This window comes from Aegilops tauschii, chromosome 3, assembly GCF_002575655.3.
Source record: "Aegilops tauschii subsp. strangulata cultivar AL8/78 chromosome 3, Aet v6.0, whole genome shotgun sequence".
Taxonomy (NCBI): Eukaryota; Viridiplantae; Streptophyta; class Magnoliopsida; order Poales; family Poaceae; genus Aegilops; species Aegilops tauschii.
In genome coordinates this window covers 896667-966116 of record NC_053037.3, presented here as the reverse complement: position 1 = coordinate 966116, position 69450 = coordinate 896667, and the positions used below count along the sequence as shown (strand labels likewise).

Sequence of the window (69450 nt, the reverse complement as noted above, 5' to 3'; positions counted from 1 at the left end):
CGTGCCATACATTTTGCAGTATAGTTGTATTTACTTGTTGCAAACACAAAAGGTTATACCTACGTTTATACGTACCCGGGAGTATATAGTATAAAATATTTTGTGGCCAACAACGGAGTGATTGGCGTTGATAATGTCGGCCCCTTCTTCCTCCAGGATGGTTATCACCTCATGGAGCTTGATCGGCCTCTCTGTGTTGCATATCAGTCTCACCTCCATGCTTGAATCATCGGGTTGCCGCACTTCCACTACCGGTGCCGATGCCTCCAATTTTTTTACCCCATCCAGCGAAGCACCACTACTCGTGGTAATGGCCATCGAGATGCCACTAACTCCTCGTAAGGTAGCCGCGGCTTGTGCAGCGGCCTTCTTATGTTGTAGCTCATCAACCCTCTCCTTGAGCTTCTTGATGTATGATGCTGCGACATCCAGGCTGCCTAGCTGGGTCATTGTATCCTACACATGTATTTAAGGCACAACAATATGAAAATAATATGGCAGCAAATTTTTTATTTATTTCATAACATGATTTCCTTGGCCCAGATAGCCCTTCCTTCCCTAGATAATGGAAAAGTTTTTTTTTTCGTGTATGTATGGTGGTTCACACGACTGCACATAACAAACCTTCTGGGTTTAAAAGTTATATTACCCAAATCATCACATGTAAACCAATTGTGGATTTGCTTTAATCCATAATTTGTTTGTACTTTGTAGTTGGTTTCGACCGTACGTCAACATGTCATGAGCTTCAAAAGTAGTTCACCCCCATGAATGGTTTCAATAGCAGTTTCTAGCACATGGTTAATTAACTGAGCATGTTTTGCATTAACAGCCACATAAGACATCCCGTCTCATGGATGCACCTGCCAAAACAGTATTATATGCATTCTCTTATAAGTCTTATTTGTAAATATGTGAATTCAGAGCAGGAGTACTTTTGCAAGTTTGCAAGATTGCAAGATAATCATAATAATTCTTGCAAGCAGCAAACTCAACGACTTTGTATTTCAAACGTGGCATTAGCTTAGATATTTCCTAAGAACTATTGGGGCTATATTTTCGTAATGCGGCAGAGAAAATGAAATGGGTGGAAACCAACAGTGGCGGTGTCAGGGTCCAATTCCTGTAGTGTCAAGCTTCACAAACGGTAAAAGAAAAATTGAATTGTTTGGATTGCTTACCACTTATGTCACGTGATTTCACAAACGGGAAATTTTGTAGACAAATTTAATACGAAAAGAAAATATCATAACTTAGTTTGAACTTATTTATTGTAGTAGCAGCCCTTAGCTGGAACATATTCTTGTGATAATGCAAAATTTATTTTAGCGGCGATCCTTGACATGCTAAATCCATGTCTAGTCGCTTGACTAAATGCCTGTAGAACTCGATATCTATGGCCCGTTGATACAATATTTCAAGTGATGAGAAAGACTGTACTAAGGGCCATTGCATTTATTTATTTCAACTATGAGGGTAACTGGATCTGTATACTGTATATAGTACCTAGAGTGAAAATCAATGCCCAACAAATTAACATTCGCCACATACATATTGAGGATATATATGCTCATTTTTTGATGGACTGGGATGAGATCATGATACAAACATGGAAAATTGGAGAGAGAAAACTAGCTAGGTATCACAGTGTGCAGCTATATGCAATGAGGAAAAAAATAACATGAGAAGAGAAGTGTGTTCTTAATTAGTTCTTACAGCGTGGGGGTTGTGTTCTTTGGGGATGAGGGACGCGAGCTTATCGCAAAGCGCCTTCATGCGCTGCCTCCTCTCCTTCTCCGAGTCCTTCTTCTCCACCAGTATCATTGCCGCCGCTGCTGTGCCGCTGCTCGCCCTATTCCTCTTCCCGCCCCTCGCCGGCTTCGCCTTCACCGCCATCTAGCCACGAGGTAGGTAGAGAGATCGATGAGCATGCCGTGTCAATGTGTGTGGATAGAAATGCAACCAAGAAGAAGAAGAAGAAGAAGAAGAAGAAGAAGATACCGAGGTGCAGGCAGCTGCTAGCTTCATGGCGGCAGGTGTAGCTAGGCAGGATGTGATGGAGGAAGAAGAACAAGTGCGTGCGTGGCCTGGCCTAAATGGGTGTGCTGTACTGATAAGGGGCCGGCCGGGAGGCCTATGGGAGTATGGGAAATATGCTATATATAGGGAGCTAGCTAGTAGTATTAAAATACGTGTATGTACATTTTCTCCAAAAGAAATGTACGTATACACGGGCGTGTGGCTCAGAGGTGAGATGCTGTACGTACAGATGCTATTGGTTTCAGAGGGTGCATGCACCGATCGAGAAATATCAACGACACTGCATTCAATGCGGTGACAAAGGTGACAGCAGCGTGTATATGGATCTATTGGTTGAAACACGATCGAGCGTATAATTCTGAGGCCGTGGGCGGTACAGGAACGTCTTGCATGATTGAGGACAAGTGAGAATGGGGGCTTCTGCCATATGTACCTAGGCATTGCTGCCCTTCACCACAATAACACTGGCTACTACTACCAAAGATCTAAAACCAGTGATACAATAAAACCTGCTACTACTAGTAACAAAATGGTCATGCGAATATAATTGCAACTGTCTTCCTTTCGTCCACTTTAAAAAATGAGGAAGGAATGATATACTTTTTCCTCGCACCAATTGTTATTAACTTAAATGTTCGCGGACAATGGTTACTATGCATGCTAACTAGATGCGTGTAGCTCTAAAGGACAATATTTAGAGAAAATGCATCACAAGAATATGTGTCGCGGTAGTTCACAAAAAAAAAAAAAAGAGTATGTGTCGCGGTAACTTAAAAATGTCTTGGGTGTCGTTGGAGGTGATGCCATTGTAGATAACCTAGGTAGGCATGAGTTTTTGATATTTGATTTCACTTTTCAAGCCCATGTTACATAGTAAGAATCATTTCTCTAGCTAGGGCAAAAAAGGCATCAACTAGATGAGGTATCATTGCTGCAAATTATGTGCTGGTCTTGGTCCATTCAACAAGGACAGCTAGTTAGCATGTCAACTACAATATTTAGATCTATCACAAAGAGTGTGCGTCCTTCAATTCAACCTTTTCTGTTTCTTTGCGTGAAAACAGATATTTGTAGTAGAAACTTGAGATTAACATAATTATTACTGGTTACACTTGCCAAGATCTACCTAGCTTAAGCATTTGATTTTTGCCTTTTTTCTAACGGATTTGCTGCCGACTAGTCCACTGGATCTTTTCCCGTTGCTAGTCGACTAGTATTTTGGCAATTTTTTAATTGATTTATTTATAGTTGCATTCGACATCAGTTACATATTTCAAATGCAAGTGCTATATTTGTAATGTATTGTGCAAATTTGAACTTTATACCTTTATCTTTCATTAATACCCATTTATTCTTTATTTTTCTCATATTTGTAATTTCAGCCTATACTAATTCCGCATTTGTAAATTCATTCATTTTGTTTTAATTTGTGCAATCACCTGTACTTAGTTCTCAGCCGACTAATAGGATACAAATACATGGCTGGTTTGAAGTGGAACTGTTCTATAATGCAGAAGTTCGTGGGTAGAGCAATACCGTAGATAGGCTTGATAGATGGCTAGCTGCTGATGGCGATAACCGCCGACACAGCCGAACCAGAGCAACATGTGTAGGCTCTGCTATGCAAACATGAGTGACATATTATGTAGTAAGTGAATCAAATTTTGCCCCACAAATGCACTAAGTTATAAACGACTTGGATGTCCACCCGCGCCTACGCACGCAGCTCTGCTAATTCATGACTTCAGATATTATTATTGTTGTTCCTTTCAAGGCCATATTTTCTATACCCCTATATAGTGTGCCAATAACTTTGAAAGATGGTCACTGGATGAAGCCACTCCGATGGTGCAGAGATGGCAAATCCGAAGAGTACTATCCGTTGGATATCATCTACATTCCACCAGATTATGCCACATGTACAATCTAAAACACTCCATGGTTGAACTTAAGCATAATGCACAAAACTCAAAACACAAGCACTTCTCCTTTGTTCTAGAATCTTCCGTATCATAATTGCCTAAACTTTATTTTCTAAATGAATTGTGATTATTTATTTTTTACAATGCACAATTCCATGAATCTTAAAATGGATTATTTTTTATAAAACTAATTGATTTTGAATGAGATGAACTATAAGAATTAAACGAACATCTTCATCGTGCATATATGACTCAAAACTTACATGCTATAGTGTGGTATTTATTCATAATTTGGTTGCCAAATCTCATACGTACAATGCACGTGTACCTTACTAGTATAATAAAATGCATAGGCAACCATATTGAATGGTACATAAAACGCCATCGCCTAGATGAGGTATCACCACTGCAGATCGTTTGCTGGCCTTGGACCATACAACAAGGACCGCTAGATAGCATGTCAACTACAACATTTGCAAGCCCACAAAAAAAAAATACAACATTTGGAAGATGCAACCCTTTTAGTTTGTTTGTTTCCTTACTTGGAAAGCAAGAGTTTGCAGAAACGTCAACTTTACTTTACTATTATTAATAGCTATTTTCTTTCTTTTTTTACTTTTAAACGTAGGTTTGATTTAAAAATAGTCGATACATTTTATCCTGCTGTTGTGCACCCACCGGCGGGAGAGGGAAGCAGAGCTGCGTGCGTAGGCGCGGGTGACGCAAGCAGGGGTGACGTGTGCACCAAGTGTAGCAGTCAAACCTGTAGCTGTTTTTGAGATGTCCGTTGAATAAAACTCATCGACGTAGCCAGATGGGGCTCTCGCTCGCTGACACTCGTCGACCTGCAAGCCAGGCCAAGAAGCTTACATTGACGGATATGGAGCTACATATGTATCGTTTTCTGTCATATCAAGATATTCTTACAGAAGTTAGGGGTGGTTTCTTCTATCGGAAACAAAAAGGCATCTCCACAAAGACGTTGCCACAAAGCAGAGCCAAAAGGCTTTTTGTCCAAAGAAGAAGAAGCGACAAGGCGGATTCCTACTGCATTGAAGTTGACTGCCCGTCCGTCCGCCTGCCGACACTGAAAAGGTGTGAGGGCCGAGAAACCCAGTCTAGATGCCCGCGTTCAAACCGCCGCTTGGTCTTCCCGGGGTTGCCCACTTTATAAGAAAGGCATCTATGGCACAACCCACACCACCTCCGAGCCACATCTCCGGTAGTACGACCGCCGGCGCACCCGGTTACCTCTCCTCCTCCGCCTCCTCCTCCTCCGACACAATGCCGATACCCATAAAGGGTGACGAAAGAGCCTCTCGCCACAACGTTGGCACGAGATTGTCCGCGTGTGGGATGCCGAGCGCACACGCCGAATGGAGGCAATACTGCCTCATAGCTTGCCCGAGGAGAGCTTGAAGGACTCCAACGATGAAGCAGGCGTCCGATGATGAGCTGCATGTGCCAGTCACCTGCTTCACCATGATGCAGGCAAATTTTAACGCCGTCATGGCGGAGGTGGAGCAGGAGCAGGCGCCACCGCCAGTGTCGGCGTTCCGGATGCTCCAAGAAGTTCATCAATATAGCCTCGACCTCCTAGCACATCACCAGCTTGCTGAGGAGCAGATCGCCGGCGAGCTGGCCAACGAGCAGACCATCGCGGCCATGGTGGCGAAGGACCCAGGCTTTGTTGACTAACAGTGGGCTTTCAACGAGTCCGTGTAAGGTGCCCGTGCCGCCCGAGACAGGCGATGGCTATTCTAGTTCCAGGCGGAGGCAGACCAGAGGCGGTGCATGGCAGTGGCGGAGGGAAATGTTATCGACGTTGGCAGTTGTGCGTCGTTCGCACCCGCCCAACCCGATGCCCACGTCCGGCGAAGAGCAATACTTGGAACATAGACATGCTCATGGCCGGCGAAGATTTACACTAGGGTAACTTTGCTATGTCAACAAATTACTATATTAATGAAAATGCCATTCTGCTTTTATTTGGTGTACAAGTTGGATGGTCGGCTCCATATTCGTGTACACGGATGCGTCCGTTTAGTGTGTTTGGTTTACAACACGGCATTGAAAATGCCATAAGGGAAAATTCAACGCGGGGACGCATTTCATCCGCTTACGCCATTTGGCTCCGTTTGGAAAGAAACGAAAATCCAACACAGCGACACATTTCGGTGTCTGTGTCCATTTCGTGGGGATGCAAATCCGTCCAAAATTTATACCGGGTTTGCGTCCCTCCACCTCAGGCCCACACGAAACAGCCTCCCAACTACCAGTGGTTAGTCTTTTTAAATGTCACGCCCGCGGGAGGTTACCATCCGCGCCCACTCCTCTCTCCCCCACTCTGTTCCTCCGCCATGAATAGTCAAAACCCTAGGCCATCGCCATCGCCACCGCCCGTAGTTGGCGCAGTGTCGTGAAAGTAGACCCCCGGGAAGCACGACCACGAGGCCTTGACATTGTTCACCTTGATGTCGTCAGGGGCTGCATTGCCGCGACGGGACAACATGGAGGTCCCTGTCGACACGTACCAGAGGTACTAGGAGGCGGCCATCCCAGTGCCCTGGCCCGACTTGCACCGATCAAATGGCAGACACTTGAACCCGGAAAGTGTTACATTACCAGTAGTCTCGGCCTCTGGTCACACACGAGCAACGGAGATCAGCAGGCCCTGCTTCCAGACGACCTCATCGACGACCATGCTCTTGTCGAGGAGTCCTCCTTCTAGGACACCTGGTTCGACGATGTGCACGACTAGCGCTAGCGCTCGTGCTTCGCGCATGCTCGATTGTTCCGCACTGCTGCGGCGTCCCGTGGTGCAGGAGGAGGAGCCCGAGGAGAAGGATGCGCACATGCAGGCCCTCGAGGCCTCCGAGCTTGCCGAGCTCTCGCGCTCTAGCCTGACCTACCGTTGGCGCTCCACACATCGGCAATGGAGGCGCCCAAGCCCCCCTCCCCGCTCTGGAGCTAGAGCCGTGGCCACTGCATGGACTAATGGGGAAGACGTGGACGTGGACTTCCACGTTCCCAGCGACGCGCCATCTACGCCATAGCGCATGGCGGCGGTAGGTCCACTGCCGCCAGCGTGTTCGTAGTCACCTTCAGCCTTCATTGATCTTGCCGACGACGACGAAGAGGAGTAGGCGCCGACGACCACCCTTGTTTTCAAATCTATGGTTAATTTATTTTTTAGTTATGTTCTGTTCTATTTTCATTAACATAACGGACTTTTGACGGCCATATATATATTTCAAATTTAAAAAGAAGAAGAAGAAGAAGAAGAAGAAGAAAAAAGTGCTATGTGCGTTAGGTGCACTTGCGGGCTGTTAGACACGGTCGGACGTTTGGTGTCCGTCTGGTCATCCAAACGGACGAAAAGCAGACACATTTTGTATCCTTTTGGGTCGGCCTGTTGGAATAGTAGCCATGTGAAATATCTATCCAGATTCACCGGTACCAGGCCGTATGATAGACAGATACGGTTCTCAGGCTCTGACAATAAACATCACATCTTCATTTGCACTAGAAGAACAAACCTGCACTAGAAGATGTGCGATGGATGAATGTCTCAAGCAGCATGCGTAGGCGCTGGTGACGCAAGCACGGGTGACGCCTCATTTCTTCTCTCATTTAAACTGCTTTTTGGTGTGTTCATGTTTGTCCCATTGAACAAAGGACGCACGCTCGCAGAGAAATGGTAAAGATCCAGACAGACAGAGCTCCCTATGACCCTGGCACACGTACTCGTCGATCTCCGTGGGTGTTTGTCTTGATGTAACATCGTCAGGTCGTGGTAATGTCATCGATCTACGTGTGACAGCATACGGATGCGTACATGGATGTATATATCCATCGGTGTGTTTTCATAGTATTTCCTCCGTCCAGGTTTACCAAAAAGGCTTTCGCCCCGCTTTATAGATAAAGCAACTCAGAAGTACAAATCCGGATACAACACGCAACCACCCACATAACACACACACAAGGCAAGATACAAGGGTGCCAATGCACCGCCACAAACACTTGGGGCCGACGAGGACCTTCCGAGACCTAGCCACCGAGAAGAAGTGAAGCGGGACAATGGCGAAGCATGGACTCCAAGGCGGTGCCTTCAAGAAGGGCACGACACCGAAAGTCGCCACCGCCCGATCTCGGAGATCAAGTTTTCACCCGGAGCAACATGGAGAGAAGAGAACACCACGACGGAGCCTTCATGAAGGAAACGACGCCCGCGGCCGCCGCCACCGTCGGCTGGAGAAGACCGGGCAAGTTATGCACTCCGATGTTAACCCTCTACCAAACCACCATGCTTCGCCAAACATCGCCAGCCATGCCACTCACGTGGCCATGGCTGCCCGACCGCACCCAAGACGCGCGCTCCGCCCACGAACGCCGCGTCTCCCACCGCCAGGGCCAACGCCCAGCATCCAAGCAACTCCGTGAACACCCAAAGGCCTTGGCTTTGGCCTGACTGGCAGCCGCCGCCTATGGAGATGCCAGCAACCGCCCTGCCTCGAACATCGCCAGAACCCCAACAAAGAGCACACAACCGAGGAAAGGGGGAGGAGGAGCGGACGCATCCGGACCGGTGCACCCCTGCACCGGCGACAGGTGGCCATCGGGGCCTCCCATCCCTCCTGAGAACTCCCCACCGGACACACCCCCGTGTCGCCCCACCATGGCGCCCGCCGCAGCTCGACGCGAGGCCACCAACGGCAGCCCGCCCAACCATCGACAAGGAGCGCGAAGCCAACCCGCACCCGCAGCCAAGAGCACTCACCGGGAGAGCCACCCCGCGCCGCTCGCCGTCGTCCAGGGACCGGAACAGGGGAGCCCTGACTGGAGGTCGGCCAGCATGCACCACCAGCTCGCGCGCCCGCCCCGAGCCCGTCCACCGCGCCACATGCCACAGCAGACGTGCCCACCCTGCCGGAGAGGCGCCGCGCGCCGCCCCCGTCCGCCGGCCCGCCAGATCTGGCCGAGCCCAGACCAGGCCGCCACCGCATCCGCGAGCGAGAGCCACCTCGTGAAGCCCACCGCGCCGCCACCAGGCCCTCACTACCCCGCCGCCACGCCTCCACGCCGCCACGCCTCCGTCCAGGTTTACTACCAAACCCTTATATTTTGGACTGAATTCCGAGCATATATTTTACTAACAAAATATGAGATATATGCCACAAAAAAACACTGTTGGATTTGTATTTCAAAATCGGTTTCCACAGTAGACATTTTGTGACATATAGTTCATATTTTAGTAGTTCAATTTAAACTTTGACCCAAATACAAGGCGCCTAATAAACTCGGACATAGGAAGAGATGTTGTGCAAGCCTAGTACTTCTTATAGAAAGAAAATAGTACTCCCTACGCAAATTAACACGCATAAGCTTCCGTGTAAGGAAACTAAAATATTTAAAGTTCAAACAAATCTGTTTGTTTTGAATGGAAAAAATACAGTAATTCAATCCCACTTCGTCAGTCAATCTAGGAAATTTCCAGCATAGGCTTCTTAGCTGTTTAAAAGTTTGGGGTGTTTTTGCAAGTCAACCAATTAATGTTTATATAAAACTGTCCACACATTAAAACAGCTAGGCACAATGGGCTGAAATTTCCTCAATTGATCAGTAAAGATGGACTGGATTACTGTAATTTATATTCTGATCTTTTTGAAGAAAAAAAATCATATTATTCGAAATTGTCAATATCGTTTTAAAAAAATTGAGAGTTTAGCTTGGCTCATCGAGAAGTTCCTCTAGTCACTTCAGACTGTTACCATGTTGGCTATATATATAGCTATGATATATATTGGCGTGTTCACTTTGCTAATAGGATAATGTGCAATGAACGGTTTTCTATCACATGCATGAAAAACATCTGATGGATGCATGGCCCAGAAGGAAGCAGGTAAAACAGGATCTGTTTTTTGTGGAAGCTCGCTAGCTACTGGGTCCGGGTGGCACAATAATACGGCCGGATAGATATCCTGAGCTTCTCTGTCACAAAATCCACACAGCGGCAGGGCCGATAGATATGCACATGCGTGCAGTCCAGATCAGTATGCAGCTAACACAAAAGCCAAAGCAATACTATCCATCTACAGCGCTAGCTACCAATGCACATAATAAGGACCACGCTCAATCTAATTGAGTAAGTTTGTGAGCTATCTTAGTGTGGTCCGGTGGTAGCCATAATTGAGGTTTTGCAGCAACGGAAGACAATTGCAGTGAATGTACCGTGTCGTCATCCATTGTCCACATATACTTGGTCCACATACAAGGTATTGTTGGCATGTGTAACTTCTATCTGTTTTACATTAACTCGACTCCATGGCCTCTTATCATTGTGCCGCCGATTCACGATTGGAAAGAAATGCAGCTCACTTGTGGAGTATACCTGACAATAAGTCGGGCCAGGCCAGGCCCAAGCCCAGCCCATCAGTGGAAAAGCCTGTCAGGCCTTTGGCTGCACCTCTTCCTTAAAACACACGTATGAAAAGCCGAAGCCCGGCCCGCCCTGGCCTTCAGGCTCAAAACCTAGGCCCAGGCCCGGGTCGGGCTATTCCAGGCTGGGCCGGGTTTGGGGCGGGCTGACTGGGTCGGGTTTCCCGTGACCAGGTATACTATGGAGACAGTTCTGCAGAGTATCGTCCAATCATTTTACCCAATTTTTGTCACTGGTAAAAAAGATATTTTTCTTACCCTATGGCACTGCAAACTTTGTTCTGATCGCAACAACACCTACCTTTTTTCCACCACCAAGATATACAACACCGGTTTAGCAAAGTTTAGTGCGGGAGATGTCGGCATTAAGAAAACAGAATAGATTGGGTTGAAGTTTGAAAGACGGTCATTTCTGTGCTGAAATTTTGAAATGTTGCATTTTGTCAATTGTCACCAGGGTTTGAAATATCAGGTCGCCGTCTCATATTGATCTGATTTTGGCAAATCAAATATCAGTCAGCGGACAATATAATGTAAGACATGTAGATAAATCGAGAAAAATTATGGAATTTTCAGCTAAGCTTATTTATATAATGTCCTTCTAACAAAAATAAAATGTATAATAAAGAAAGAGAATGTACATTTTTCATCCCTCAACTCTTGGGGAACTCTAGATTGCGTCCCTTGACTTCCAAACCAGATGACTTGCCCCCACAACTACTGAAACCGAACAACGTTTGTCCCTAGTATGGGTTTTGGTGCTGACTTACACCGGTTTTGACCAAACCTGACTCAAATTTGCATACAATTTTTCAAGTCCGTAAACCTTTTTTAAATATGTTTACATTTTTCCAGTTCTTGTATTTCAAAGTTGTGAACTTTTATCGAAATCTCATTTTTTTTAACTACAAGTATTTAGTTCAAGTTAACAAACAAGCTCGTGGATTTGAAAAAAATATGCTAATTTGAAAAAGAAGAACACAAACTTGAAAAAGGGACATGGATTTGGAACAAGTATGCGAATTTCAAAAAAGTTCACATATTTGAAAAAAATATATGTGAATTTAAAAAAGATTTGGAAAAAGTACGCAATTTTTTTAAAAGATCTCCGATTTAAAAAAATTACTTGAATTTGAGTTAGCAGCGGTCATATCCTGTGTGAGTCAGCACCAAAACCGATAAAAAAACCGAGATCCATGACGAAAAATATAAATTTCTCTTAAAATAGGATCCAAGCACAAAAGTGTATGGTTTAATTTTTTGGTTGTTTGTTAACGAAACATCAGTTAAAATCAACTAAATTATTGACGAAACATAAGAAAGTACATCATGCATGTATGTATCATACCCCAAAATAAAGTTAAAAAAGGAAGCAATTTGTAGTTGGATGGTCAGGAAGACAGTGATATCCCAGCCCATCAGGGTTCAAGTCCTATACTTGATGTTGGTGCTCGCATTTTCCTTGATTTATTTTAGATTTCGGGTGATGTTCATTCAGTGGAAGGAGACGTTCCCGTCGACTATGAGGCGCCTGCGGTGACTTCGTCAATCTCAAGATGATGTGCTGGCTCGGTCTCTCGGATGTGCTCATAGGGGGTAGGGTGTGCGTGCGTGTGTTTAGAGCATCTCCAGCCGTTGGCCCCCCAGGAGGCGCTAAAAATCGCCCCCTGGGGGCGCACCGGCGCTAAACCGTGTGCTGGGGGCGAGATGCCCCCCAGTCGCGGCGCCCACGCTTTTTTGAAAACTAAAATTTTGTCACAAACACGGCGTAAATTAAACCAAACTTCGGCGAGTTCGTTCATATTTGAAATATTTTACTGAAAAGAAAAGAAAGCTACTAGTCTGCTCCTCGCCGTCTCCCTCGCCGCTCCTCGCCGCCCGCCGCCCTTGCAGTTCTACATGCCGAGGAGGCTGTAGAACCGCGTGTAGTCGCCGCCGCCGCCGCCGTCGTCGTCGTCGCCGCCGCCTCCGCCGCCGTCCCTGCTGCAACCCTCCCCCGGTTGGCGTGGCGGGTTGGATGGTCCGGCGGCGTCCTCGTCGTCGTCGCTGTCGAGGATCACGACACCGTGCTCGTCCTCGTGCCCACGTTTGCGGGCGGCTATCTCCTCCAGGGCCTGGCGCTGCCGGACCATCTCGTTGCGGAGGTAGTCGTCGCGCACCCACCGTAGGGCGTCCTCGTCGGAGAAGCCGCGCCGGGCTATCTCCTCGTACTCCGGGGGGAGGCTGGGCTCCGGTTTGGGCGCGACGAGGACGAGGCGGCCCGAGGCAGGGGGGGGGGGGTCGGCGATGCGGACACCGGAGCTGCGGGTGCGCCGGCTGACAGGCGTGTCCTGGGGCTCCGGCTTGACGGGGCGGAGGCAGGGAGAGCCGGTCGACCGACCGGACGAGGAGGAGGACGCCCCGGGGTCCATGCGCCTCGGCGTCCACGAGCTCCCACGGCGGCGAGAGAAGGACGGGGGCTCGGGGTACTCCAGCCTCGGCGTGTTGCCGCCCTCGATGTACTCGAGGACGGCCTCCAGCGTGCGGCCGGGCACGCCCCACCATCGGCGCCGCCCCTCGGAGTTGATCCTGCCGGAGGGCACGACGCCGTTGGTGGCCACGAGCTGCTCGGTGTGACGGCGGCGGAAGTACGACTCCCAGATTGGGCTGTCTGGGACGTAGCGCGCCCCCCTCCCTCGCCGCCTGCAGCAGGGAGGCGTGGATACGCGCGATCTCCGCACGCCGCGCCGCCCCGGTGGGCGGTGGTGGCACCGGGACCCCGCCGGTGCTGATTCTCCACGCCCCGGGCACCCGCATGTCCGGCGGGACCGGGTACTTGGCCTCGAAGAGGAGCCGAGCTTCGTCCTCATGAAGGTGGCGGCGGCCGAAGCCGTTCGCCGCCACGCCGTCGCCTGGGAAGCGTTCGGCCATTTCTTTGAACTGGGGACGGCGAGGGGAGAGGGAGGAAGGGGCGCGTCGGCGGTGAGACTCTGTGCGTGCCACCGGCGCGCTGGGGGTCGGCTTATATAGGCGGAGGCGCCGCGCGCACGCGTGGCCGCCGCGTTTACGCGTAGCATGCGCGGGGATGCGCGTCGTCACGCCTTGACTGCGCCGCCCGTGAGGCATCAATGGCGGAGGCTGACCGGCCGGCAGCGCGCGGCAGCTTTGGCATTGATTCGCCGCGGGAAACGAGGCGATGAGGACGACGAAGCGGCGAAAAGCGAGACGAGTCGCTGGCAAGGAGGGCCCGCGGCTCTTTCGTGCCAAAAACGATTCGCCCGGCGCCCCCGAGCGCCCCTCAGCACGCCGGGTTCGGGTTGGGTCCGCCGGCGCCAATTTCGGCCCGAGCCGGTGAAAATTGGGTCCTTGGGGGCGCGACTGGGCCGATTTTTTGGCGCCGGCGGCCGAAAAGTCGCCTGGGAAGCCTTGTTGGGGGCGTGGCCGGAGATGCTCTTATAGGGGTAAGTGTATGCTCGTGTATGTAACGACTTCGATTGTACTGTCTTAAATAACATAAGGTAAAAAAGGAACTTATGCTTTTGTTAACAAAATATATAGTACATCCAGAAGAAGAGAAAAAAAGGCCAACTAGCAGCCATGCCCGCTTAGGCATCTTTATTTTTTTCCCTTGAATTTCAGGTGTAATCCAAGTGGATGTGGAACAGTGACGAACAGCTGCGTGGACTCACGGAGCGACGCAAGCAGGGCTGCCCCATCGGTCAGAGAAGCAGAGGGCATGCATGCTCTCACAGATAGGACGATGATGCACTGCACCCGGTGGCCGCAACACATGTGTTCGTACAGCAGGTACAGTTGATCATCTTCTGCTCGTCACCTTCCTCAGATAAGTAGATCAGGTGGTGTAGGGTAGGGAGTGTGGAGACCACCACATAGCCGTTTGCCAAATACTGCCCATCGCTTAGAACAAACCTCACGTCGTCCCAGCAGCCCGTGAAGTAAAACAGGGACCCTACAATGCAGACAGGCAGTTCTGCAGACCATTAGACATGCAGTTTGTATGTCCTGCCATTTGACCCTCTTTTTCTAGCACCGGTAAAAAGGTAACCTGTTTTCGACTGTACCGAGCACCGTTTGCTAAATTACGGCTCGAGACTGGCAAAAACGTTAGTGCCACGTTCTGAAATATAGCCAAGTTCAACACCGGAGAGCCGCCGTTTGCTCAAACGGTGTTAGATTTGGTAAACTTTTGAAGCAGAGGCTTTTTTGGCCCAAGCTTAAGAAAAAAGGGCCAACTTAATTTATGAATTATCACGCAAATAGAGCATCTAGTGTTGCATTCCATAATCTCTACTCTTATAAAAAGCAGAGTTGGTGATGATGGTGTGCCTGCCATCCTGCAATATATGCCGTCTGATCTATATCTGACGGATAGGAAAGAAACTATGACAATTTACCCGCACTCATCTTTACATTTGCAGATAAGGTCTTCCCTCATTCATTCTCTTCTCCCACGAGATAAACTACTCATACAAATGCATCTTAATGTTTCGTACAACGCACGGGCATCTTACTAGTACAACTAACACGTCGATAACGTGTGTGCGTGCGTTGTTTCAAACACGCGGATGGGTTGACTTTGCTATAGTTCTACTTGCATCCACACTACTGTACTGACATTGACATGCACACTAGTTGTCAATTCACCATGCTTCGGCGCATTATAGTACTCCCACCATCCCAAAATAAGTGTCTTGACTTTGTACTAACTTTAATATAAAGCTAGTACAAAGTTGAGTCACTTATTTTCGGACGGAGGGAGTATTGCTGGTGCCAATTAATTGGAGATGGAGTAATGCATGTGTCATGGCTTTCATGTGATAGAAGACGGCGAGAGTGATATAAGATCAATTTGAAGGCATATTAGCAATCACGTGCGAGAAGAAGGATCGAGTTGTAGACATGCCATTTTGGTTAGGTTATACTCCTCTCGCCACCATCTTCGGCGTAGATAAAATAACCAAGTCCCAAGTTTTTCATGTTTTTATTGTGATAACCATTGAGTTCTCAACTGGGTAAAAATTAACGTTACTATCATAGTGCAACTTTTCTCCTAAATCTACGGGAATCGAGATGCATATTTCCATCCAAACCCTTATACAGTTATATAGATAGCGTTTGATCTAGCTGGCTTAAAGATGCTAAAGAAAAGCGGGAAAGTGCTATTATGTAGAAACTATCCGTGAAAATATTCGTAAAACAATATGGCCTTTTGTGACGTGTGAGGATTATAAAATATATATACTTCTACTAGTACACCAATTTCGTAACATATATTGTATCTCAATCTTGACACGGCAACTCATTTTATGATTTTTACACAGGCCACGCGTGGTTAATATTTATGAAAGTTACTATTGGGAAATTTTGTACAAACTTGTACATGCACACTTTCTCCATAAATTTTGAAATTTAAAATACTGAAGTTTAAAAAGTTGGGTTTAGATGTACCCAAGGATAAATCCTGAGTTGGAGTAGTATAACAGAAAGATATTTTTCTTTCTGACGAAACAACTACTAATTGTAGCAAGGTATTTATTGCCGAAGATACTAGAAAAATAACCCAACAAAAGAATTATAAATTAAAAAATAAAATTAAGCAAAACAAAACTACAGCTTGATGCATATGGCAGGAGTAGATTTTAAGCAACAAAATGTGGATGCAATTTTCAACAAAAGATTGTGATTAGCTAGCAACCAATCACTTTCGGTCCCTAAATTAAAATAATTAACAAAGGGTCGCGTTCCTTCCTGGTAGGCTTTCGGCCTACCATAGCAAGATCACCCAATCATTCACTCTCTTGACAATGAGGAAGGAAGTGACGCATCTAATGGGCCCAAAACCAAGACCCATCACGTAATAGTATTCAGCACGTTTACATGCATGGATGCAGTAATATCTGCCTCTCATTTAGAATCTCTTTCTCTAATTTGGAACGACATATAGAGTACTTGCTGAGTCTTAACCTATAGTATACTCCCTCGTTTGATACTTTAGTCAACATAACTTTCTAACATACACACCTTGACATGATATCCACATCTTTCTTCCGCTTTATTAAACTTTGATTTTGCCAAAGAATAACAAATTAACTTAATTGTCAGCATCCGGATTTCAAAATCTGGATGTTGAGAGAACAAAGTTCATTCCCCTAAGTAATGAATTTGTTCTGGTCATAAGCACCAGCTCGCCGACAAATTCATATATACTTGTATAATTCATAGTATTTGACGCTCTTTGCTCCTGGCTATGCTATAATTAAATGGAGCAAAAAATAAAGCAAACCACACTAATACAAATTAAATTACACTTGGGCAAGTTTGGGATACTTTGGGGCATTTGCACCATGCAATAGTCAAAATATTGAGAAATACATGAATATAGACTTATTCTTAAAAAACTCCAGCAATGTACAACAACCCTTCACAGACAGACATGGTTACTGTAAATTATATGAGGTGGTAGATCAAAGAGCAATCAACATCCTTTTCCATACACCGGTCATGTTGTGAAACAACATGAGGAAGACGTTATATAGCTAATGAAGGGTCTGTTTTTCTTTTTGTGAATAATGAAGGGTCTGTTTCCATCCCCTTCTTGTAGCAATTAATAACTAGACATATGTACCATCTATATATATACAGACACACTATCATACCAATGCTCTCAGTCGTTCAGAAACACTTGAAACATCTATGCCAATTCTTGAGCTGAAGGCCTGCACAAGATAGATAGAGGAAATTAATGATGCAATTAATTGACCCATGTGAATTTCGTGGAAAAGTAGATAAAAAATTGGTTCAATATTTAGATGGAAAGAAGTCCTTCAGCATGCAATGAAAATCAATTTTCGGTCAATGTAGATTAAATTTAATACGTAAGTTCTAGCGGGTGGAGAGGGAGGAAGAGAAAAGAAAGATATTAAAATTTGTACGGCACATGTTTTATCTAATGTCATTCTCAAACTTCTTGGCTAGCTTTCCCCAATTTTGGTAGTTTCTACATAGAGAGGAATCATCGATTCCACATTTTTCACATATGTGTACATGCATCACTTTCATCTTCCCTTTGCGCCTTACACTTGTATATATACCATAATATACTTCAGTACTTTTTTGACTGCTCATTCAGTATAATATGCACACTAGAAGAAAACGTAAACCCCTTCAGTAAGTATGGGCACATAAACTAAAAATTTATGGTCAAGATGAATACTTGGACTCATGTGTGCAACCTGGGAGTGTATGGTGTAGAATATTTTGTGGCCAGCAATGGAGTGATTGGCATTGACGACCTCGGCACCTTCTTCCTCCAGGATGGTGATCACCTCATGGAGAATGATCGGCCTCTCTGTGCTGCATACCAGCACCACATCCAAGCTCGTATCATCACGTTGCCGCACCTCCACCACCGGTGCCGATGCCTCCCAATATTTCTCTCGTTTTGGTGACCCCGCACCGCCACTCGTGGTAGGGGTGGTGGTGGGCGTTGAAGCGCCACTAGCCCCTCTTGCGGCAGCCATTGCTTTCGCTGAGCTCCTCCTATGATGCAACTCGTCGACCTTCTCCTTGAGCTTCTTGATGTATGACACAGCCTCATCTAGGCTGCCTAGCTGGGTCATTGTATCCTATATACACATTTAAGGCGCAGCAGTGTTATAAAAAATATAAGAAATTATAAAAAATATCGTAGGATGTTAGTTTTTGTTAAGATAAGCCATCTTGTTTTTATAATTGAAGAGCTATATTTTCCCAGATCTATGCATCGTAGATGCACATAATCACACATGATAAATCTTTCGAGTATGAAGATTATATTATCAAATCATCTCCTGTAAAACTAACAGCGGATTTTCTTTAGACTTTTTGTTTCTATTTGATAGAGAGTTTGATTAGCTAACTATTTATTTGTGCCACCCAAATGTCTTCACATACCTACAAGGCATTCTTTCTTATCAGTTAAGATTCACTTACTGTGTGATATTTTCATCCTGTGTACATCGTTTGTTAAAAAAACAACATTTCGTCCTTAGTTGGATATTAGTCCAGGAGTTAATTCTTCTATTTCTCAAAAATCTCACTTCATACTATCCACATCGAAGTTGTACTTGGTACATGATGTTTTATCCTATTTCTAGCTGTCCAGTCCGGCTCATCCCTGAGTTCCATTTGTCTCACCCTGATAGTAATTTCAAACAGAGGGATATATGCCTACTCTTGGTAATTTGAAATCTTCTCGGATTTTTTTGCAAGATATGAGTTATGTACTACATTGATTTATTGTTAGCTTGGCCTTTCATACATGACACTAGCTTGTTATTTCTAGGAACTTGGGGCTGTATATTCAAAATATGCCCGAAATATGAAATAGAGGCAAGGCTTAATGATACCCATGTTTCAATGCTCGTATATATGTACACCTGGACGTGAGGTCAAAATAAGCATGATTCAACCAGTAGCTAATCTCATCAACAAACAAAAAAGGAATTATGGCTTACAAAATAATTAATAGGTTGCACGTACCTACGTCACTATTTATGAGGAAAGCAACACATGCCAACAAAACTAAATGCCCGGCCGAGGCCGTACGTAGACCTCAATTGCTCCGGCCCGTTGATTACGATATTTCATGTGATTGGAAGGACTATACTTAATTAGTAGTATTGGATACTGGTGGATAATGAATTAATCAGTGACAATATGAAATGCTAGTATACTCTGTTGACTAATTAGCAGTTGCCACTAAAAGAATTCAGAACAATTAAACGTGCTCATCTTCTTCCTTTTTCTGGGCCAGATCGATTAGCACGCCTGGAGAGAAGCAGCTAACTAAGTATCACATTATTCAGTAAAACAGGGAAACAAATTAAGAACATATGGAGTACTGATTCGTGGTCTTACAGGGTTGGAGAAGTGTTCTTTTGGGATGAGGGAGGCGAGCTTGGCGCAGAGCGCCTTCATGTGCTGCCTCCTCTCCCTCTCCGCCTCCTTCCTCTCCACCACCCTCGCCGCAGTCGTGCCGCCGCTCGTCCTGCCCCTCTTCCGGCCAGTCGCCTCATGCGCCTGCACCTCCATCTCGAACACTCACGCACAAGGAGTCGCGGATCTGCTAGCTGCTGGCCGGTATGGTGGTCTAGGTCGAAATGCAACCAGGCTGCTAGCTAGGTGGAGTGGGTGTTTTGTTTTTCATGGAGCAAGCAGAGGTAGGAGATGAAGAATTTCAAAGGAATAAGAGGTAGTAGGAGGAGTGGAATGGCGTGGCTTAAATGGGAGGCGCTCGTATGGGTGGTGTGAGTACGGATAAGGGCCGGCCGGATCGATGTGGAAAATATGCTACTGGTAGCTACATATATATGGACACCGCAGCACACGAACAGTGTAGAGTATTAGAATATGTACATATGAAGTATGTGGTTGCACTGGTGAGTACACATGCATGCGAGAGGGAGCACCAGAATATCCACGATTTTTTATTTTTTATTTTTGTGGACGTACTTCAACACCCTTTATATCGAAAAAGGGGTGGTACTTTGATTCACGACCAAACTTAATTTTCCATGGACCAAATCTGTGATGAAGTATATTTGGTTGGGCAAGGTTTCCTTGCTGAAAGCTTGGTCCCTTTTGTCATTGAACCGAAAAAGGTGGAGGAAATAGGCCTGGGCATGGGCCCAACGGCCCAGCCGAAAGCCCAAAATAGCACTACTTTTAAATGTATAATACTCCCCATTAAATATGTACTATGTGAGTGTCAATTAATTTAGATCGGAGAAAGTAGCCTATCAGAACTCTAAAATTGTAGCCTACTCTCACCCGGCAGAAGTTTCCACCCTGCAACGTTGCTTCTCACCCATATCTTTGCACCAATGTCCCCCTGCGTGCCCGGCTGCCATAGAGTGCCGGATTTGACAAGCCTGAACGTAGATGCTCTCAGGCAGGGACTATGAATGGAGACATAAGAGCATCTACAACCGGAGGGCTCAAACCATTTCTTATACGCCCACGAACGCGCCCGGTCAGTGATCGGGCAGGAGAGAGAAGGAAAAACATGACCCAACCAAACCCCTCATATCATCCCTATACGCCCGGACTGTCCGCGAACCCTCATATCCATCTCAAATATGAGGAGGATATGAGGGCTCGCGGACGCGCCCGGGCATTCTGCCGCGTAGGACGCGGCCCCACCCGGACCATTTTTTCTTTTTCTTTATTCATTCATTCATTTATCTTTCTTCATCTTCATCAATCACGTGCAAGTGACCGGATATATGAGAAGAAAAATAAAAAAGTGAACGGATAAATAGGGGCTTAAAATAAACACGCTCGGTCACTGACTGGACGCGTCCGCTAGCATTTAAGGGGTCATATTTGTTATGTCCGGCTGTATGCTCTAAGCTATTAGGTGGTTGTAAGTAATGATGCGTAGGACGTGGTTACCGGACATGCAGTTAAGCCCGACCCTTGCCGGCCGGCGCCCTGACACTGCATTCATTCAGTGTGGATGGCAGCGGGAAAATTTGTGCAAGCAAGACTGGTCCATAGTACTACAAGCGTTGGTTGATTGATTCGTTGTTTTTTGACGGAAACAGCTGCGTATTTTTATTGATTTTGATTGGTTCGTTGTTGGCCGAAGAAAATGAAACGATGAAAGGGAGAATGCATGCGTCACGCCGGTGACGCGAGAGAGGCTGACGTACGTATGAGTGAACCCTGAGGTTGATCAGCTGCCTTTACTTGTTTCTGGCGATCGACAAGAAGATCCAGGTGTCTCTCTGTGTGCGCAGATCGATCGAGCTTGATGGATGCATGCTGCATGACGCACGTATGGAAGGGGCTTTTTTCCTTCTCTCCGTGTCTGTCTTCAGTTCACGTAGGAAACATTTTCCTTTCCTGCTTGCGGTAGCCTCTCCATCCATTAAAGCTCCCGCGACATGTACGTACGTATATATGTACGGCATACAAGTTAAATGGTTAAACAACAAGCTAATCACGTTAATAACTGTGCACTTTACTTTCTTGTGTGAATAAAGATCAGATTAACTACTACTAAAGTTCACCGGAAGTACAAACATCCCAAACCTAATAAAAATTACATCAACATTTCGAGACCACCGAGTGACCACTACTGCCGCAGAACGAGCCACCAATGCACGGATGTTGCGGCTCCTTTACCGGAGCCGGCTTGACTTTGTCGATGTCATCTGGGCCACGTGCGTCAAAGGACCAGCACCCTGGAGCTGCAATTATCGCCGTTCAACCCTTGTATAGATCGGAAGCACCTGACATCAAATCTCACCACTTCACAAGAAACCCTAACATCATCGCCCCAAGTAGATGAGGGAATCTACGTCGGAGCTCCGTCGACTACACCTAGACAGACGAACTCAAGGAGGATCAAAGCCTGAAAGACAAACACAAACAAGAAGTGCCGCCATCCGTCTGAGCGCCGCACCTACGAGGACTAAAAATGCTACTCTGAACTACTAGCTGGAGCAAAGGCATCGGGATTGCCCTCTCCTCCACTGATCACCAAAACGGCAGGCGGAGGGGAGGGCGAATTAATCCTTGGGATCGCCAGTGAAACCTAGAGAGTAGAGTTTGCCCTAGCTTCCTAGGGCTAGCCGGTTAGGGTAGGAAAACAAGAGGAAGTCTACATCGAAATATACTTTGAAAAATGGAAACAACTGTCGACTTTACTTGACCAAGCTTAATATACCAAATTCATTTAGTACTTTAAGTTTAATTAGCAACCATGGAAGGAGATGACTGCATAACAGGAAGATAGGGGAAATGGATAACGCGCATAGTAGGGGAACAAAGGGGAGGTGCAGAGGCGCCGCCAGAGAACGATGAGGGTGCTGCACGCAAGGTCTTCAACGTGCAGCCAAACTCGCGAGAAAGAACGGGAAAGGAGAAAGACACAAGAGGATTGAGACACTAGTAGAAAACGGGGCTTTGGTCCAGGCCTGAAAAGCCCATTAATCCCGGTTCACTCACGAACCGGGACCCATGGGGGCATCAGTCCCGGTTCGTGAGGCCAGGGCGCCGGCCGGGCCTCTTGGGCCATTGGTCCCGGTTCCAGACACGAACCGGGACCAATGGGTCTCGCTCCTGGCCTTTAGTCCCGGTTCCACCCACAAACCGGGACCAAATGGAAGCCTATATATCCCCCTACCCGCGAGCAGAGCAGTGCACTGCTCTGATTTTTTGGCCGGCCGTGGGAGAGCTTTGTGGTGCTCTAGCTCACCTCCTATGCACATGAGGTGTTCGACAAAATGCCCGAGCCACACTTAAGCTTTCTCCTCTTGAAGCTCCTTGTCCAAACTCCATTTTCCTCAAGATTTGTCTAGGTTTGGCGGTCCGTCATGTCCCGTCCCCGTCCTCAGCGCCGTCGATCGCCCGCGCCGATCTCGTCACCGGCACCACCGTGGTTAGCCTCTTCTTCTTATCTTCTTTCTAAAAAAAGTTCTTACTTGTATGATTTTTAGATACATACTTGTGTAATTTTCTTACTTTTATTATTGTTTGTTATTATATAGTGCGATGGTTTTGGTATCCACCTCCGTCGTCCCTCGTCCTGTCTATGATTCGGATGTGGTATATATTATCTTTTATAACTAAATTAACCCTCCAAAACCCCTAACCCCCCCCCCCCTTAAAAAAACAAAAAACCCATCTCCTACCAGCTGCTGACGCGTGGATGCCTTTTGGTCCCGGTTGATGTTACCAATCGGGACTAAAGGTCCTCCTACCTGTGCACCCCGCAGCGGCCACGTAGAGCCCCTTCTGTCCCGGTTCGTAAGCGAACCTGGACTAAAGGTTTTGGGCTTTAGTCCCGACCCTTTAGTCTCGGTTCCAGAACCGGGACAAATGGGCCTCTGGAACCGGAACAAATGGGCCGTTTTCTACTAGTGAGAGTAAAGGTATCTATGATGATCCTTCGTCGGGGCTTATCTAATATCCAAGGTTGGTTTTCAAGGCTCTCCCAAATTGAATACCACCTTGGATATATCTACTATGTGAGACATGTCCCTCTTTTGGCGTGCCTAAGATCTTTTACGGTGACGGGCCTTACTTTTCTTCATGCCTCGCAAGCCCTACTTTTCTGAGAGGTGTGTTCCTCCACTAAACATTACGAGATAGGGCGCCGAGGAAACTCGCCATAAATAGCCTATGCGAACTTTGTTAACTCATATCCAACGCCATGTCTGATGTAGCCTTTTATGTTGTTCTATATAAACTTCTTGTAGTGGTGTCGTTGTCTATAAATAATTTAGTAACATCTATTGTGGCATAAAGATGTCAGTTGGGCCGGGTTACATCGGGTCGATCATTATCGAACCACTATACCATACCCGTGAACATGCTCATCACCCGCCCACGACCCTACCCATGGGTCTGGAGGTGAATTGGTTGGGTTTTACATATTTAATTTATTTCACATCAGTATAAGAGTATACATAATACACATGAAAGTTGATGCATATAAATGACAAAGATAAATGTAATATTTTAATTTCAAGTGACCAGGGACACAAGATGCAAATTTTGTCCAGGTTACTCAATCGAACATCCCAAATGTAAAATAACGATGTGTATATTTATTATTAATAGTGGTGTGTGTTGGTTATTAACTTATAAATGTCCCCTTCCCTATAACTTAGTTCTTACTCATATAAGAATTTTTAAACACTCTACGGTTGACACATATATAAATCAAACACACGCTATCAATCTCATACAATGACTGATTACCTAACTTATATGTGGTAATTTTGGTGTTGGCAAATTCGTAGCTTCACTGATTATTGGTCAGTTAATCTGAAAACATAAATAATTAGTAGGAACATACTTAATATGTATATATGTTTCCCCACACGCCATACGACTGCCGTCCACATTAGGGCACTAGTCCTGTCCTTGGAAAAATGTGCAATAAATGAATGGTTCATCACATATCCATGGAATGCCTCATCCATGCATACGCATGGCTCCAAAGAAAGAAGATAAAATCGTTCTATTCTTGTGTAGATGCTAGCAAGTGGCCGGATGACAACGGATGGACGGACACATATCGTGCAGACATGTGTACACAATCTCTAGCTAGGGCCTTGTCTCTCACGTACGAATCCAGCCACAGAGACAGGCGCCCAGCGGATAGATGTGCACATGCATGCAGTCCATATCATTATTAGGCAGGCAGGATTTTTATACTTTTCGCAAAAGCACAAAAGCCAGGCACAGCTGTGCAAACGGACACAACGCTAGCGTATACACTGTGCACCTAGTGGGGCCCATGCTCAAAATCAAATTATGTGTAGTGTGGTCCGGTTGGCTGCATATTTGTGTTCAAATGATGATTAAGGTGTTTCAGCAACGGAAACAAATATATAGACAGAGACAGTTACAAGGACTGTACATAATCATGAGAGTGGCAATTTGGCTTGTCTATACATTTTTATTGACAATGTTTTGATTTTTATGCTACCTCAAGAAAACACCGACCCTAGGTAGGGATGGCCAAGGTAGTCGTATCAGCATTGAATTTGCTCCACATGCACGCTTAAATTAGTCAAGTCTCTCTATTTTCCTTTGTGTAAATACACTCCTAGTCAAGTCAAGTCTGAAATGTCACCCGACATCTCCATTTATCTTCTTCAGGTAGACATTCAGTTGTGAACACAAACAGACTTGCAAAGTCATGATTGCTCCATGTCTGTGCTCAATTAATTAGTTCATACGGTACGTTTTTTTTTTTTTTTTGCTCCATGTGTGTGCTCCATTAGATAAAAGCAACTATAGCATAGTAATATCTGCAGTCATAATAATACAAATGAAGTGTGTTATATATGTATTTGGAGGCTTGCCAGACGACACACAAACTCAAAGTCACCATTTCCCAGCCTCCATTTTTTTCTTCGTTCAAACACTTCGATTGCTTTCAAATTTAAGTGTTTGGCACATCAAGCACACATGCACATAATTTTTAACATGTTGCATGAACAAAACATTTGATCAATCGGTGTGTGCATTGTCCCCTCTTCCGGGGTCCGGTCCATGGACATGTGAGTGTGATGCACGACGTTGGCTGGCCTAAACTGTCCGGACAGCATTGTCCAGACATTTGCAGGCGATTTGGCATGGCCTTCGTGTTGCCCTAACCACGCAAGGGCCCCTACTAAATGGAGACATTTCAGCTGATTATTGTCCAATCATTTGACCCATTTTTTTTGCCACAGGTCAAAAGATATTTTCTTGCCATGTGGCGCTGACCCTGCAAAAAAAATTTTGATCGCGTGAACGCAAGGTTTCTTCCACCGCCATGGATTAGATTGGGTTAAAGTTTTGGAAGACTTTTGAAAAGTGTGAATTTTGTGAAGTCTTGGCCAGGTTAAAAATATTAGGTAGGGGGCTCATACGGTTTAAAATACAATCTTGTACTAAATCAGTGATACTTATTTTGGGATGGAGGTAGTATAAGCTATCGGGTTATACAGTGGATGCTATTTACTTAAATCGGGGAAATTCTATGGAAATTTTCAAGTAACCTTTTCATAAAATGCCCTTCTAATAAAAATAAACAGATAATAAAAAAATACCCAAGCAGAACAAGTGTATGATTTAATTTTTTGGTTGTTTTGTAAACGTAAAATAATACGTATTAAATTCTTGATGAAACATAAGGGTGTACATTATGCATGTATCATACCCCAACATAAAGTAAAGCAAATTATCATCTTTTCATCAGTGGCGGTTCTTGTCCTGATGGTCCTATGAGGTCTTAGCACTACGACTTCCCAACTATCTATTACAACAAGGTTTGCCCGCCTCCGATGAGGAAGGGGCAATGACGGCGGCACGCCTTCGGCTCGCTCTAGTTCGTGCAGTCGTTGCTAGGTGGTCTACAGACATGGATGTATTTTTTACTTTTAGTGTTCTTTGTACTACCTTGACAGTTGACGAGTAGATTGAAAGTTTCCTTGCAAGAAAATTATCATTTTGTAAACAAAATATATACATCCAGGAAAAAATCACAGCTGGCTGCCGGGCCCCACAGACAGCTAGCACAAAAGCTATAGGGCCTTGCTCGTTTAGGCATCTTTATCTTTTTCCTTGGATTCCATGTGTAAGCCATGTGGATGTGGAAGCCGACATTGGTACAGCTCCATCATTAATCACCTTTGTCTTCTTAGGTATGTAGACTTGAGTGGTGAACGCAGCCATGTAAAGTCCAAGTCTTCGAGTTCCATGTATTCAGCTAATTAGTTCATACTGGAGAATCATCCATTTGTGTGTACACTGTTGCCTGATGTTTGCATTTGATATGAAAAGCCACATGCATGTCTCTGCTCGTACGTACCAATGCGCGCTGCATGGTTTTTTCTTTTCTTCATTTGAAACTCCCATATGCTCGGCTTTTCAGTTAATTGCCTTCACAAATCACAGTCATTCACTTGACCCATCGATCAGAGAAGCAGAGGGCACGCATGCAGGCTACCACAGAGAGCAGGTTGACGCAGTGCACCCCATGCATGGCCGCAACACATGTGTACGTACAACACGCACAGTTGATCATCATCTTCTCGTTACTTCCATCTTCTCGTTGGCAGCTGGTGTAGGGAGTGTGGAGGCCACCACCTATATTGCCATTTGCCAAATACTGCCCTTCAGCCAGTGAAGCAAAGCATTGTACATATGTCCCTACAATGCAGACAGGCAATTCCGCAGAGCATTGTACATATGCCCTACCATTTGACTCATTTTTTCATTCACAGGTAAAATGGTAACTTCTTTTCCTTTCTACCAAGCAGAATTTGCCAATACTCCCTCCGTCCGAAAAAGCTTGTCCCAAACTTGTCCCTCAAATGAATATATCTAGCACTAACTTGATGCTAGATACATCCATTTGAAGGACAAACTTTTTCGGACGGAGGGAGTACCCCTCAAGGCTGGCTTAAATATTAGTCCCACAATCTGCAGACATAGCCAAGTTCAACACTGGAGAGGCCACCGTTTGCTCAAACAGTGCTGTTGAATTTGTTAAAGTTCTCAAGCAGAGACATTCTTGGCCCACGTGCTTCTGAAAAACGGCCAATTTAATTTAGATTTACTCCCTCCTTTTCGGTTTACAGGGCTTATCTCAACTTGTTTGTTTTTTTCAATTTAATGGGGTCGTCTTCATCTCTTTTTTAGTTAAATCTTTTCATCCAAGAATTTAAAAGGAACACACCAATGCATGTAATGTTCCAACTCATCTAGTGGCCAAGCATGCATGCACTGCAATTAATTTCAATTAATGCATGAGTTTAATTGGGGTAGTTTTGTAAAGTACGTGATACACTCCTTCACTCACAAAATGCCTTGGTTGATGAGATTTCAGATTTGAGCCATATAAACCGGAAAGGAGGGAGTATCAATTATCACGTGCATATATTATCTAATGTAACATTCCATTGTTCAACTGACATGTCGCTACGTGTGTATGTGCGCCATTTTATACACAGATGGGTTGACTTGCTACATATCGATCTACTTGCATTCACACTACTACACTGAAATTGACATGCATATGAGTTGTCGATTCACAATATTTCAGCACATTACAGTATAGCTAGTAGCAATTAATTGAAGATGGAGCAATGTGTCATGGCTTTCGTGTGACGGAAGTTGGCGAGAGCGACGTTAGTATAGCTAGTTGTAATGACATATTTATTGTCGAAGACACTAAAAAAATAACACAACAAAATTTAAACACTGACTTTAAACAAATACTGGAGCTTCATGGTTGACACAAGTAAGTTATAAGAAACCAAAGTGGATGCAATTTTTAAGGAAGTGGTGATTCTCAAAAGTGCCGATTAGCTAGCAACCAATCATTTTCACTTGCTTTTTCTTCTTTTTTGAGAAACGTGATTTTCGATTGCTAAATTTAAAAAATGAACAAACAGACGTGTTCCTTCCTGGTGAGCTTTCGGCCCACCACATCAGGCTCTCCCCAATCACCCACTCTCTTGATGTCGAGGAAGAAAGTGAAGTATTGAAGGGGTCCAGAACCAAAAGCCATCACATAATAGTATTCAGCACGTTTACATGCATGGATGCAGTAACATCTGCCTCTCACTTTCATCCATCCCTTTCTCTAATATTTGCTCGGTCTTAGCGTATATTATACTCCTTTATTTGATACTTTAGTCAACATATTTTCTGACATACTCTTTTGTTTGATACTTTAGTCAACATATATTTGTTTGACATGACGCCCACATGGCCACATCTTGTATTTTCTTCTGTTTTGCCAAAGTTTGCTTTCGCCAATGGATACTAATTAACATAACTGTCAATGTCTGAATGTCAAGGTCTGGATGTTGTGGGAACAAAGTTCATTCCCCTAAATAATGAATTTCTTCTTACCCTATATACTGTTATAGCTATCTGGAAAAAAACAACGTCTGCATGGTATACTCTTTTGCTCCCGGATGTGTGATGATTAAATGAAGCAAATAATTAAGCAGCCTGTACCAGTAGAAAGTAAATTACATTCGAGCAAGTTGGTGATATTTTTGGGCATCTGCACCATGTAATCACATAGCCAGAATATCGAGCAATACATGCCTATAAACTTATTCTAAAAATACTCCAGCAACATACAACAAGACATGACATCCCAAAAGTCGGTGATAAATCGCAGAACAGTCAACATCACTTTCCATACATTGATCATGTTGTGAAAACAACATGAAGAAGATGTTATGTAGCTACTGAAGGGTGTTTACATCCCGTTCTTCTAGCAACTAATAACTAGACATATGTACCATATGCGGGATTTTTTCTTTATATATAGTTATGGGATATATATTTTACACAAATCAGTTTACTATCATACCAATGCTCTCAGTCGTTCAGAAACACTTGAAACATCTATGCCAATTCTCGAGCTGAAAGCCTGCACAAGATAGAGAGAGGAAATTGATTGATGCAACTAATTAACCCATGCTAATTTAATGGAAAAGGTAGATAATAAATTGGATTTATATTTAGATGGAAAGAAGTTCTTTAATCGTGCAAGTAAAGACATTTTCCAGTCACGGTAGATTAAATTTACGACATAAATTCTAGCGGATGGAGATGGAGGAAGACAAAAAGAAAGGAATTAAAAAAATTGTGGCACATGTGTATATCTAAGGTCATTTTCAAACTCTTTATCTAGCTTTCCCCAATTTTATATCTTTCTACATAGAGAGGAATCTACGGTTCCATATTTTTCATGTATGTATACATGCATCACTTCCATGTTCCCTCATGTGTCTTTCACTTGTATATATACCATTAGTTTACTTCAATATGTGTAGGTAGACTAGAAACAAATGTAAACCCCTCCAATAGATATGGACACAACAAGTAAATAGTTATGGTCAAAATGAATACTCGGACCCGTGTGTGCCTTATATTTTACAACATGGGTTTGTATTTTCTTGTGCAGATGTGAAAGGCTATACATATGTATGTACATACCCGGGAGTGTATGGTGTAGAAGATTTTGTGGCCAGCAACGGAGTGATTGGCATTGACGACCTCGGCGCCTTCTTCCTCGAGGATGGTGATCACCTGGTGGAGCATGATCGGCCTCTCTGTGCTGCATACCAGCACCACATCCATGCTCGTATCATCGTGTTGACGCACCTCCACCACCGGCGCCGATGCCTCCCAATGTTTCTCTCCTTCTGGTGACCCCGCCCCACCACTCGTGGTAGGGGTGGTGGTGGGCGTTGAGGCGCCACTAGCCCCTCTTGCGGCAGCCATTGCTTGTGCAGAGTTCCTCCTATGTTGCAGCTCGTCCACCCTCTCTTTGAGCTTCTTGATGTATGACGCAGCCACATCCAGGCTGCCTAGCTGGGTCATCGTATCCTATATACACATTTAAATTCCAACATTGTTAGAAAAATACGAGAAAAAATATAAAATATATCAAGGATGTTAATTTGTTTTGCAAAGATAAGTCTCTTATTGTGATAATGGAAGAGCTATATTTCCTGGATCTATGCATCCTGAATATGCACATGACCACACATAATAATCTTCTGAGTTTGAAAATATTACCAAATCATCTCTTGTAAAACTAACAGTGGATTATCTTCATACTTTTTCTTTAGGTTTACTTTCCCTCTGTCCCATATTAGTTGTCGCTGAAATGGATGTATCTCGGCGTATTTCAATGCTAGATACAGCTGTTTCACCGACAACTAATATGGGACGGGGCGAGTATTATTAATAGGTAAGAAATATTTGTGTGAAGAGCCGCATAAGACCCCGTACGTCCAATGGAGGCACAGAATTAATAAAGCATTATATGTATTCTCTTATATATTTGTGGATATCCGAATTCCGTGCTCAGTTTTTGAGAGATGAACAAAATGATTCTCGCAAGCTTGGAACAAAAGAAATTACGCATTTCAAACATCACACTATCTTGGATATTTCCTGGGAACTTTGGGCTGTATATTCAGAGTATGCCAGAAATATATATCGAGGTGAATTAGAAATTTCTATGTTTCAGTATTACTACTATTTTGTACACCTGGGCGTGAGGTCCATAGCATGATTGTACCAGTCGGCTAGCTTTGGTTGTCCATCTCAACGGGAAAAAGAATTAATGTTTAAAAAATAGAACTCAACTGATTACGATATATTTCATGTGATGAGAAGGACTATACGTAATTACTATAGGATCTACTGGATACTGAATTGGCTAGAGTGAAATAAATGTCCATATATACACACAACAAACCCTCATGACTGAAAGATTTCAGAATAACTAAACGTGTTCATCTTGTTCCTTTTTCTGGGCCAGAGAAGAAGCTAACAAAGTGTCCCATTATTCAGCTAAAAGGGTAACAAATTGTCCAGCATATGGAGTACTGTTTGTGGTCTTACAGGGTTGGAGAAGTATTCTTTTGGGATGAGGGAGGTGAGCTTGGCGCAGAGCGCCTTCATGTGCTGCCTCCTCTCCCTCTCTGCCTCCTTCCTCTCCACTACCCTCGTCGCCGTCGTGCCGCCGCTCGTCCTGCTCCTCTTCCCGCCCCCAGCTGCCTTCACCTGCATCTCCATCTCGACCGATGGTCAAAATGCAACCAGAATGATGGAGGGGGAGATGGGTGAGGAGGAGGAGTGAGGGTTTATGAATACAAGAAGGCAGCTGCTAGCTAGCTGTAGTGAGTGTTTTGTTTTTCATGGAGCAGCCAGATGGAGGTAGGAGATGAAGAATTCCAAAGGATGATACGTAGTAGGAGGACTGGAGTGGTGTGGCTTAAATGGGAGGCGGACGGGACAGATGGGTGCTGTGTGTGCGCGCCCGCGGATAAGGGAAGGGCAGGCCAGGATGTGGAAAATATGCCTAAGTAGCTAGATATATGTGTGGACACCGCAAACGAACACTCTCTTTTTGCATGCAGCTCCTAGGAAAACACCTTCCTCGTTCCTGAAGACCACGCCCACTGCCCCTTTCTCCCCTATCTTCATGCTCGCCCCGTCAACATTCGCCTTGACCCATCCTGCTTCCGGGGTGTTCCACCGCTGCGATCGAACCACAGCAGGAACTTTGCTCTCCTTACCATGGACTGTCTGCCATTCCTCCATGAGCCTTCGCACCATTGCTGCTATATCTGCCGCCTCTTCTATCTTCTTTCCATCTCGCGTATTATTCCGAGCCATCCATAAGGCGTATAGGCTCTGCACCATGATCGCTCTCTCATCTTCTGTCGCTTCCGCAAACCAGCTCAGAAGCCAGTGAGCTAATGCACTCTGAGAGTAGATCGACTCCGGCGGGATCGCCAACGGCACTCCCAGTTCCGAGTACATGATTTTCCAGAACTTTGCGGAATGAGGGCATCTCCAAAAACGGTGCAAGTTCGTTTCCTCTCTTCCACAGGCCACACAAAATACTCCTGGTTTAATCCTTCTTCGATGAAGTTCCGATCCTACAGCAAGCCCATTCCGTAAAAGCCTCCATGTATGAACCTTGACTCTGCCCGGAGCCACCGTGTCCCATAAGTTCATCCAGGCTCTATGGTTCACCACCGATGAAGATGAGCCCGGCGAGCCCCTTCTAGCCCTCTTCTTCTCCATACATAGATGGTAAGCCGACCGGACTGTAAAGACACCGTTCTTCGTATAGTTCCACGCAAGATAGTTTTGTACCATCGGCCCTCCCACTGGTATTTGTATTATCTCGGAAGCTTCTCCTGGCGGGAACATATTTTGCACCTTTACTTGATCCCAACCAGTGCTGGACTCATTAAGTAAGTGCATTACCTTCGTCATCCCCGGAACGAAAACCTGGCCCAGTGGCTTCAGGCTTCCTTTGCGAGGGATCCAATTGTCATGGTGAATACCAACTTGGGAGCCATCACCAATGCGCCACACCAGCCCCTCCAAAAGAAGATCTCGGCCATGCAATATGCTTCTAAACGTGAAGGAGCCCCCACCGGGGCAAGTTGCATTACGAATGGATCCTGCCGAATAATACCTCGCCTTAAGCACCCTTGCACATAAAGAGTTAGGCTCCTGCAACAGTCTCCAAGCTTGTTTAGCCAACAAAGCTTGATTAAACGCTCCTGGGTCCCTAAACCCCAATCCTCCTTCACGTTTTCCGGTGCACATTTTGTCCCAGGCAATCCAATGTACTCTTTTTTCACCATTTGCTTCTCCCCACCAGAAGTTTGAAGATATAGAAGACAGGTTCCCGCACATTTTCTTTGTGAGTTGAAAACAGCTCATAGTGAAAGTAGGAGTAGATTGCAGCCCCGATTTAATAAGCACCTCCCTAGCCATCTTAGATAGTCCTTGGCCCTTCCAACCTGAAACTTTCCCCTTTGCACTCTCCTTGACGTACTTAAAAGTCCCATCTTTTGATTTTCCCACCACTGTTGGAAGACCCAGATACCTCTCACTTAGAGCTTCTGAAGAAATACCGATCGCTTGTTTGAGCACTGCTTTATCCCCATCTTCAGAGCCCTTCCCAAAAAAAATGGCAGATTTCTCCAAGTTAACTCTTTGTCCCGAGGCCTCCTCATAATCCTGCAAAATGGCCCGCAAGCATAGAAATCATCTTGAGACCCTTCCAGGAAGACAATACTATCATCAGCAAAAAGAAGGTGAGTAACCGTGGGGCCAGTGCTCCCAAACGATACACCCTTAATCTTCCTCTCCTCTTGGGCATGCTTTATCAACCCTGAAAAACCTTCAACACAAAATAAAAACAGATATGGTGACAGTGGATCACCCTGTCTAAGGCCTCTTGACGGAACAAAACTGCTAGAAAAACCCCCATTTAGCTTCACTGTAAATCTCGCAGTCCTCACACATCTCATGATCATCTCCCTCAAGTGAGCGGAGAAACCATATTTTTCCATTACTTGATCTAAGAAGATCCACTCCACCCTGTCGTACGCCTTCATCAAGTCTAGTTTTGTTGCACACAAGGGTTTCCTTCTCTTCCGCTTCCTGATAGCGTGAACACACTCATATGCCACCAAAACATTGTCCGTAATTAATCTCCTTGGCACAAAAGCACTCTGCTCCTCTGCTATCATCAATGGTAACACCACTTTTAGTCTGTTTGCCAATACCTTAGACGCAATCTTGTATAGAACATTGCAGAGGCTAATTGGTCTAAATTGAGTGAGCTTATCTGGTGAACAGACTTTGGGTATCATCACAATCACGGTGTCGTTAAAACCCTTCGGCATCATCTTCCCCTCAAGAAAATCTCTTATGGCCAGACACACATCGTTCTTGACCAACGACCAGTGACGTTGGTAGAACATTGCCGGGAAACCATCAGGCCCCGGGGCCTTGGTCGGCCCCATTTGAAACAGTGCTCTCTCAATCTCCTCATCCGCAACCGGGGCTGACAAACTCATGTTCATCTCTTCAGTGACCATCATATGAATATGCTGTAAAATCTTCTCACTATACCTTGAACCCTCCGACATGAACAACTGGGCGTAGAAGGCTGCGGCCATCTCCCTCATGCCATCATCATCAGTACATTTAGTCCCATCATCTCTACACATCCCCTTGACTGTATTCTTCCGCTTTCTGTGCGATGCTCGGTTCTGGAAGTACTGCGTGTTTTGGTCACCATACTGTAACCAGTCCACCCGTGACCGTTGTTTATAATAAATCTCTTCTCTTTCGTACAGATCGCGTAGCTGGTCCTCTAAGTCCTTAATCTCCTGTCCGTAACCCGTTCGGATCGCCCTTTCTTTTGCATCTTTCAGCCACTTGAGATGACTGATCTGTTTTTTTATAGATCCAAATACCTCCCTGCTCCAAGTCTGCATTGCTTTCGCCATGAGTGCGAGTTGTTTACATGCCGCATCCATCCCCGGCTGCCACTCATTGGTTGCATGTGCTTTTTCCCATGCACTGGTCACCATCGCTTCGTAATCAGCATGTCTTGTCCAGGCCGCCTCATACATGAAAGGACGCGGCCGGCGTGACGTGTTAACGGCCAGTGCCGACGCAACACGGACAAGCAATGCTTGATGATCCGACTCCTCAGTCAGAATGTGCTGCACCTCTGTCTCCGGGGACAACTGCATGAAGGAGGTAGAGCACGTTGCCCTGTCAAGACGAACCTGTATATTTTCCCCTCCTTCCCTCTTGTTATCCCATGTGAATGGGTACCCTGAGAAGCCAATATCCGCAAGTCCACAATCAGCTAAACAGTCTCTAAACTCATCCATCTGTCGGATGCATCTAGCCTTGCCTCCAATTTGTTCTTTCTGCACCATTGCCTCGTTATAATCTCCCACACATATCCACGGAAGATCATCTTGTTTCCTCAAATACCTCAAAGCTTCCCAAGTTTTATTCCTCATTTCCACACATGGCTCCCCATAGATTCCAGTGAACCTATAGATCCACCCATCCATCTCCATTTGACAGTCTATATTGTATTGACACCAAGGTCTGACTATCACCTTCACATGATCTCTCCACCACAGCGCCAAACCTCCACTCTTACCTGCACAGCTCACCGCCACACCTTGCAAAAATCCAAGGCTCCATTTGAGTCTTCCCATCGCGTTTGCACTCTTCTTTGTCTCTAATAAAAACACCACCGCTGGGTTGTAAGACCGTACCAGGTCTCTCAGTTCGCCTACCGTCGAGTCCAACCCCAGTCATCGACAGTTCCAGGCCAAAACATTCATTGTGCCCGGCGGCCCTGTCCTGCAGGGTCCGCCGATGTAGCCGTGGGTTCCTCAATGCGATCAAACACAGTCGAGGTTTTCTGTCTCGTGTCACGTACAAAGGTATCATTTCCTTCATGTCTTCCACCATCTCCTTTCGCCACCCAATATTGCCTTGGCCTCCTCTTCCTCTCTCTCAGCCCTTCCTGTCTCGGGCTTCCGGGAGAGTGCTGTCTTGCCCTAAATTCTGGTCTAGGCTTGCGCACATAGTACCCCTGCCTCCTCTCTCTCCCATTGAAGTTGCTTGACGATCCCACCTCATGGTTCTCCCATCTCCCATACTGCCTGTAGTTGCTCCTTAACTCTACCTGCTTCTCCTGCTGCCTCTCTCTCAACTTTGACCGCAGCTCTCTCTCCCTCTTCTATTCTAAATCATCTCTCAAGTCTCTTTCTTTTCTGGTCTCCTCACCTTGCACCTGCTCCTGACGACCGCTGCCTTCTTCCCCATCCCCCTTTCCATCCCCGCCAGTGCGGGAAACAGCTGGGGTAGCGAACTCATTATGTAGGTTGCGCTTTGTGGGAATATCCCGAACAGTTCCTGATCTTCTGCTTCCCCTTTCCCCTTCGCTACTCCTTGCACTTCCAAAGCTCTTGAAGCTCCCCGAGACTCCACCAACCGAGCTCTCCTTGTGTCCCAACGATCGCCCCGGGAACGCACGAAGCCATTCTCCCCATTGTTGGTCTGGATCCACAGACGGGACACATCCCCCTTCACCATGAACGAGCCTTCTGCAATCAAAGCAAAAATGCGGTATTTTCTCATATTTGAAATCAAACCAAGTCTTCTCCACATCATCTTCATCTTTCTTCAAGTAAAACCCCCTAACCAGCGGCTCCAAGACTGGTAGTTTAACTCTAAACCTCAACTCCGCCCCCTTCGCAAAACCATCCTTCTCTACATCCACCTTCACACTCTTGCCCAGCCAATTCCCAAGCCCCTCTCCAAATGCTTTAGATCGCTTATTTAGCGGTAAATCCTCAACTCTGACCCAGACATCCACAGCATCAAAAATCATCTCTGATGGTCTCGTGCTTCCATCATAATCTTTTAGCACTAAAACATTAAAGTCAAACTGCCATGGGCCATTATTCCACGCGTGTCTCCAATCTCCCTCACTACCGAAATTCACCAAGAACAGATTCCTTCCTATGATCTTGAATTGTGCCTCTCTATGCAGTCCCCACGCCCTTGCCATGGATTTTTCCATAGAACTCTTGTTGATTGGCCTTGGTGTATATGCTTTCCCGATCGCCGCCCACCTTGCCGGTCTAGCCTGATCCTGATCTGAGTCCTTGAAGACAAAGCCCTTCGCCTCCTTCTCCGTCAACACCAGCCCTCCCATCCGAGCCGTCAAGCCTGGGGACACGGAGGCGTTCCTGCTCTGGCCGCCCAGTGGCGTCCTCACCGCATCTTCAGTGTCCTCCCTTTGTTTCGACGACCTTGGAGTAGCAGCTAGGTTTTGTGCTTTCTTCCCCGCCGCCGCTTTCCCAGACGTATCTGCCTGGTTCCTCCTCATCTCCGCACCATCCATCTTCCTCCCCTCCATGTCAGCTGACCGGAGAGAGAAACCGTACTCCGGCACCAGCCCGCTCGAAGACGCCGTCGCCTCCTCCCGGGCCGCCGCAATCCTCAGCACCACCGACTGCAAAACCCTAACCCTAGCTATCGAGCCGATCGCCTCGCGAACGCCTCAATCGCCTCTCCGTGTTTTACGCCCGAGGTGGACCCGCATTCCCCCGCGCACTTGCATATTGTGAAACGAACACTCTAGAGTATTAAAATATATCGACACATGCATGCGAGACAGGGAGCACCAAGAAATATCCACGGGTAATATCATTTTTTTTAGGAAATATCGACGGGTACTTTGATTCACAACCAAAACTTAATTTACGTACCACCGCACCAAATCTGTGGTGAATTATATTTGGTTGGGCAAGGTTTCCTTTGTGGTAGCTGGGTCCCACTTGTCATAGATTCAAAAAAATGTGGTTCTAAGGGCAACAACAGCAAATTGGCCTTGGCATGGGCCTAATGGCTCGAACCCAAAGCCCGATAGACAGGCCGGAAGCTTGAAATGTCCTCGAATATAGTTTTTAAAAATAAATGTAGTTATCATGATGTATTTATGCACATATATACCCCACAACAATACTTTTTAAATATAAAATAAGTCTTAAAATACATTTTTAAGGGAATGTCTTAAAATACATAATAGTGCATTTTTGTGGCCGGGCTAGGGTTGGGCCCGGATCGTCAGGATAGGGCTTATCAGAGCCCAGCCCAACAAATTCCTAGGTCTGGCAGCAAAGGCCCCTTCATATATAGGTCCTCGGAACGTTTTTTGGTGGTTGGAGCAACAAAAACAAACAGCTCTAGTTGGTGGCGTCCATCTGGCCATCCCGGGTGACGTTGCAATGCCGGTGCCTACCGCAGTTCCTCTACGCCCCTCCTCGACCCCGCCTCCCGCATCATCGCCACTCGACGCCTCCCCATCCCGAGCCCGCATCACCGCCTCCCCATCCTCGACGCAGCGTGTCACCGACTTGGGCAACAATGAGACAAGGGGGACGGCACAAGTGGCGGAGCAAGAGAGGAAGGAGAGGAAAACATAATAAAAATAAAATGTTGCCGCTGTGCTGTTGTTGTTTACCAGTGGTGAGTAATGATGGGCTGGGCCGTGCTGAATGGACATGCAACTAAGCTCCATCTCCATGTTGGCCGCATTAATTCAGTGAGTGCGAGCAAAGCAAGACTAGCATGTCTGCTCCTGTGGATTGATTATTTGTTGACGGAAGAAAAAGAAACGACCAAGGAGAGCTCAGCTCATCGATCACATGCATGCGTCACCACGGTGACGGGAGCAAGGCTGACGGACGTACGCATGCATGAAGATTGATGGATCGGCTGCCTTGGATTTGCTTCTGGCGACCACAGAATTGTGGCAGCCAGGTCTCTCTCCTGTGTCTGTCTAGATCGGTCGATCGAGCTTGATATGATGCATGACGTGGAGAAGCCTTGCTGACACCGATCGACACCATTAGCTTTGTCCATCTCTCCATGTCCATGTCTGCCTTCAGGCAGCTAGTAGAAACATCTCTCCTCGGACGCTCAATTCGTGTGTATATATGTATTTCCTTTCATTCGGGTTCATAGTATTTGCCAATTCTAAACTTCGGTTAAAATTTAGAGCCCAAGCCCAACACGGGCTATCGAGCCAAGCTGCCATTGCTCATGTCTATATCCCGCCATATATGACTATGCTATGTGCATGTTGGCACTATAGCATCTCCAAGGCACTCCTCAAACATTTTTCATATTTTCGGGTGGACAATCGGGACCTTGTTCAGACCCAAAAACGCCTGGTCCATAGGCCTTCACAATCCTGTCACATATATTCGGACAGTCTGGGCTTCCCCAAACCCGCCTCATATTTTGGAAAGAAATTGGGCAGTTTGGACATGTTCGCCGCATCAGCTTCAGCCCACCTCAGACCTCTCTCTCTCTCACACACACACGCACGAATACGAACAAACACCCTCTCTCGCCCTCCGCATACGTCGCGTCAAGCCCTACGACTCTATCGTGCGTGTGCGGGCATTATTATTCCTGGCGTGTATTTCGCGAATATGAACAATGTGCAAACAATGAATGGTTTATCACACCCCAGGAATGTGTGGTCGACGCGTGCATGTATGCATGGCGCCAAACGGAGAACAAAAACCGGATCTATCTCTTGTGGAAGCAAGCTAGCTAGTGGTCCGATGCATGGCACAGATGGATGGACACATGCCATGCCGACATGTGTACAAAACAATCTCTAGGTCTAGGGCCTTCTCTCTCACGTACCAATCCAGCAACAGGTCGACATGGGCCTAGCACGTAACGAATCAGCCGATAGATGTGCGCATGCAGTGACGATGCAGTCCAGGTCATGCGACAGGCAATGGCTTTTAAGCTTTACACAAAGCACAAGAGGCAGACGCACAGCTGTGCAAACGTACACCACGCTAGCAACCAAAAGTTATATATATCTATCTACCATAGAGTGGTCCGGTAGGGATGCATTTGGATGCTTACATGTTGGATGCACATATACTCCATTTGTGTGTGCACCAATGATTATTATTCCAGCAACGGAAGATACACATCATGGTGTACTCCATAATCATATACAGAGACAATTTCAAGGAATGTACTCCGTAATCATGGGAGTGGCAATTTGGCTCCCGAGCACCATGGTGTAGTGGTGTTTTTGTTAAACGAATCTAAAAGGATGTCTAAAAGTCTTATTGAACATTACGTACAGATGTGTTTAAAATATATATGTAAAAACTTTTCAATTGTTGAGTTGGCTTGTAGGCTGCAAAAGGGCAGATTTGTGGCTAGCAAGAAGCAAAAAAATTGTGGCTATAAGTACAAGTACAATACTGTTTTCAGTTTTTTGTTTACAAAGTCTCCATGTAGCTTGGGATACACAACGCTTTTATGGTTGTCATATTTGTCCAAAACAATTTGTCTATGCTACATTTGATTGATATTTTTATTTCTTCTACGTTCATCTTGTCCTATCTTCTATCTATCTTTAATAGTGATGAGTAAACAGATGTACGTACCCCTTCGCTCATGCGACCAAAGATAGGGTTTATCCAGCCTCTCGCCGGCGCCGCCTCCGGTCTACCTCGCCTCTGTAGTCCTAGGACCATGGAGACACGGTGGATGTCGGCCCTTGCCGGCAGGAGGGCCGTTATTAGATGTTTTTTTTTAGTTTTGTTAGGATTTGTGTCCTATTCACGAAGACGAGGCGGCGGCGGCTCCTTGAAGATGGATTAAGGTTGTTCACACCAAGCCCACGTCCCAGCGGTGCTTCTAGCATCGCTGAAGGGCGTGCAGAGGTGTGTCTCCGACGAATCTCGTGGGATTTGGTCAGTGTTTGTCTTCGATGGATCCGCTTGGACCCAGTATGCATTCGTGTGTCTACTGATTGGGGCCTTTCGATCTACGCTCCTCTTCGTCAGCGGCGGCTATTGTTGTACTGGTGCATTGGTCCTTTGGGCCTTTCGATCTATACTTCTCTTCGTCAGCGGCGGTTGTTGTTGTACTGGTGCATTGGTCCTTTGGGGGCTTTCGATCTACGCTTCTCTTCATCACCGGCGGTTGTTATTGTACTGGTGCGTTGGTCCTTCGGGGGCTTTCGATCTACGCTTCTGTTCATCACTGGCGGTTGTTTGTACTGGTGCGTTGGTCCTTTGGGGGCTTTCGATCTACGCTTCTCTTCATCATCGGCGGTTGTTATTGTACTAGTGCGTTGGTCCTTTGGGGGCTTTCGATCTATGCTTCTCTTCGTCACCGGCGGTTGTTGTTGTACTGGTGCGTTGGGCCTTTGGGGGCTTTCGATCTACGCTTCTCTTCATCACCGGCGGTTGTTATTGTATTGGTGTGTTTGTCCTTTGGGGGCTTTCGATCTACGCTTCTCTTCGTCACCAGCGGTTGTTGTTGTACTGGTGCGTTGGTCCTTTGGGGGCTTTCAATCTATGCTTCTCTTCATCACCGGCGGTTGTTGTACTGGTGCGTTGGGCCTTTGGGGGCTTTCGATCTACGCTTCTCTTCATCACCGGCGGTTGTTATTGTACTGGTGCGTTGGTCCTTTGGGGGCTTTCGATCTACGCTTCTCTTCGTCACCGGCGGTTGTTGTTGTACTGGTGCGTTGGTCCTTTGGGTGCTTTCGATCTACGCTTCTCTTCATCACCGGCGGTTGTTCTTGTACTGGTGCGTTGGTCCTTTGGGGGCTTTTGATCTACGTTTCTCTTCATCACCGACGGTTGTTGTTGTACTGGTGCATCGGTCCTTTGGGAGCTTTCGATCTATGGTTCTCTTCATCATCGGCGGTTGTTATTGTGCTGGTGCGTTGGTCCTTTGGGGACTTTCGATCTACGCTTCTCTTCATGACCGGCGGTTGTTGTTGTACTGGCGTGTTGGTCCTTTGGGGCCTTAGCACAACGACTTCCTGACTGTCTACTATAATAAGGTTTTCCCGGCTCTCGAGGGAGGAGCGACGACGGCGGCGCGCCTTCGACTTGCTATGGTGCTTTGGCTTATTAATATTGTACTCCCTCTGTCCTGAATTACTTTTTTTAAAGGAGGATAGACTCCCGGCCTCTGCATCTAAACGATGCATGCGTCCATTTTATTAATTATTCACAGTGGCCATACAAAGTAATACATCAGTCAGCCTGAAGCCACCATCTAGGCAACACCTATTGCTACTCCTATCCCATTGATGAAGGTGTGCCGAATATCCAGGCCTAATACGAAACGGACATCGCACCAAACCCTAACATCTAAAGCCGAATGCTCCAGCCCACCCACACACCGGGACTAGGTCCCATACCGGACGACGCACTCCCAGAGGCTGCTGCCGCCATCTTCCACCAGTCCATCTCCAGAGCAGAAACTGACCCATCGACCTTGCCTGGCCTGCCGTCGACGCCACCACGACGCCAGACAACTCCGCCATCATGCACGTATCCGTCCACACACGCTCGTCACTGAACCTCCGCAGCACCATGCCACCGGGATCCACCGTCAGCCTTGCGGTGGATGAGACACTGCTCTTTCGCTTGTCCCGTCCAACCAGCACTTGCTCAAAAACGATGCCCTCGGGAGGGACAACGGCATCAAAGGTACCATCATCATCTGATTCGGTAGATCCAGATCTAGGGTTTCCCTCAGAGCATCACGAGTGGGATGCCACTACCTGCAACAACGATGCCTCGAGAAGGGAACGATGTCCTGAATTACTTGTCTTAGATTTTGTCTAGGTAAGAATGTATCTAGAGGGGGGAGTAAACCTGGGCATTCCTCAGGCCGGGCCTTGTTTCGGGCCAGGCTTGTAAAAGCCCGACGGCCAAAGTCTAGGCCCGAGCTCGAGTGAAAAAACAAAAAAGTAGGCCCTAGCCCGGCCCAAATGGACTAAAAAGAGTAGTTTCGGGCCGGGCCGTGTCAGGCCTTCTTGTAAACTGTCTAATTTATCAGGCCCGAGCCCGGCCCGAAGTGCATGACGGGCTGAAAATTCAAGCCGGGCCCGGCCCGAACACAAAGCCGGGTTCGGGTTGCGTCGTCAGGCCGGGCTGCCCATGCCCAGGTTTAGGGGGTTATTACACTAGCTAGGGATGTGGCTTGTCTCCAAAAAAAAAAAAAAAAAAAAAAACTAGCGATGTGGCACAACTAGCCAATCAACTGTTTCTCATCAACTGCAGTCCAAGCAACCCAGAGTGAATTACAAGATTCGGTCAAAATCACGATGTGAACACCCATCCATGGCAGTTGAAGCTCCGACTCAAAATGAAAATAGAAATCTGCCTGTCTGCATCGACGACGTTGAAGGCATGGTCTCACTCTCAGGTCAGGTGTAAACCCAGCATGGAGTGGCAGCCGCCATTGGTACAGAGTAGAGACACGCCTAAGCTCAAGTCAAGTCTCCCACATGTTTGATTTTCTCCACACGTACGGCGAGTCCTCTCCAGGAAGACTTTCAAATGGTGAAGACAGGCACCAAGACTTGCAAGTTGCAAAGGTCAAAGTCTTGATGCTCCATGTGTAGGTGAAATTAATCAGTTCACACGGTACGTACGTGCGAATTTGTTGATGCTTGCAGCTGAAAGTATATATAAAAGCCACATGTTTCTCGTACATAATACTAGCTGCAGTTTGGGTTTCCTTCTCATTTTTCTGAATTAGCTTCGGAGTGAGTTGCATTCAGAGAGTGAACAGCTGAGCCACCCAAGCCAGACTAGTACATACGGGGGAGATTTGTGTGAGATTTCACACTAGATGATATCTATGAGATCGATTTTTTAATGTTGAAACATTCTCAAAAAGATTATAGACACACATCAATGTTTGATGTGCAACCTCAAAAAGTTCCAGCTCCTAATTCAACTCGTGCACCCTATGTATATGTATATAGATGTATTTTAGACTGGAGATTCATTCATTTTGCTCCGTATGTAGTTTATATTAAAATCTCTAAAAAGATGTACAATGCAGACGGCATATCCTATTTGGCGCCTGTTTTCAAACTCGTGCACCCTTTTTTTTCCAAAATCAATGAACTTTTTCTCGAGTTTGCAAACTTTTTCTTCAAAATCGATGATTTTATTCAAATTTTGTGAACATTTTTCCAAATTGCACGAGCTTTTTTTCAAATTCACTGAAGTTTTTCTCAAAATTGATAAAAAAAAAATCTAATTGACAAACTTCTTCAATTTTTTGTGAACTTTTTTTCAAAGTTGATGAATTTTTTAAAAAATTTATGAATTTTTCCCAAAATCAATGAACTTTTTTGAATTCATTTTCTTAAAATCAAAAAGTCAACGGTCAACTGGTGAACCATTACTACTCAACCCAGCAAACCGATTTTATTTTTTAGTGAACCAGCAAACAGAGCGATTCCTGTTGGGCCGGCCCATGAGGGGCAGCGCGGGCACCGTTTCTCCTAGCGCGCGCCTGAAGCACCTAATAGGAGCTCCCAATGCAAACGGGCAGCCGTGCACAGCATTGTAGTATACTATTTGGATAATCTTGTGTCCTACCAAAACATCTGAAGCATCTCCTCTCACCACCATTTCTACCGAACATTTACAACAATCTCATCAGGTTCTTCAGTGTTCGATCACAACGGAAAAATACAAGAGCCCTCCCTATCACCACAAGAGCCCTCCCTATATATGTCGACTGTAGACCCCAAGAAGAATAAACACGGACGGATATACATTAAGCCGGATCGGATCGGATCGGTCTACTTGAAGAAGAGGCCCTTCTTCCTCCCCCGCCGCTTCTCGACGGCCTGCGCAAAGAATAGTATCCACATGTTAGTTCAAGGAACACATGGTCTCATGCCCGGCGTACGTGTTAGCAGGTATGACCTTCGGGACCTTCTTGTTAGTGGTAGTAGGTAGGGTCTCTTATGTCAGATGTTAGTGAGGGGTTGGATAGAGTACTGTACTGGGGGCCATCATCACTTCATGATGACCAAACAAACCGATGATATTTGTTGTTATGGAAAATAATAATAGCAGCAGTAGTACATGGTTGCCTTGGTACGAAATGAAGGGGGCGATGTTAGTATGTAGTGTGCCTGTTGCGAGAGATAATGGATGAGCTCATACCATGGATCTGAACAGTCTTAGCACTAGCACAATCGTATCCCGCGACCTGCGAAATATGGAACACATGACACGATAAGCAACAGTCACACAAAGCAGAGAGAGAGAGGAGGGGAGTGGGGCATCTGGCCGAGTACTATCACAGGCTCACAGTTCAATCTACTTTGGTTTAAATTTCCAGACCATACTCTTAATAAGGAATTCAGTCCTGAACCGACATACTTTCAGTTGTACCGAGCGAGTCCCTTTTCATTCTAAAAAGTTATGATGACATGTAAAGTTGTTTACTATGGGCACCCAGTAGCCCATGCCGCTAACTAATGTTTGGGGAAGCATTAAAACTTTGCGCCTATTTATAGTGAAGCGGTTTTTCAGAGAGGCACTCACATGTTATTGTCTGCTGGCTGGAGATTATACTCGTCACCGTCAGCTGATACAATCGAAAACTCTGTCTGACGCTCGTATCCGTATGGAATATTAATCTGAAAAAAAAAACAGTATGAAGTTTGTTGTTAGATCACAACATACATATCCAACGAGAAATAGGATGCACGGGTTTAAATCAAGGGTCAAATATAACGCTGGTTAAATAAAATCAAAGCAAGACTGCAGAAACCAACATTGGTAATAGATTAGTGTATGGAAGTATAGTTGTAAGTGACTGAGCTTATACACACGAGTCATTTCAATTGTTCTGCCCACATTTTTTGGCAGGAGTTTGTCAATCTCCTGAAGAAAAATACATGATATGAAGAAAGCAGTGCCCAAGCAGAATTACGAATTGTCACCAGATTGACAGAAAGGGAATGCTGAAGGAAAGGTTTTTAAACATGTTAATCCTTACAACTAGGGTACCGATAGTCTGATACTAGTGGCAAGCAATAACTCTGATGATGACCGATACACAATCTAATTCCGACTGCAGTGTCCACAGTGAAACTTGAAGATGGATCCTGTAAGCTGGAACATAGCACACCTGCTCCCAGAAAAACTCTGCAAACAGCCAGTTTGTGGCTGCTTCTTCGGATTTTCTTATTTTGCACACATAGCAACAGATACATGTATACGACTATACATATGGAACAGCACAAAGTTTGATCTACTAAAACCAGCGAAATCCTTATGTGTGCCAGGATTAATTTAAGGTATTACTGGTGAGTGGTGACACCTAGCCAACACTGGTTTTGCTTCAGTCCACTTTGGGGAAATCAATGTGCTAATTAAGTACCGAAAGAACCAACAGAATTCCTTGGCATTTCCAGACCTAGATCCACATTCAGAAGAAAAACAATACTAATACTGAAGAGTAGGGACATACAGCAGTTGCTTTCTGAAATTTCTCCGTGAGAACAACTCCACGCTGCCCGTTGCATTTAATGCTGTAACCTTCCCTCTTTATTGCCAAAACAGCTGGTTCCCACATGTCTAAGAATCTCACCTGCTATTATGGGATTAAACATTTCAATTAGTTTTGGGACATCGCAAGAAAGCAGTAACAATGCTATTGGTAGATAGTTGTAGAGGACAGGAAACATACAGGCAGTTGGACTTGATAAGACACATGCCCAACTTCAAGGGTTTTCTTTATGAGTTCCTTTGTTTGAGGATCTGCAGAAAAGATGATTACTCAAGTTGTGATGCGTACAAAGTGCAAGCGGAACAGCATGCTCACAGTTTCGATACTCACCGCAAGTGATTTTTGCTTGATCGTTAGCATAAACCTTTACGATGTCACCCTACAATGGGAAACACGAAGGTTTCAAAATGAAACGAGACATTTTAATACTGGAAGTAACAGAAGCAAATCGGGTTTTTTAGAAAAAAAATGTTTAGCCGCCTACAAGATTTCAACCCAGCTTATATAGCATCTTGCTGTATCAATATTTCATAAAGGAAGAAATTTAAGAAAAGAAAACACAGGTAGGACCGTCTGGATACTCTGGATCTCAACAAACAGAAAGAAGAGCATCGATATTAATGGCAAATATCTAGTGATCAATTGACCTGAGCTTCCTCACATCTGAGATCCAAGAGATCAGAAGAAAAAAAAGGTGACTGCTAGGCTTGATTCGTGCTTGAGAAAATACAAAAAAAGAAGAGGTGTGTGGGGACCCTTGTGTGTGCTTTTCCTAGTACCAGTGGAGTTCAGAAGTGACAAATTACAAAAGGATATCTGGATCTACTTCCTTGAACTTAAGAAGAGCACATTTGTAGTAATATTCAGCTTCATCGCATGTTTTCACAAAGATTAACATGACACTCCATTCGCTTGACTTGGCTCAGCGGCTTTAGTTCAGTAAATGCTTTCGTATGAAGCTTGAGTCAAGTCTCAAAAGGAACACAGAAAAATACATAGTCCCAGTGCCAGGATTCCTAGATGTAAATCATAGCATAAAGATCAGCACATGACAAACTGATTACCTTTCTTTTTCTGTCGTCTAGGGGTTGGACTTCAATGGCTAGTAGATTATCAACATCATCAGCAGTAACCAAATAGGTGGGTTGCCTTGCTCCTACACACGCACGCACAAAAAGGAGTTATGTGAGACATAATGGCCTCCTGATATAAGTAACAAGGTCACAGACCATAAATTCACTTATTATGCAGCACACACACAAAATAGTACCTTCTATGAATTTTACGGAGCCATCATCTAGATGACGAACCCACTGCACAGACAAAAAGAATTGCAAAAATGAAAATCTGAACCAACAAGAAGTATGATGAGATAGAAACATCCAGTAATATTTATTCAAAACGTGGGTCAACAAGAGCTATGGAGCGTACCTCGAAATTACAACTTGTGGTTCCGTTGATGGAGAACCCACTTGCTTGAAGGTCCCGTCCAGGAAAAGGCTCACCCGTGATTCGAAGACCCTCTATGCCTGGCAATGGATCGTCCTCTGCAGCTGCATATTGAAAGAAATGGCATCTATCTTCAGACTGAATGCAAAGCTAAAGAATTATGATGGTTATATATGAACTTAACACAATAGTGACTACCTTCAGAAAAAGAAGAACCAGGCTCCTCGGGAACAGTAGGAAGATAGGGATATGAAGGGTTTGCTTCCTCAAGGCCAGATTCTAAAATAGGTGAGTCTCCAGGGCCCCATTGAGCAGAAGGTTCGCGCACATGTTGGTCTTCAGCCCCCACAGAATCATCCAAGACATACCTTCTACTAGGGCCCTCGAGTGGTAGGCTCGAGTTCTGAGCAACGAAACCAAACTGCAGAGCATCAGAATCACGTTGGGACGCTTGAGCAGGAACATCCTTCCTAAATTGGTTGCTGCAATCATAAATTAGTAATCTCATTTAGTACTCTAGTTATGCCTAAATAAGTGTATATAATATGATAAATTACAGACTAACAGAAATGTGCTAAACCTACCAGCAAACAGTTTATGTTAACAAGATGAAACAATGATATAAGCAAGCAAAAGCAGAAGCAAAATGTGCACACGTGACACATCAATGAATTTTTCAGAATTATTGGTTATCCTAGAAATTGCAAGATTCAGTGATGGCTCTTCCAAATTATTACTATCATGCAATAAATCATTAATCAACGCAATGGACACAACAAACTTTAAAAATGTTCATGTCTGTTGTTTTTATCCAGCCTTTCCCTTTTTCACTTGTTCGTTTTCCTGAAGGTGCGGATAACCAGCCAAGTTACTAAATTGATCCTGGTTCTTGTCCCTTGCCTTCCACTTTTTTTTTCTTTTAGGTTCATTTCCGCTTCTTAGTCCTTTGGTTGCCTCCAAATTGATAGCCACATAAGGTGCCATAACTCATAACCAACTCAATAATGGTACAGGTAGCATTTCAGCAACTAGTAGTGGCAGGTGGTGTGATGACTACAAGATGTTGCTGGGCAATGAACATAGATGATGTGGTCCGGGTGCTGAGTATTTGCATGACTACCGTAGATAACACTGTTAAAGAGCCAAAAGGTAACTTAAGTTCTTAAAGAATAAGCACTACCTGCTTGAAAGAGCGGCCCTTCCTCCGTAATCTTGATCCATAATTCTTGTAGGAGCCTCACTTGGAATTACTTGATGGTTTTTCCAATTACCTCTGGCTTGAACAGGGGAAGGGGAGGACATTGGAGATTGTACTTGAGGATATGGCGTCTGGGGCACAATATCAAGGCTGCTTTTGTTCTGGGAAAGTACGTAAAAGGTTATTAGAGGAAGGAAGCGTGTGTTGCAACATGATCACAGAAGCAGTGTAGAGCTATAGTGGAGTTACCGATACTTTTCCAAGAGGATTGTTAGGTGACTGTACAGGAAGATTGGTCTTATTTGGCAATTCATTTTGCCATGGGGTAATCTGATACTGTGACTCCTTAACTTTCTCCTGCATCATCCAAGTTTGCACACAAGGCAACTTCAAAGTTCTGTAAGAAAAATATCAGCAGTAAGCTGTGCAAGCATGACAAGCTCACTACTGACTACAGAGTATGTGCGCATTGTGCTTCTGAAACAAAATGCATATTTACTGCAGCTTCGTGTGGCTCACCTCGGTGAGCATTAGTTGCTCCTGCAGATGCCTAAACAAAACCTGCAGGGCGAGGAACACACATTCAGCAAATGGTTAACCCTAAACCCTGGCCACTTCCACTCAGTTCAGAACAAAAACAGAATCTGCTTGATTGCATGTTCTGAATTTTAAACTGTGCTCAAGTTGCTTTTCACCATCAAAAGTTGTGCCATGTTTCTTAGTCGCACTGATATAGTTTCATTTAACCTTTTTGGGTCTTGTTGGCCTTGTACTCCAATGAATATATTCAGGTGCTAGTTACTCAATGACACGGTTCCTGCCAAAACGTCGGGAAACAAGACATACCTTCAAATTACCAACAATGGATTGAGCATCGGGGACAGACGGTCGTAGGTTCTCATATTCAGACAGAATAGGCAGCAAAGAGGATATGAACATTGACCTCTCTTGATGTGCAGTCTATACAGTAACAGAACAAAAAATCAGTATCATTTCAGTTTCTTTACTACTCCCTCTGTAAACTAATATAAGAGTGTTTAGATTACTAAAGTAGTGATCTAAACGCTTTTATATTAGTTTACGGAGGGAGTACTATGTTAACAGGTTGTGCAGATGAAATGATCTAGGTACACAGAAAATTTAACATATCAAAAGAAATAAAACTCGAATCTAACAACAAAATTCCAAGTCCAAGACCAGGAATATCTTACGGTAAAATCTGATAACTCCAAGATGTAAAAATGACAGAACCAATTGCGTTCTGTTTACCTTACCCTCAGTCAAGCACTCTCGCGCAGTAGCTGTTTCTCAAACTGCAAGTTCATAGGTCATAAACCATATCTAACTATTGTAACAACTGAGCTGCACAAGTATTTTAAGGTGAAAAGATTCCTTAGGTTATTGAAAAACATGGTTATGTGTAACATGCCCGTGCGAAGCTTGTGCTGCAATCCTAAGGCACAGGCCCAACTAAGATAACAGATGCATTCATAAACTTTCAGTGAATGTGTTATCTGATCTAATATAAATGTTTTTACACACATTTTGGATCTTTTACAGCAAGATGCAATAAGAATCTTCAGTTCATAGAATACAAACAAATTCATTCAATTTGAAATGGGTATCGTAAAATCATCACCAATTTAGAATGATCTCTACTTGAGGATGCAAAGATAGAACATCTGGCAAGCATTCAAAGCAAGCATACAAGTCAGGAAAATTCCAATGACAGAGAAGTACCTGCAATGCATATGCTAGGCGGATGTTTTCCTCGATAATATCTTGTCTATATGCTAAAGACTTTGATGCTGCATCAACCAAGTCTTGCTGCTGATGATCAAATGCCTGAAAAAGAAAATCGTTTTAAAGATAATACGGTGCACTCAACCAAAGGAACCAAAGAATTGCGATAAAGCAAATATCTTACCACACGCATATAAGCGATGCGTTTTTCCAGCACCGATTTTTCCTTGAGTATTAGTGCTTCCTAACAGCAACAGCTTGCGGTCAGGTACAAGATAGAAAGGGAAAGACAGCGTGAACGGAGTGCTTTTTCATTGTACAGAAATATATTCACCTTTATTATATAGTTATCCAGATGCTTTCGTAACTGTGTGATCTCTTCTTCGTGTTCTTTGACCTTAACAGTAAGGTCCTGCATAGGAACGATCTTTGTCAGGAACGCTAGGTCATGTAGATGCATATGGTGTTGCAGGGGAATCGAACTGACCTGCTTCCAGGACACGTTTGAGTTCATCTCTGAAACAGGCAGTAGCCCCTGTCCAGGTAAGTTGAGTCTGGAATCATAATCGCCTTCTTTTCTAGGCCTGTGCGAAGGAACTTTTTTAGTATTCAGTACTGGTACCAAAAGGCCCTTCCTTCTAAGACAGAGAACTCCTTAGGAAACAAACACCATATATACGTGCTGGAGTTACCTTGTCGGAGAAATGGAACGAGACGATGGAGTGGAGAAGTGCGAGGGTCCACCATTGTCCATTCCTGCCGGCTCCCTTCTAAACGCCTGGCTGCTGTCGAGGTACTTGTTGTGCCTCGTCTGTTGGTGCACCAGGGGGTCTCCTCCGCTCTCTGAAACCCCGTTGTGACGGAGAGCAGAGGCGCCTCGCGGGTTCGCCGAGGCAGCGCCGTCATAAGGCGTGGGGCCGTCCATCTTGCTAGTGACGACGGAAGTGCGGGGCTCTTGGCTCGCGCCGCCGCCGCCGCCGAAAGTGGCCTGGGATGCAGCGTCCTCGCTCTGGAACCAAATCAACGGAGAAGAGAGCACGTAAAAAACGATATGCATTTTCATTCATATAGCCATGCTATGCTAGCAACACCAGTGTGGCTGAGCACTTACAACCCTCTGCAACAGCCGCGTCTTCTTCATCAGTTCCTCCTTGAGCCTGTTGTTCTCCTGCAACTAGGATGAGACAGACAAACAGCGGAAACCGAGAATCAGCTCATGCGTTGGTTGGTTGAGCGAGCGAACGACACGCCTGACTAATTACTCATAAACTGCATTCAGCAGTTTTCTGAAGGCTCACAATACTTACATAACAGGAAGTGGAACAAATTGTGCAGGCAACAGGGCAGTGTGCACACATGTACTGTAATTGGTAGTAATCCACTGGTGAAGAGGGGCCCGTGCGATTCGGCCGTTTCCGGCTGACCCCGGAGGCGGGCGGGCGATCCAATTCAGCGCCGAGCCGAAGGGGATCGGCGCAGTATGTATGTAGTTATAATCGATGGAATTGCAGCTAGCTAGTTAGGGGTTAGGGGGGGGGGGGGGGGGGGGGGGGCGGGGGGGGGAGGGGGGAGGGGGTGGCTGACCTGGTCGCGGATGGTGCCCTCGGCGCGCTCGACGGCGCGGATGACGTCGAGGAGGCTGCCGTCGTTTCCAGCGGAGGGGGAGGGGGCAGGGTCGTCGGCGGAGGCCGCGGCGAGCCTCCCGGCGAGGTGGTCCATGGAGGGAGGGGGCGTAGGGTTCGGGGGAGGAGACTGACTGGCTGACTGACTGGAGCGGGAAGCGAAGCGCGTGGAAGGAAGGAAGGAAGTCAGTCACGGGGAAGGGGATGGAAATGAAGGCGACGGAGGCACCTACCACGGCGGAGGGGGTGGGGCCGGAATGAACCGGAATGCCCATTTTTCTTTCTTTTTTATTCGGATCCATCTCTTCATGACTCAAACGGGCTTTGGATTGAAGCTTACTCATCTCATCTTTCTCTTCTCAATTGCCAATGATCAAGATAAGGTTCCCTTTTTCATATATTGAAGCCTACTGCATGGACGATATATAGCTTTGATGGGAACGTGACGCCTACGCCATGGGAAACTGTTCAAAGGTTTACATCTACTTATTACTCATCAGCCACTCGATTATATGAGCTACAACATGATTATTTTCTTTACTTCTTTCTTTCTTGCTTTCTTGAGGAAGCAAAGTGAAATCTCTACTTGGTGGTAGTAAGGACAGGTAGCCAAAAACAGATATGACACGTTCAACTTAATTAACTTAGAGACCATTTATAGCCCGACTTATTAGCAAACCGGGACCAATGCGCCTCGCCCTGGTCCATGACCATTAGTCCCGGTTTGTGCCACAAACCGGGACTAAAGGGTTGGTCCTCGTTGCGGCCAGAGTTTAGTCCCACCTCGCCAACCAAAGGGCGCTCACACCGGTTTATAAGCCCGTCCCTCTCTGCCTTGTTGAGCTCCTCTCAAAATGAAAATAGATGCCCTTATACAGGGAATTTGACCTAAATTCATAGTGAGTTTCTCTGAAATTCATAGAAATTTATTATGAATTTAGGTTGAATTTTCTCTATAGGCGCATCTATGCTCATTTTTTTATGTTGGGGCTGGCGATCTTTACAGACTTTTTGTGTGTTGAATATGCACCATTCAAAATCAGTCTCTGCTTTGAATGGTTCATTTTGAACACACAAAAAGTCTGGAGTTCAAATAAGTTCAAGAAAATGAAATCCCTTTGTAACAGATAAGTTTTCGTCCGAAACCCTGATACTTCAAAAGAGATTGTCCATTTTGTTCACGAAGTGCATCCAGTTTTTGCCGTAACCCTCTCAACTTTCTTGCACATGCTATGTGGATGAAATGATGATACCATGCCAACTTTCAACCTTTTCAGAGTTCATTTGAAATGCTTTCCAATTTTAGGGTCTTATAGCTCAAAATAATTAGTAAATGCATGAAAAATAACAAATGAAGTCAGAAAGGATTGAAAAATGATGATGTGGCTTTGAATGGTGCATTTTGAACACACAAAAAGTCAGGAGTTCAAATAAGTTTTAAAAAATGAAACCCCTTTGTAACAGACGAGTTTCCGTATGAAATCCCGATACTTTGAAAGAGATTGTCCGTTTTGTTCACGAAGTGCATCCAGTTTTTGCCGGGACCCTCTCAACTTTCTTGCACATGCTATGTGGATGAAATGATGATACCATGCCAACTTTCAACCTTTTCAGAGTTCATTTGAAAAGTTGGAGGTTGCTACCCTGTCCAGATTCATTATGTGCTCGGGTCCTGAGGCTCCAAAAGCTCCAAGGAATGGTTCGCTAACATGGCGTGGCATTCTAGAGGGCAATAGTATTCTTATATATGAAGGGGGGCCTGGACTGGAGGATAGTTAGCTGTGATAAGGTGGATATTTGGAAGTGGCTGCAGGCATCCTTTGGAGATTAAAAAAGGGATATTTCTATAAACAAAGTGTCGGAGCTATTGCTTTCTGAGGTGGATGCCGAAGATATTCTAAATATCAAGATAGGCAATTGGGAGGGTGGGGACTTCTTGGCTTAGAATTGGACTGCTAACGGTATTTTCACTATCAGATCAGCATGCCATGTAAAATAGCTACATAATTTGATGGTAAACGCCAACAATAATTGTGGCTCGTCCTCTGCTGTTGTTATACATAGTTGGCGACTCAAATTATGGCAAGCCAATGTGCGCGCAGTTGTCCTGCAGTAAAATTAAGCTTAATGTAAAATGTCTTGACTGCTGCAAGTATGGATCCTCAGTCATTGTTTTTGGAAAGAGGTGTGCCTAAACCTGGGTACATGTACACCCCTTGTCTCAGCCATTAGACCACTCCAAGATGCGTATGAAAGCCAGGATATGCCTATGTTATGGAAACGTGGAAGGAATTTAAGGATATCTGCAGTTTGTCTTGCTGTGGGAGCAAAGTGCATCCCCAACCCGCCCCACTGCAGCCTCCTCCCGTCGACCGCTGCGGGTTCTATTCCAGCCCCATTGCTACCTCTTCCCCCATAGTCGGTCGTGAACAGGTCTCCTACTGCCACATTGCTACTTCATTCTCCTCATCGCCCACCACCCGACCCAACTCCTCCGCCGGGCCTCCTTCTATGCATGGCTAGCCCGCATCCCTACAGCACAAGCTACACCACTTATCCCCTCCTCCGCGAGATTGATGTCTCTCTTTTCTACCTTCTCCCCTCCCCCCCTCAAGCTATGGCCACTGCATCAAGGTAGAGGTGCAGCCCCCTACCCAACAACATGTGGGGGCTTATGAGCTTGCACACTGTAGGGTGTTGATGTTGGTGACCTATCTTCCTCAGTTTGGTATGCAGGTACACGAACTCCTTCACAAATCAACTGATTATCTAATGGTAATTTATCTATTTATACTTACAGATAGTGCAAGGCTGAATGAAAAACTGGGATAACTAAGCCTATAGCACATACCTGGCTTACTCAGCCGATGGGATGAAGTGGCGAAATGACAAAAACCGACGTACATTAGCTGGTGCTGCAGCAAGCAGAGATTCAATCCTGGTCATGCGATCCACAACCTCCTTGATCTCCCGAGCAGAATGTCGAGCCCTATCCAAACTTTGATGCATGATGGAGGACCTTGGGGTTGGTGGGGAGGTCCCGCCAGACGATGTGCATATCCCCAGCTGCTCCCATGGAGTGGAACAACACAGTGTCGAGTTGAACTGATGGTAGCTTGATTAGCGCCTCCAGCTCCTCCCTTGGACCAGCAAAAAGTGACCCCATCAGGACAACATTCAGACGTGCAACAACCAGACTCTAGATAGCAGCTACTGCCTTCTTGAGAGGCCTGTTACTTGAAGACGGACCGCGTCGTCGCCCGGCCCCGCGCCACCCGTCGGGCATCGCCCGGCCCCCCGGCACCCGCCGCGCCATCCCCCGGCCCTCCACCACGTGCCGTGCCATCGCCCGATCCCCCGCCGCCGGCTGCGCCATCTCCAGAGCCGGTCCAAAGCATTTTTGGTCCTAGGGCGATGTAAGATAATTGTTTTTCATACTAAACTTTTATACTTATTTTAAAGTAAGTGTAACGTGTTACAGTTGTAATTAATACATTTTTTCTATTTCTTAACCACATAAAATGTTTTTAAATAATAGTTATATTATTCATTGGTATGCAGTTGTAATGTATATGATTGAAAATTTTAATTCTACAAAATGAAAATTTTATGATGTACCATTTATTTATTGTTAAAACAATCTTTTATATTTTTTTAATATGGCATAAACGATGAAGTGTATACACATTTGTATATCTATGAGTGTGTTCATATATCTTTTAATGTTATTGAATATTATGGTAGAGATTTCTAAATTATATACACACTAACAAATATTTTAATAGTGGTTTCTAGTGTATATTAGGCAGTCATATTCATGGAAACTTCTAGGGCACAGAAAATATGGCTTGCAAGTTGGGTTCGGTAATAGAATCGTCGAAGAACCAAAAATGTAGTTGATTGTAATTTTACGTATGATTCGATTACCTAACATGCTCGTCCAGGTTCACTTGGTTTGGTTTGGTACAAATGAGATGCCTACATGTTTATCAAATAAAAAATTGTGCATTGGTTTAAACATAGAAACCTACTTATTATATTTTTGATTATGATACTAAGGCATGCATTGTAAAGAGATTGAACTCAACTTTGTCAGTCGGATTCGTTTGCCTATGTGTGGTATAACTTATTAGTATATGGTTTGAACTTATGCTTCTGCAAATTGAGACTCTATTTTATCCATTTAATAATCTTACAGATGTAATGTATATTTCTATAGTTCTTACTAATATAAGTTTTAGTTGGGGTCCTCCCCTCTTGGGGCCTGGGGCGGCCGCCCCTTTTGCCCGGCCTATGGGCCGGCCCTGGCCATCTCCGGATGTCGCGCGCCGCGCCATCACGCCTGCGCCCCCGCCACCCGCCTGTCGGTGTCAAAACTGACAGATCTCGGGTACAGGGTCCCGAGCTGTAGATCTTGGATCAATGGGGAACAAGGAACACAGATACAGTATTTACCCAGGTTCGGACCCTCTCGAGGAGGTAAAATCCTACGTCCTGCTCGATTATATTGATATGTGTATGATGGTTACGGAGTTGATCTACCACGAGATTGGATGAACTAAACCCTAGATGGGTAGGATGATGATTCTTCTGCCCTCTACGGACTAAACCCTCCGGTTTATATAGACACCAGGGGTACCTTGTGTTACATTTGATCAAGTGCCGTCAAGGGATAAACTTGCCATCTTCATTATCTTGACTTGGAGTATACACCAAGGCTTCCAGGGTTTCCTTCCGTAGTACGGCGTTATCTGTAGTTCGACCTTCCTTGACAGAATCTGAAGTGGCCCACCAAGGCGGCCCATGAGAGACAGTCCGATAGCCCGAGGAACCCCTGATCCAGGACACCCTCAGTAGCCCCCGAACTAGCCTCCAATGCCGAGAACCATGATCCTTAGTAGCCTCACGCACCTAAAGTCTCCGGCTTGCGAGGCGAGTTCTTTTCCCCTTTGTGTCCGGCTTTACATCAGTTCGGCTGCTGACGTTCTCGGCAAAGTACGGCCGGGCCCACAACATCAATTTTCTTGCTTAGCTAGGGTTAACGACACCCCTCGATTTCTGCGTGCCAGAAGGAGGCAGACGGTCCAGCAATCTATTACAGAAACGCCCCTCACGGGCCAGGGAAAAAGCGCCTATTAAACGGGCCGAGAATGCAATGTGTAATGCATCCCATCCCCAAATCATTGAGAGGCCAAACACCAAAGAACTCTGCGACAATGGCGAGCGCCCCAAGATCCTCCTCACGCCCTCATGGCTCCCTCCAGGGCGACTGGGCAAGCTGTTCGGTCTCCCATCTCCAGCTAAGCAACCTCGAGACGCAAGGGTACCTTCCTGCTTCAGATCTTGCATCCACCCACCCCGGATTGATTTCCGCGAACGGTGAAGTTTTCGCGGAGAACTTCCCTGCTCCATGCAAGGAAGAGAGGGTATGTTTCGTGCCCTTCCTTTTACGACGCTTGGGCTTTCCCATTCACCCCTTCCTGAGGGGTTTACTAGAGTTTTACGGGATCCAGCTCCATCCCCTCACCCCAAGATCTATTCTGCACATCTCGGGCTATGTCGCTCTTTGCGAGATGTTTATCTAGAAAAAGCAATTCTTTTGATGCCTTTTTTGGGCTTCTAGAATAAGCTGCCATCTACCCAGCTTATTCTGGAAGCCCAACCTTTTTTTAGAAGCCTACTAGTCAAATATTAATTAGTAGGCCTCTAAAAGATAAATTTGATTGGCCTTCCAGAATAAGTTGGGTATGAGGCAGCTTATTCCAGCTTATTCTAAAAGCCAACAAAAGAACCGACCCTTTAGAAATCGAATTAGTTTTACACCTGAGCAAATAAACATAAAATCACAACACAAATGTAAAATGAAAACAAGAAAGGGGCTAGATAACTTTATTGTCCACTAAAACTTTGCAAAATCCATTGCTTTCTACCAATGAAATGTAAAACGGCATATATCTCTCTCCATGGAAAATTTCCACGCCGCAAGGCTGCTCCACCACGTCTTCTAGTTCTCTGGCACGGTTTCGTTCTGGACGGTGAAGCCCTGCTGGATTGGCGCTGTCATACGCGTGGATACCGACAAAGAGATCATAGATTTGATCTTCTGTTCAAGGAAAAAAATTGTGGTTAGGTGGCTGTAAGTTCCTAGCTGCGGCAATCTACATCAACGATCTACACCAACTCTACTTTTGTTGCATTCTAGTTGGTAACGATCTGATCCAATCTCATATGCATCTTCATAGTGATCCTGGGAACTTGATTCGTAGTGCATTTTTTTTGTTTTCTAGTACTACATCTCCCAACAACATCTTCTACACCCCACTAGCTAGATCTTTCTACCAGGACAACATCTAGGCGATGCCATCCAAACTCTAAGGAAGTAGCAACTAGGTCAGAGCGAGTGTTGTAAATCAAAAGGAACTAATAGTAGCTAGGGCACGCAATTCACGGCCAGGAGGCATTTGGTTGCAGTCGCCACCACTGCGTAGGCTTGCGTTCCAAATCCGCATTGCGAACGGGTTCCTCTTCGCGTCCGCCACGGACGACGCCAACTCTTTCCTTGAAGAGGTCTACAAGAGCTGGAGACTGCGCTATCGGTGTGCATCATGAAGTTGAAGAACCAAGGATGAGCCTGCCAAGAGGGATCGTTGTCGATGTGAGGCCGTCGATCATGGGGAAGAGCATCCATGGCGGCAACAAAGGGACAACATGTTGATGTTTATCTATAACATTTATTAAACGGAATTAGTTTTACACCCGAGCAAATAAACATAAAACCGCAACACAAATATAAAATCAAGAAAAAAAAAGGAGCAAGATAACTTTATTGTTCGCCGAAATTTGCCAACTTTATTGCCTTTTACCACTGTAAATGTAAAAAATTATATATGTCTTCAGGTGAATTATACGCATGCAGCGAAAGACGGCAAAGCGCAAAATCAGGATGACTACTTTTATCATGATACGGATGCCATGCTAGTCATACAGAGGTCACATGCCGGCCGTGGGCGACGGGGTCATGAGGAAGTGGCTGCATGCCAAAAATTGGGAGGCAGCAATCGGAATGGTGTGATTGTGTCACAACAGAAAGATCATTGCTTGCTTGGTTGATTGTGTGTGTGTGTCCCCTAGCTGGCCAGGCTGCATACAACCCATGCCTCACAAACCACCCACCACCCAACCTCCCTCTTTGGCACCATGTCACGCCTAGTTCATGTCTCATCTTGATTTGCTCCATCACATCATATGCGTCGTCTCAGGAAGCACTGATTAACATCTAAAAAAACACTGGATAATATTACCAGACCTAACCTATATATACTTTACGGTCAAAATCAAATTCCGCTTAGTTGAATCCTTGTCGTCAAATTTGATCATTGTTTCAGTTATGAAACAACAAATAGAAGATACAATCTTGCTGTTTCCGGGACATCTGATAAGAACTGGAACGATACAGAGAAGATATAACTTCAACCACAACTCTTACGGTACAAAGAGAAATGTAGTTTTCGAGTCTCGAGCACGCGTATATAATAATTTCTTAAATAACTTGATACATACATGCATGTCGACAGAAACAAATTGATATTACACCACATGATGAATAAGAATACAAACATCTATTATACATCCCAAATTTACGGCCGAAATCAAACTTCAGTTAGTTGAATCCTTGTCATTAACTTCGATCATTGTTTCAGTTACGAAACAACAAATATAAGATATAATCTCACCATTTCCGAGACATCTAATAAAAACTGGAACGATACAAAGAAGATATAACTTCAACCATAACTCTTACGGTACAAAGAGAAATGTAGCTCAAATCTATAATTTCTTGAATAAGTCAATACATACATGCATGTTGTTGGAAACAAATTAATGTTACACCACATGATGAAAAAGAATACAAACATCTAGTATACATCCGAACAAACCAGGATGTATGTATCATGTGACACCGTGTCACGTCATCGACATCATACTCGATGATGATCTCCTGGTAATAAAATTCACCAGTGATTCAGAAATAATCAACCCTAGGTTGCTATCTACACACCAACAACTTATACACCATAATTAATTAATCCTAAATGCATCTGTATGCATCTTGGGTGGAGAGGCCTGGGATAAAAGAGCTTCCATTTTCTAAAGAAATGTAAAAAATGCACCCTACTCCATCCATCCTCCTTTGATTAACTTGCGAAAAAAACGAAGCTAACCAAATGAAGGGGATGGGATGAAATGAATATCTATATACAGTAGTTAATCGATGCGGTGATGAGCCAATGATGATCAACTCAAATTATGGGTGTATATTTTGTATGCATGGAGTTATGGCTAGCAGGCTGCGGATTTGGTGGCGAAGAAGCTGCGTTTGGTGGCAGGGCGGTCGGTGGCGTGGGCAGGCGGTGCACCATTGCAGGAAGGGCAAACGGAGGCCGTGGCGGTGGCCGGCATGAAGAAAGCGGCGGCTGGGTGGTGGTGTTGGTGGTGGTGGAGGGCGCGGAGGTGCTGGAGCTCACGGTGGAGGCGGCGGTTCTCCTCCGTTAGCGTCTCGCAGCAGCGCTTGAGCAGCTCGCAGTCCACCTCCGTTTGCTTCAGCTTCGTCCTGCAACCAGTTAATTCACGAATTAACCATCATGCATCCACATTCATGAATACTACTCCCTCTGATTCATATTACTGGTCGCTCAAATAAAAATATCTAGCACTGAAATACGTCTAGTCATATCCGTTTGAGCGACAAGTAATACGGATCGGAGGTAGTACTATTAACTAATGATCCGGTCATTAACCGGATAATTGGTTGATGCAATTACTATATATCTAACCTGGCTCTTCTGTTCTGGAACCAAACCTCAACCTGCCTTGGCCTGAGGTTGAGCTGCCTTGCCAAAGATGCCTTCTGCTTCTGCTCAGATTATATCAATCAAGAAACGCCAAATCAGAAAAGCCAACCGTGAAAACCCAGATTTAAACCCAAACCAATCATGTAAGAAAAAAAGCATGAAAAAGCAAGTATACAGTGATTAATCATCGGCTAGTCATAGGGGGTTCAATTCAAACACTTGCATGGCTGAGGGTGCTCTGCTCCTTGAAGTGATCCTCCAGGAGCGCCGTCTGGTCCTTGGTCAACCTCAGCTTCTTCCGGCTGCCGCCGCCGCCGCTGCTGTTGTACCCCTCGACCAGGTCGTCCGAGCAGTAGATCAGGGCCCTCTCCTCCTCCTCCCTCTTCACCGCGCCGGCGCCGGCCAGGCTCAGGGACAGGTACGGCTCCAGAGGCACCGCTTCTTTCGGCTGAGGCAGGTGGTGGTGGTGGTGCCCGGCACCGGAGCCGAGGGAGAGGCCCAGGGCTAGGCCGGGCTCTTCCTGCGCCATGAACATGCTAGCAAGATAAATCTCTTCTTTTGTCCGGCTAGCTAGCTTGAATGGGATATACGCAATCAAGTAATGATGGATGGCCTCTTGCAAACCCTTGTGTTGGTGTCTGTTTGTGTAGACAGATAGAAGAGAAGAAGAATGAGGTGGTGGTTGAGGAGGTGGGAGAGGGAGAAGGGGAGCATGGACTCCGGTCCATCATGCCCGAAATTGACAGCATCGATCACATGATCAGATATGTCGTCATAGAGTAGAATGACCGTAAAGGAATGAAACAAGTCTGAACCTTGATGTGTCAGTGAGTGTGAAGTTATCTTCGGCATTGGACGGCCTTTAACATCAACACTGACAACAGGCGATATATATATATATATATAGCCATCGTTGTACCAGTAACATCTGCATAGCCATATAAGAACGGACAGTCAGCCAGGCAAATGCAACCACAAAGCTCTCAGCCAGATATATAGAGAGATATTCCAAGGCCTGTCGTAATAAGCTTGGCCCAGGCTGTAAACAACGACAGCAAACTAGGATACAACATGTGTCGCAAAGTTCAGTCTATTTACCTGCTAAATTATTCCTCTTCAATCATAGCAGTACAACAAAAAGTAGAAATGAATAAAAAATTGCATCTATATCCGTAGACCACCTAGCGACGACTATAAGCACTGAAGCGAGCCGAAGGCGCGCCGTCATCATCGCCCCTCCCTTGCCGGAGCCGGGCAGACTTTATTATAGTAGACAGTCAGGAAGTCGTCGTGCTAGGGCCTCATAGGACCAAGTCCACCGGAACAGCAACCCCCACCAATGAAGAGTAGTGTAGATCGGAAGGATCCAATCTAAAGACACATGAACGTAGACGCACTAGTAGAAAAAAGGTCTAATGTGAAACTCATTAGTCCCGGTTTGTAATTGAACCGGCACTAATGTGACCATTAGTGCCGGTTCCAACGGCCAGGCGGGCGGCGCTCATTAGTACCGGTTCGTGGCACGAACCGGTACTAAAGAGATGGTGGCCTTTAGTACGGGTTGGTGGCTCCAACCGGTACTAAAGGTGGTGCGCTGCCACCCGCAGTGCTCAATGTTTAGTCCCACCTCGCTAGTTGAGAGGAGCTCACACCGGTTTATAAGCCCCGCCGCGGCTACCGTGTCGAGCTCCTCTCTAAGCAGGCCTTTGTGGGCCTATTGCAAGTCTTCTGCCCTGTGGGGCCTACTGGGCCGTACGGGCCTGCATCCTGGCCCAACTAGAGATTGGGTTTCTAGTCGTGTGCCGGCCCAGTAGGCTGGCTGTTTTTGCTTTATTTCAAAAATAAAAATAAAAAAAAATCCTTACCAACCGGGACTAAAGGTCCCCCAGACCACGGCGCGCCTCGTGCCACGTGGTGGGCCTTTGGTCCTCCCTTGGCTTCTCCGGCCGCCGCGCGCCCACCGCCGCCCTGATGTGACCCCGCCACACAACTTGGCCTCAACCTCGCCGCCACATGCCTCCGCCTCGCACCGCCCATCCCTATCCTCACCCTGCCCCTCACCCCTCATAAAACCAGAGCTCCTATGTGGATCCCGCATGTCATACACATGAGAGGTAAATTTATCATGAATCTGCTAAAACAACTCCCTAATGATTAGAAAAGTGTTACTGAGATAACCCCAATAACACCTATGTGGAACCAAACAAAAAGAATTAGGGATCTACTCGAGATGCTGCAAATGTGTTAATTGAACTGCAGCTCCCTTGATAAAAAGAAGAAGGAAAAAAGCTAACTTTTACCGGCGGCGGCAAGTGGTGGTGGTGACCGGCGATCCTCAGCCGAGCACACGCCTCTCGCCTCGATCCATCGATCGCCGCTTCCCAATCTGAAATCACGCCATCCTTATCCCCTCTCTTCCTCTCTCTCTCTCTCTCCACCGCGTGGCCCATCCCTCCGTCCGTCCCCATGCCCCCCGCCGCGTGCGCCACGCCGGCGGCCGCGCGCCCGCCGCTCCCCGTCTCGCGCCGCTGCCCGCCGCCGCCCCTCTCCGCCGCGCACGTCCCCGCCCGCCGCTCATCCACGGCATGCCGCTGCGCCACGGCCTCCTCCCCCGCGGCATCGGCGTCGGCGTCGGCGTCGGCGTCTTCTCCGTCGGCGTGGGACTGGACCCGCTGGAGCCGGCACTTCGCGGAGGTGGACCAGGCGGAGAGCTACGCCTCCGTGCTGCGCTTCCAGCTGGAGGAGGCCGTGGAGGGCGAGGACTTCGCCGAGGCCGCCGCCCTCAAGCGCGCCCTCCTCGACGCCACCGCCGACGACGCCGTCTCCCGCGTCATGGCCGAGCTCAAGGTTTACTCAAATTTGCCCGTCTCGCCCTCGCCGGCTCCGGATTCTCACCATGTTCTGCTACCTAGGGTTCGTCCCCGTCCCCTGTTTTGTTTCCCCCACCTCACCTGATGTTTTGATCCATCCTCGCAGAGCGCCATCGAGGAGCAGCGCTACCAGGACGCCTCCAGGCTCACCAAGCTCGCCGGAACCAGCCTGGTGAGCCCCCTATCGCCCACTCCCGCTTCTCCGTTGCTGCTTGGCATAATATAAGTAATAACAAAACATGGCTAGTAATAATTCCTCTGTTGTTCGATCCTTATCTTTGTATGCAAAAGAATACATATAAGGCTGTTCAAAGTCAGCCAAAATTGTAAACATTTGGTAATCCATTAAGTGGTCGGGTTTGATTCTAACCAATTTCATTTTCAGGTAGGTTGGTGGGTGGGATATGCCAAAGACACTGATGACTCGATTGGGAGGATTGTGCGGATAACCCCTGGCGTTGGGAGATACGTCGCCAAGAGCTACAGCCCAAGGTCCGCTTCCTCACAACCAAGTAAACCTCTGCATAATTCTAATACGAATAATTACTAACCAAGAGTATTTCATTCTGTTTAGGCAATTGGTCACTGCATCTTCAGGGAGCCCATTATTTGAAATATTCCTCGTCAGGGACGAAGACGAGAAGTACACAATGAAGGTGCACTGATATATCTTTAGGCAGTTTATAAGATAAACCATCTCTGTTATGCCCAGATGTGATATTTGTATTTACAAAAAAATTAGACAGGTAGTACACTTGCGACCGACAAAAGGAGCTTCAACTGCGTCGTCATCCGTGTCATCAACACCTGCAGAAGATCCAGTTAAGGCAGAGATTGAAAGTTCACCGGAGAGCAGTGCTTTATCTGAAGGCATTACAGAGGAAGCAAGCACAGATACTACGTTAAAAGGGAATGATGATGTCGAGGAGAAAGCGCAGGATACTGGAAGAACCAAGGAAAGCGGCGTCGAAGGGCTGAAAAGTGTTCTGAATTTTTTCAAGTCCCGAATTCCCGAGTTCAAAGTTCAAGTCATAAATGTGGAGGTGCCCGAGGAAGCTGAATTAGTTGCGGATTCGTCAGACGAGTTAGTGCAAGATGATGTGAAGAGCACATCAGAGAGTTCATTGGAGGAGCCTAGCACGGAGGAATTCCAGGAGGAAGATGTCTCTGATGGAGATTCAGACTCGAACGACGAAAGTAAGGGGCCGGAAGTAAAGCTTTTCATCAGCGGAGTAGTTCATAATAAAGAGGAGGCTGGAGCAAAATCTTATGTTCGAGTTCCCGCTGAAATAAATAACCTGGAAAGGGACTCCTTTGAACTCTACATCCCTGGAAAAGGTTCTGATCGGGATCTGAGTGAAACAAAGGCCGCGAAACAGAAAGTCGCGGATATGGCTGCTAAATTGGCGTCAGAGCTCATGCCCTCTGATGTCGCAAAGGCGTTATGGGGTACCACCAAGAGTTCCTCCAAGGTAAGAACGGCCTCAGTTTTGCTGTACTATATATGTCTGGCTTAGAAAGTGAGCTGAGGTATGCTTTAGCATGTTTAGTTTGTTGCCAGTTTTGTGAAATCTCAAAATCTCTTTTACACAGTAATAAGCATTAAGGCCACTTCCATCATTCTATACTTGTTTGTACTTTGTATTTACTGGATGTGCTCATTTAGCAACTACGAAGTCCTTGATACTGTGTATGCATCCCACTTTTAGTGTAAGAAAATTAGAGTGCATTTTCCCTTCTAGACAAAGTCAGCTGGAAAGCTATGCCAGTATGGTAAAAACTTGGAAGCCCTAGGGACTGGTTGGACACTGGCTCCACCAACCTGCTGACCTTTGGATTTTGACTCTTTTTCCTGGAATAAAAAAAATCTTGTTAATTCTAGTTGCACCATTTAGTGCTCAACATTGTTTTTCTTGCCTTCAAAAGTATTTGTGTGCTGTCAGGTCAATACTCACAGAACTGCCCAATCTGATCCATCCTATTTCAGTTTAGACTTATCAGAGATCATTTGCAGTGGTAACAAATCAGTACTTGAAATTGTCCAGTTGGTTCGATACATCTGTTTTGTTTTTTGAGCAGGATACATGTGTGGTACAACTGTCCAATTGTCACCAGTTCTGTAGAGTGTAGACCATATTCCTATTCATGTAATCAAGCTAACTGATAAATGGTGCCCTCACTGCAGATAAATAAAGAAGTCCAGGAGCTTTTAAAGCTTACCTTGAGCAAGGCCCGAGTGAAGCTGACTGAGAATACCATTTTCAATCGGATTGTTACAGACTCTAACGGCTCAGATCCATTTAACGGTAAAGTTTGCTCAGTTAAGTTGATGGCTTGCTGCTTTTGTAGTCTGACAGGCGTATTCCTCGCGTACATTTAGGTCTCTATGTAGGAGCATTTAGTCCATATGGCCCCGAAGTTGTACAGCTCCGTCGGAAGTTCGGTCATTGGAATAGTACTGATGATGTGGAGTTTTTCGAGTATGTTGAAGCAGTTAAGTTGACTGGTGATCTAAGTGTCCCTGCTGGACAGGTTTGCAGCTTTTTCATTTGGTTTATGCTTTTATAAATATTTTCTACTATATGCTTCTACAAAAACAAGCTGGCATTGTGTTTTAACTTTTCAAATTTTGTCACAGGTAACATTCCGTGCTAAGGTTGCGAAGGGCAGTCGTCTTGAGAATCGTGGTGCATACCCGGAAGAGTTTGGTGTGGTAATTCCTGTTTACTGTCCTATATAATTATTAATAATGTGTCTGTTTTGGATGTTTGCCTATATGACATGTGTTCTGTGCTGATTCAGTTTGTATTTCAGACAAACAAAACTCATCTTCTTTATTAGGTTTAAATTTCATATATGGCCAAGCACATTAGCATAGTGTTCCTGAGCATATGTGTTGCATGAGTTATATTCTTTTTAATCTAAATCTAGTTCAAAAATTTCAGACTGCCAGTTATAAAGGTCAGGGGAGAATAGCACAACCTGGATTCAAAAACCCGCGGTGGGTGGATGGTGAGCTATTGGTGCTCAATGGCAAGGTAAAATAAAATCCGACACTGTTGCTTTGCATCGAGGGCAGGCCTGGCGCAGTGGTGAAGTCCTCCCCACTTATGCCAAAAGGTCCTGGGTTCGAACCAGCCTCTCTGCATTGCACTTTGCAGGGGTAAGACTAGGTTGCTATAATCCATCCCCAGACCCCACCTTGTGTGGGTGCTTCTATGCACTGGGTCTGTCCTTTACTGTTCTTTACTGTTGCTTTGCATATGCAGCAGCACTACTACTGAAATAAATAATTAAGCATTGCCATGATGTATAGTTTTGTGCATGCCGAAATAGTTGTACTGATTATGGAAACTTGTAGAGTATTGAGTTATATCACTAGCAATCGAGCTCACAGAGTATCTTATTTCCAGCGTAAGATTCATGCTGTGAACCGTATTTTTGTTATTTTGGGCGAATAGTGTAACTCTTTTTTAGAGACGAGTCTATCTATGGATTGCAACATAGTTTGTCTTTCCGATGGAACAAATGAGCACATTTAACCGGAGGCATTCTTGGACGACACTCCTGTGCTGGCTTTGCATGGCTAAAAAAGGGTTTAGTGCTCAAAGCACCCCATGGGTGCATCTGGTCTGGTGAACCCCCGATTTTTGTAGGAGGGAAATAGAAGCACAATTTGTCAGTTCATTTTACTTTGCTGACATGTCCACAATGATGATTTTGCGATGGAACACTTTTGCAACGTTGTCCTTGACGCCAGACATCGATTCTTTTTGCAGAGTGCGATCCCACACATCGGTGGCGCAGAGCTCGGTTTCCTGTACAGCGTGCCTGAGCAGAGCTTCCTGGTTCTCTTTGACCGCCTTACACTCCCCGAGTGAATGAGATCTCGCCGAAACGAGCTGATTCTCACATGGGAGGGAATCCCATGGAGAGACAAACTGGCCTGATTTCAGGTGGCCAAAGGTAGGTTCCGCATGGCTTTCTCTGTCATCCTCATCCTCAGAGGGAGCTTCCTGAGACGGCTGGCTCCTCACAGGAAGATCCAGTCGGTTCGGCATTTTGAGGGTACAGAGAAACATGGCATTCTGCTTCCTGGGAACATGGCTGGTATATTGAGCTGTCATGTGATGTGATACAAGAAAGCAAAACTTAGGGTGCCAAACAAGCGACGCGGTTATAGATATGTCGGGCGAGACCTTTTTCGTGGGTTTCTTTCATTTGTTCATTTGGATGAAACCAGTTTTGGTATTGCCTTGATGCTACAAAATAAAATAAAGCTGATACCATTGTATCCTAAATTGAGCTGTCATGTGATGTGATCCAATCCGAGGCTTCCAAATCGATGTGTTTGGCGCGGCGGGCTTCTACATTCATTCATTCATTCGAATAACAAACAAATATAAGAGTGAGCATTTAAGTCGCTTTTATATTTCATGAGAGAGAGAGAGGGTGCATGAATGGAGCGGTCATTATCTTGAGCTCGTGATGCTTATACAACATAAAAACAGAGCCCATTGTATGAAAACATGTGTGTTAGGTGGGGCCCAGTGATCAGAAAGAAAAAAATTAAAAAAATTCCGTCGCCGGGACTTGAACCCGGGTCTCTCGGGTGAGAGCCGAGTATCCTAACCACCTAGACTACGACGGATTTGTGTCTTAAGCGGAATGCGAGTTTACTTAGACAAAAAAGGTGTGACGGCTCATTAGAGCTTTTTTGACCCAGACAGGCCCCTCAAACACCCGCGCTGACCGGCATCCCCCGTATTCAGCTCAAATATGCGACGGATATGGGGTGCTCGGGCACGCCCACCACGCCGGACCCGACATTGGTCCACCCGCCCCACATAAATTCCTTCTTATCAGCTCGTCGAACCAAATCCTAGCCATTTCACTCCCCTCCCCTTCCCTCCCCTCCGCCACCCAAACTTGTCTTTGGCTCCTTCCAGCCGTCTTCGGCATGGCGGGCAGCGGATCTGAGCCCTTCACCTCCACATCCGTCGATCCCGAGCTCATTCCACGCTGTCCCGAGGAGGAGATGGCCGTCCGGTTTGCTTTCCGCCGCGCCCGGGAGGAGGCCCTGTACGGCTGCGCTCAGACTCCATCCGTCGGGAATCCATTGCGTCCGCCCAGATGGCGCATGGATCTGGCGCTAGGCCAGCCGTAGCTGCCTCGCCGGAGGCCGTGCGGTTCATCTGGCGTCCGAACGCGCTGGCGGACGCGCAACCCCTCCGTTGGTGTGCTTATATTCGGGACGCACCATCATCCCACGAGGCCATGCTACGGCGTGCCTGCCGTGCAAGGCACCAGGCGCGAGAGGCGGCGGCGGATGTCGGCGAGGCGGAGTTGCATTCTCCGGTGCCCCATATGGGGCATCGGCCCGGGCGACGCAACCGCATCGTGGTGGACGTCGGCAGCTCGTCCCCAGACGGATTCGTCATCGATCTGACGTCTACCGGCACCCAACGGGTTCCAGGCTTCGACGAGGAAGAGTAGGGCATGGGAGACGGCGGCGCATTGAGTCCCGTGAGCCGGCTCGTG

At 45.9% G+C, this 69450-nt stretch overlaps 6 protein-coding genes and 1 non-coding gene across 13 annotated transcripts in view; 1 reads left to right on the top strand and 6 right to left on the bottom strand.

Moving 5' to 3' along the window:
* LOC109776586 (transcription factor bHLH168) overlaps positions 1 to 2149 on the bottom strand; it is a 3287-nt gene extending 1138 nt beyond the window's left edge. Inside the window, exons 1-3 of the mRNA XM_020335246.4 lie at positions 2002 to 2149; positions 1717 to 1896; positions 76 to 456 (exon numbers count right to left, since the gene is read on the bottom strand). Coding sequence (XP_020190835.1) covers positions 76 to 456; positions 1717 to 1896; positions 2002 to 2028 — 588 coding nt within the window. The 5' untranslated portion in view covers positions 2029 to 2149. The remainder of the gene's footprint in view (positions 1 to 75; positions 457 to 1716; positions 1897 to 2001) is intronic.
* A 14690-nt stretch (positions 2150 to 16839) lies between these two features.
* LOC109776589 (transcription factor bHLH168) lies at positions 16840 to 19720 on the bottom strand. 2 transcript variants are annotated; one of them, XM_020335253.4, is made up of 3 exons: positions 19299 to 19720; positions 17633 to 18025; positions 16840 to 17116 (listed from the first exon to the last, which is right to left on the bottom strand). In XM_020335253.4, exons 1-3 carry the CDS (start codon positions 19470 to 19472, stop codon positions 17051 to 17053), a joined length of 633 nt encoding a protein of 210 aa, XP_020190842.1. In that variant the 5' UTR covers positions 19473 to 19720; the 3' UTR covers positions 16840 to 17050. The 2 variants fall into 2 exon arrangements, with proteins under 2 accessions (XP_020190842.1, XP_040259061.1); XM_040403127.3 differs by lacking the exon at positions 16840 to 17116 and having other exon boundaries at positions 17434 to 18025; positions 19299 to 19705.
* Positions 19721 to 26847: 7127 nt separating this feature from the next.
* Positions 26848 to 33648, bottom strand: LOC109776583 (transcription factor bHLH168-like). Its single transcript, XM_073509735.1, has 5 exons — positions 31329 to 33648; positions 29910 to 30302; positions 29281 to 29340; positions 28917 to 28965; positions 26848 to 27098 (listed from the first exon to the last, which is right to left on the bottom strand). Exons 1-5 carry the CDS (start codon positions 31500 to 31502, stop codon positions 26848 to 26850), a joined length of 927 nt encoding a protein of 308 aa, XP_073365836.1. The 5' UTR covers positions 31503 to 33648.
* Positions 33649 to 44210: 10562 nt separating this feature from the next.
* Positions 44211 to 52426, bottom strand: LOC109776588 (uncharacterized). Of its 6 annotated transcripts, none has more exons than XR_006671504.2 (21): positions 52150 to 52417; positions 51677 to 51739; positions 51258 to 51574; positions 51053 to 51149; positions 50900 to 50977; positions 50750 to 50809; positions 50563 to 50667; positions 49669 to 49782; positions 49342 to 49383; positions 49072 to 49179; positions 48805 to 48983; positions 47823 to 48106; positions 47607 to 47728; positions 47446 to 47488; positions 47240 to 47331; positions 46506 to 46554; positions 46356 to 46426; positions 46137 to 46259; positions 45206 to 45300; positions 44579 to 44867; positions 44211 to 44499 (listed from the first exon to the last, which is right to left on the bottom strand). XR_006671504.2 is itself a non-coding variant. In XM_045234495.2 (21 exons), exons 1-21 carry the CDS (start codon positions 52282 to 52284, stop codon positions 44452 to 44454), a joined length of 2265 nt encoding a protein of 754 aa, XP_045090430.1. In that variant the 5' UTR covers positions 52285 to 52426; the 3' UTR covers positions 44211 to 44451. The 6 variants fall into 6 exon arrangements, 4 of the variants coding, with proteins under 4 accessions (XP_045090430.1, XP_045090428.1, XP_045090429.1 ...); XR_012203993.1 differs by having other exon boundaries at positions 46137 to 46256; XM_045234495.2 differs by having other exon boundaries at positions 44822 to 44867; positions 51677 to 51733; positions 52150 to 52426.
* A 7580-nt stretch (positions 52427 to 60006) lies between these two features.
* On the bottom strand, positions 60007 to 61755 carry LOC109773889 (homeobox-leucine zipper protein HOX15). The gene is made up of 3 exons (XM_020332619.4): positions 61263 to 61755; positions 61022 to 61101; positions 60007 to 60798 (listed from the first exon to the last, which is right to left on the bottom strand). The coding sequence occupies exons 1-3, from the start codon at positions 61572 to 61574 to the stop codon at positions 60528 to 60530; spliced, it is 663 nt and encodes a 220-aa protein (XP_020188208.1). The 5' UTR covers positions 61575 to 61755; the 3' UTR covers positions 60007 to 60527.
* A 1541-nt stretch (positions 61756 to 63296) lies between these two features.
* Positions 63297 to 68210, top strand: LOC109773878 (protein EXECUTER 2, chloroplastic). Its single transcript, XM_020332610.4, has 10 exons — positions 63297 to 63886; positions 64016 to 64081; positions 64295 to 64401; positions 64484 to 64565; positions 64656 to 65381; positions 66095 to 66215; positions 66290 to 66441; positions 66548 to 66622; positions 66855 to 66947; positions 67689 to 68210. The coding sequence occupies exons 1-10, from the start codon at positions 63506 to 63508 to the stop codon at positions 67788 to 67790; spliced, it is 1905 nt and encodes a 634-aa protein (XP_020188199.1). The 5' UTR covers positions 63297 to 63505; the 3' UTR covers positions 67791 to 68210.
* A 277-nt stretch (positions 68211 to 68487) lies between these two features.
* On the bottom strand, positions 68488 to 68560 carry TRNAE-CUC (transfer RNA glutamic acid (anticodon CUC)). Its single transcript has one exon. It is a non-coding gene; the product is annotated as a tRNA-Glu (tRNA).
* Between the last annotated feature and the right edge of the window lie 890 nt (positions 68561 to 69450).

Excerpts from the sequence above, each read along its gene's own strand:
- LOC109776589 (XM_040403127.3), bottom strand. The coding sequence starts at position 19,472 with ATGGAGGTGCAGGCGCATGAGGCGACTGGCCGGAAGAGGGGCAGGACG. Across the intron at positions 18,026-19,298 it reads AAGAACACTTCTCCAACCCT|GATACAATGACCCAGCTAGG; the intron begins GTAAGACCACGA and ends ATGTGTATATAG.
- LOC109776583 (XM_073509735.1), bottom strand. The coding sequence starts at position 31,502 with ATGGAGATGCAGGTGAAGGCAGCTGGGGGCGGGAAGAGGAGCAGGACG. Across the intron at positions 30,303-31,328 it reads AAGAATACTTCTCCAACCCT|GATACGATGACCCAGCTAGG; the intron begins GTAAGACCACAA and ends ATGTGTATATAG. Across the intron at positions 29,341-29,909 it reads TCTACACCATACACTCCCGG|GCTTTCAGCTCGAGAATTGG; the intron begins GTATGTACATAC and ends TATCTTGTGCAG.
- LOC109776588 (XM_045234493.2), bottom strand. The coding sequence starts at position 52,284 with ATGGACCACCTCGCCGGGAGGCTCGCCGCGGCCTCCGCCGACGACCCT. Across the intron at positions 49,783-50,562 it reads GCCTAGCATATGCATTGCAG|ACTGCACATCAAGAGAGGTC; the intron begins GTACTTCTCTGT and ends GTTACTGTATAG. Across the intron at positions 47,332-47,445 it reads CTCCGTAAAATTCATAGAAG|GAGCAAGGCAACCCACCTAT; the intron begins GTACTATTTTGT and ends GTGCGTGTGTAG.
- LOC109773889 (XM_020332619.4), bottom strand. The coding sequence starts at position 61,574 with ATGTTCATGGCGCAGGAAGAGCCCGGCCTAGCCCTGGGCCTCTCCCTC. Across the intron at positions 61,102-61,262 it reads AGCAGAGCACCCTCAGCCAT|AAGCAGAAGGCATCTTTGGC; the intron begins GCAAGTGTTTGA and ends TAATCTGAGCAG. Across the intron at positions 60,799-61,021 it reads TTCCAGAACAGAAGAGCCAG|GACGAAGCTGAAGCAAACGG; the intron begins GTTAGATATATA and ends AACTGGTTGCAG.
- LOC109773878 (XM_020332610.4), top strand. The coding sequence starts at position 63,506 with ATGCCCCCCGCCGCGTGCGCCACGCCGGCGGCCGCGCGCCCGCCGCTC. Across the intron at positions 65,382-66,094 it reads CCACCAAGAGTTCCTCCAAG|ATAAATAAAGAAGTCCAGGA; the intron begins GTAAGAACGGCC and ends CCCTCACTGCAG. Across the intron at positions 66,442-66,547 it reads TAAGTGTCCCTGCTGGACAG|GTAACATTCCGTGCTAAGGT; the intron begins GTTTGCAGCTTT and ends ATTTTGTCACAG.